Source organism: Dendropsophus ebraccatus, chromosome 2 (assembly GCF_027789765.1).
Source record: "Dendropsophus ebraccatus isolate aDenEbr1 chromosome 2, aDenEbr1.pat, whole genome shotgun sequence".
Lineage (NCBI taxonomy): Eukaryota > Metazoa > Chordata > Amphibia > Anura > Hylidae > Dendropsophus > Dendropsophus ebraccatus.
This window is the reverse complement of record NC_091455.1, coordinates 201,466,651-201,528,552: the sequence shown is the minus strand read 5'-3', so window position 1 is coordinate 201,528,552 and position 61,902 is coordinate 201,466,651. Positions and strand designations below refer to the sequence as shown.

Below are 61,902 nucleotides of genomic sequence, written 5' to 3'. Positions count from 1 at the left end.
CCCGGCCGCTTCCTGGTGTCTGATGCCGCCCAAGACGCTACGTCTCAGGTCCGCTCAGCCACTCAGTGAAGGAGGCGGGATCCGTGTCAAGTCCACTCAGATCCCGCCTCCTTCACTGAATGGCTGAGCGGACCTGAGACGTAGCGTCTCGGGCGGCATCAGTCACCAGGAAGCGGCCGGGAACCGGGCACAGGAGCGCCGCGATGCGGGACCCGCCGCTGGAACCGGCGTCCCATGAAAAAAGTGCCCCCCCGCCGGAGTACCCCTTTAATTTCAATATTTATCAAAAACTTCACAGACTGCTTTACTAAGAGTTTAAAAGGCATTCCTGATCTCAGATAGAGAGATACTGGTTGGAGCTTGGAGAACTGTTTTCTTTTTTTTTTTTCTTTTTTTTTCTTTAGGGTACAAACCCACACACCGTATACGCAGCAAATACGCAACAAATACGCAGCAAATACGCAGCAGTTTGATGGTGAAGATTTAATGCTGAGTTCAGTTATTTAGATCTAATCTGCTGCGTTTTTGTTGCGTATTTGTTGCGTTTTTGCTGCGTATTCGCTGCGTATCGCAGCAGTAAATACGCTGTGTATACGGTGTGTGGGTTTATACCCTTAAAGTCATTTCTGGCAGGATCTACAAAAACTGTGTGTGTGTGTGGGGGAGAGACTTCTCTTCACAGAGATAGTCTGATGGGTCTTCAGAGTACATTGTTCTAGAGAATGCAATTAGGTGGCAGCAATCATTGACAAGGCTCAGGGATGAGTATAAGTGACTCTTCGGACAGGATACCTAGAGAGAATTTTTTAGTCATACACTACAATCAAGATTTTTCTCATTGCATAGGACAAGCTCTAGTGAGCTCTGACATAGAATCGAGTTTCTCACAGCCATCAAATGGCGCTAAATAATTATCTTGAGACAGGTAATTGTGACTGATAAAGTCCAAAAGCAAAAGTAAAATAATCTTTATGGTGCGTTCACACCTACAGGATCTGCAGCTGATTTTCTGCAGCAGATTTCATTTAAATAACTGAACACAGCATCAAATCTGCTGCAGATCTGCTGCAGATCCTGTAGGTGTGAACGCACCCTTAAGGTTTATTTAGATATCCAAATAGAAAAGGGCTACGTTACAACCCCTGAGGGTCTTTCTCAAGTTTCCTCAGGACTGGAAACATAGCACTTATGTATTTGTATTCCTAAATAAATCTTTTGGATGCCATGGGACTTTTTCTATTACATTTAAACTTCAGAAGCCTCTTTTTGGGATAGTTGGCTCTCTGGAGTGCATCTGCCTTTCAACTGGGCCAGAGAGACGGTTACTCCAGATTTAGGTTCTCAGATCACACAGTGACTGTTCATTGCATAAGCATATCTGTACATCCATTTGTAGTAAGGCATGGCCAAAACGGACAAACACAGGAAGGGGTTAAATACATTTTTGTTACAATAAATCAACCTGGTGGTGATTTTCATGTTTTACCAAGATAATCTTTATTAATCTATACATTATAAATATTGAGCTACATAAGCAAAAACACAGGTAAATCAATTTGATGTACATTGCATCTAGTAAGGTAATACCTATAGGCACAAAAATTATTCTCACATTCATTATATATACCGTTTTCCCTGAAAATAAGACGGTGCCTTATATTTTTTTTCTCCCCCCAAAAAGACACTATGTGTTATTTCTCTCCCCCCGGCGGGAGAGAAATGACGACCTCCCCGGAATACTCACCGAAAGAGCAGGTCAGTGGCGGGTCCTGCGGCGTGACATGGGTCAGCTGCGGGTCAGCAGCGCGACGTGGGTCACCAGTGTGATGATGTATGGTGGCGGCTTGCATTGGGACGTGCTGGGGATGCGGAGGCCATGGACCAGGCCATGGACCAGTGCCTGCCTCAGAGGTCCATGAGGGGATAAGGTAGGTCCGGGGAGGCAGGGGGCTGACCTTAATTTCGGGGGGTGCCTTATTTTCAGGGGGGTGCCTTACTTTAGACGAGAGGGAAGAGTAGCTGTGGTGTCTAATTTTAGGAAGGCCTCTTATTTTCAGGGAAACACAGTATATACGGTATAAACATTAACAGAAAGAATTCACAAAATTGTATATACAGTATAATAACAATAAAGGAAACCGTTACATAAGTGTAAAACTTAAAACTTCAAAGTTCGGTGACACCTATGTTATCTATAGAAGTGAATACTGTATTTTCTTCTTCATGTAAGGAAAACACTCAAAAAAACATGAAGAAAATAAGCAATTTTTACATGTAAGGCAATGTAACAAATGAGGGTTTAACTATCATGCCAAAGTTAAGGATTGCAAAACTTATTGGAGCAACTGGAAATGAATAGAATTTAATATTTACTTCAATAAAATTTCCTGATAGGTTTATATACAAGACTAAATGGATATTTTTATATCATAGCTTAGTTTCCTCTATTATTTCTTTCCTAGTTTGTTGGCCATCACCAGCAGTTTCCTTAAGAATTGACACCAATATTGAGATTGTTGTGTTGGGATCCAGAAGTTTGACCAGCGGTATGTTCACATTCTTCTCTTTAAAGATACGGCTTTGTAACGTCATAGCCAACATTGAGTCAACACCAAGAGAGTTAAGAAGAATACTTGGAGTGATTTCCCCGGGGCTGACTCCTGTGAGCTCACATACTACTGAGGAAACATAATCCTCACATGTTTGTATATTTAGGTTGGAGGACTGATTCCCATTTGCTGTCGATTCCCAATATTTTATTTCTTCGGCTATAATATTATAGAGCCGCTTCCTTAGGCCCGGTATGAACGAAATTAGATTATTGTACATGGTTTTAAAGTCAAACTTGGCAATTGCTTGTTGAGTATTATTGATCAAAAGACATTTCTTCAGATGTTCATGAATTTCCTTAGTATTTAAAAGATGGACTCCTTTGGCTTCCAAGAGTTTCTGAATTTGGTGCTGATTTAGTAATATTCCAAGATTGAGGCCACCCCAACTGATTGATTGTCCACTTAGTCCCATATTCCGTCTAAACTGACAGAACATGTCTAGAAAGGAGTTGGCGGCAGCATAATTCGCTTGTCCAGGATTTCCAAAAAATGAAGCAACAGATGAGTAGCACACAAAGTAGTCCAATTTAACGTCTGATGTGGCACGGTGAAGATTCACAGCTCCATCTACTTTAGCACTTAGGACTTTCTCAAAAAGTGACAAATTTAGGTTTTCCAGAATCCCATCATAAAGGACAACAGCGCTGTGAAAGACGCCTCTTATTGGAATATTTGCAAATGTTTTTTTGATCAGATCTATTGCTTTCATGACTTCACTATAACTGGAAACATTACACTGCAATGTGACTATCTTGGTGTTTTTCATTTCATTTTGAGCTTCAGCTATTTGTTGTTTCATTTCAGGATTGGGATTTCTTCTGGACAAAATCACAACATTACCACCCCCATTCCTTATAATGAATTTCACAGTTTCAAACCCAAGACCAGTCAGACCACCTGTGACTATGTAGACGCCACAGTGCTTAAAAAGCCTTAGATATGGTGATGCCTCAGAAATCTTTGAGACGATACCATTGTCTAACTCTATGAGAGGTAAAGCCTGGGCCATTGCGTAGCTGCCCAATGTATTGTTACTATTAGATTTACTGTATGATGGCAGAATCATCACTTTTGGAATGATGATTTCAGGTGACATAGAGTATAACCACCTATGTAAGTCTTTTGCAAACTGTTGTAGATATGTCTTCTGAAACACAACAGCAAGATCAATCAGATGAACATGAACGTCTTCCCTGGCATTCAGTATCACATTTTTAACATTTTTCTGGTCTGATAAAACAATGATATTTTTCAGATGAGGTAATTTAATGAGATCATCTCTAGAGAGACCTTCAGCTGCAGGAAGAACAATCATAGCAGCGCACTGTTTGTCGGGTATCATACTCCCATTGGATATAAGAGCTTCCCAGCCTGCTTGTTCTGCTGTCTTGGATAAAACTTTGCTGAAAATGGACTTTGTGTCAGACGTTACTATAATCAGTTTTGGTTTATTTTTTGCCCGTGGTAGTTGACGACATAATATTTCCCAGGCTAACACAAAAAATGAGAGACATGGACAATTTCTTAATACTGGGACTTTCTTGACTAAATAGCAAAAATTCTCAGAAAGCTTCACTTTAGAGGCTGCAACTGTTGGATAACAAACCACAACCCGATCTCCAACTTGTATTTTCTTGACATCTTTTCCAACTGCGGTAACGACACCAGCAAAATCCAGGGCAATGAGTTCATGCTTTTCACTTGTTGCCCAGTATGAAGCACTTCCATATTTCCAACTTGAAAGACTCACAGGAAAATAATCTTCTGTGTGGGAACAAATTCGGTCAATGTTGATCTCTACGTCTTTGCTCTTTAATTCAGAAAATGAGTAATTTGTTTGTTCAGCAGATATTTCAGTTATTTTGTAGGGCTCTGAAGTATAAAGGGTAAAACTATCAGATTTCTGTAGAGTTTCTGTTTGCTTTGTTCTCTTTTCTGTGTCGGTGGGAATTATTTCACTGGTGTAAATGGAACCATCATTGATCCAGATCTCAGGATAGTCTTTTGGATCATGGTGAAGAAGAACTTGAGCCAATGCCGCCACATCTTGGAAACTCGATGAAGAAATATCAATAAGCTGAAATGTAATTTCAGGTATTTCCATAACACAAGCTCTAGTCATTCCGACCAATGAGAATCCAGGATTAATGTGATCCACTGTACTTTCAACTGTTCTGAATGTCACAACCCTAATATAAGGCTTAGAGATCTTTTCTTTGACTGCCAAAATCAGCCTTCTAAAGACTTCACAACACTTTGCAAGATATTGTGTGAGATTGTCTGAAGTTTCCCTAGTGAATCTGTGGATTCCCCACATGAACACAACATCATTGCATTCGCTATGAACAAGCCTATGTTTTTGAATATCTGAATCCCAACTGTTGAAGGGAATGTAGCTCAGTCCATTCTGTATGTACTTTGATAAATTTTCACCTATTCCGAGACTGTCAGAATAAATTAACAGGTTCGCCTCTTGTCTTACCGGAGGCTGAGATACAGAAGCCTGTTTCCACTCATTTTGGAAGAAAAACCTTTCTTGTTTGACAAATGTTCCTTTGACAAAAGCCAGTGTTAGTTTTTTTATTTCTACTAGAACTAAACCATTGTTATCTGTAAAACATCCACACATTTCAAAGTATTTCTCAGTGGTTTTTATTAGTTTCATATATATAATCATTTGTTCCTGAAGAGGCTGAAGAATTGTTAAGCCTCCTACCGATGATGGGAAGATAGGAGAGTCATCAGCACCAGTTTCCAAACAAACCACTATTTGGAGAAAACAATCTAAAATGACGGGATGTATGTGGTAGTCATACATTGTTTCTCTGATATCTTCATTTATCCTTAACCTTCCAATGACTTCTTTGAGATTTTTTCCAGAATGAACATCATCAAGGTGTTTGTAAGCCTCCCCATACTCAAAGCCAGCTTCAGAGAGCTTCTCATAAACTTTTTGTTTGTTGAAAACAGTAGAACATCTTTGAAAAATTTGCTCAACTGAGATTCTTCTGCCTGTGTCTACTGCATTGGTAACTTTTTCTATTTTCCCTTTTGCAAAAACATGTGATGCTAGAATTTTAAAATTAGTCACTTGATCTTTCTGCTTGAACATCAAATTCAGGTCTACAGAATTTTGGTGGAGAACACAAGGTTTTAAAAACTTAGCACTTATTTCCAGACAATTTAACGGAAATTTGGGCTTGAAGCTGGTAACTGCAGCTGCTAATCCAAGTTCTACATAGAATGCACCTGGAATAAGGGGTGTACCTAAGCTTTTGTGTTCATAGAGATAAGGTGTAGTTTCTTTAGATACTTTACAGCTAAACTCGGTTAAATCTTCACTCATATTATGAATTAATGGATGGTTGGGACTTGATGTTGTTTGATTTCTGATTTTTTCAAATTTAATATCTTGTTTGATGTGATCAAATTGGTATCTTGGAATTGCTGATGGAGCAGATTTATACGCTTCAAAAACATTACACCAGTCGGGATTGTATCCTTGTGTAAAAAGTGCAATCAGCATAGAAAAGATGGTTTCATGCTCTTTTTTGGGCTGTATAACAGGTAATACTGTTGTCTTTGGTCCTAAAGTTTCTATTATGTTCCTTTGTAGAGCTCTCCGGGGACCTATCTCAAAAAACAGAGTGTTTTCTTCATCTCTTGCTGAAGCTTCTACAGCTTGTTTGAAGGCGACTGGTTCTCGAATATTTTGAGCCCAGTAATCACCAGTAGTAAAGTCTCCTTTGGATGCTGACTGACCCGTCACTGTTGATATGAGGTCAACTTCCATAGTTTGTTCTTGTAAATCCCTCAGTGTCTCTTTTATCTCATCCAGTATAGGATCCATCATGGGGCTGTGGTATGCCGCAGGAACATCGAGTATATGGAGAAATATATTAGTTGAGCTATAATCTTTGGTCAGTTTCTTATTTAGTTGATCTATTGTCTCACCATCTCCAGATACTGTACATGAGGTAGGACTGTTATAAGCAGCGATGCAAACTTTCCCCTTGTAGGATGCAATAGTATCTGATACTTCAGTAACATTAATATTTCCAATTACCAACATTTTCCCTCCAGTGACCTTACATTGCAGAGCGCTCCTGTAATATATAACTTTTACTGCATCTTCTAGTGATAGACGTCCAGAGCAATGAGCAGCAGCAACTTCTCCAACCGAATGTCCCAAAATGCAGTCTGGCTTCACCCCCCAGTATCTCAGTAAAGCGACCAATGCCACCTGAATTGTGAAGAGCAGCAACTGTGCTACATCCGGCCTAGAGAAGTCATCAAACTCTTCCTCCAATAACTGTATGACAGAGAGTGAGGTGTAGACTCGAATCCTCATATCTATCTCTACACACTTCTGTCTGAACACTGGCTCAAGCTCTAGTAACATCTTACACATCCCTTTATAGATGACCCCATTCCCACAGAACACAAATACAATGTGGGGACTGGATTTAGCTGGGGCAATGTCTTTTTTAACAGTTTGAAGCTGTTGATGTAATTGAGTAAAGGAAGAGGCCAGAAATCCTGCTCTGTATTTGTAGGTTAGATGACTTCTTCTACAAGCCGCTGTGTAGACCAGGTTCTCCAGAGTTATGGACGTTGTCTTGCTTAACACTTGCTGTGTATCTTCAATAGAGCGGTGGAGAGATTTGCTGGAGGCTGCGGATATAACAAAAAGTTCAACTGGTCTTTTTGAATAATATTGAGGATATTCTTGTTTGTATTGTTTGAGAACAACATGTGTGTTAGTTCCTCCAAAACCAAAATTATTAATTCCTGCCATTCTTCCAAATTTGACATCCTCATGCCACTTTTCCGGACTGGTTGGAATTTCTAGATTGGATTGTTCAATTATTTTTATGCCATTTTCTTTAGAATAATGTAGAGATGGAGGAATAATTTCATGATGCATCATGAGAAGAATTTTTATTAGCCCAGCAACCCCCGAAGCAGATTCCAGATGACCAATGTTTCCTTTAACTGATCCAATCTTCAGAGGTTTTATTCCAGGTCGCTTTTTGGCAATCATGTTACCTAAGCTGGTAGCTTCTATTGGGTCACCAACTGGTGTTCCAGTACCGTGGGCTTCAACATATTGCACAGAGCATGGATCTATGGTTTTATAGATGTGCTGCAGTAATTTCTCCTGCTGGTATTGAGATGGTTTGGTGATCGGTGACACTGACCGTCCGTCTTGGTTAACTGCACTTTTACATATTATTCCCCAGATTTTGTTGTAATCTCTGATAGCCTAAAAAATATTAGAAAATAATATAAGATATAAATGTAGGTATACTATGTAATTTGAAAAGATATAATAATATGGGTTATCTACAGTATAGTAGTACGTTTAGCGGAACGTTCACACGTACCGGATGCGCTGCCAGTTTGTCCGCAGCCTGCCCCGTTAACCCCCCGGCCACCGGATCATATGCTTCATCTGGTCCCCGCTCTGGCTTGCTTCGGGGGTTCTCAGCACGTCCCGTTTGGCCATTCAGTCTGCTGCCCCGCCGCACTGCACTGATTGGCTGAGCGAGATGTGAAGACACAGGGAGCCCCGAAGCAAGCCGGAGCGGGGACAAGGTGAAGTATAGGCTTCAACGGCAGGGGGATGTGCATCCTGCTGCGAGTTCGTCTGCCCATAGAGTTTACTGGGCAGGGATCCGCAGCAGGTCTCACTGCAAATACGCATCGAGAAATCCGCTGTGGATCCGGTACGTGTGAACGTACCCTTAATGAGCTATGCTTTCATTCAGTTCAAACAAAATGCATGTTTTTTGTTTGTTTGTTTGTTTTTTTACTTTAGAAACTCTTGACACCTATGAAAAGTACCTATTTTAAGTACTTATTTTCCTTGACATAAAGAATAAAGTTCCAGGTTGCTAATTTTGTGTCTTTATTTATTCATTTTCACATCTTACATATTTCCAACCCGCTTCTATTACTTACTCATGTTCCTCCTAGTCAGAGGCATTAAGATTGGGGGCCAGTGATTCAGATACGAAGGGAGAGCTTCAGGAGAATGACAGAAGCGCTGGAAGCCCTGAAGCCTCTATTATTCTCCCAAAGCTCTCTCAGGAGCTGAGCTTCTTCAATGCATTTCACTGCCTGCGCCGGGATCATGATGGGAGACACACGGCTGCCGGGAACGGGTGAGAGGTGAGTTGATTGTTGTTGTTTTTCTTTTCTTCAACTTCAGTTCACCCCTGCCTGACCACAGCAGGGCTCCAGCTAGTAAACCCTGCTGCAGTCAGGCAGTGGTTAACATTTTTCCTGCGTATAAGACAAACCCCTGAAAATCTTCTTAAAATTCTGGGGTCATCTTATAGGCCCAGTCGTCATATATGCTGGAAATATGGTAGTTATTTGCAAAAAAAAAATACATAAGAAAAATAAAACATTCAAATCTATGTAAATGTTCATATCGTTGCTATTGTTTGGACTGACCTATAGAATAATACTACCATGTCACTTTTACCATAAAGTGCATTACATAGACACCGGATCTCCCCCAAATGTTACAACAGTGCATTTGTTTTCCAATTTACTAATTATTATTTTCATACATAATATTTGGGGGGGTTCCGTAATACATATTACTGTAGAATAAAAGGCCCCATTACAAAGTACACCTGTTCCTGAAAAAAACAAGCCCTCACATGGCCCTGTAGATAAAAAAATGTGTGATAGAGGTAGAAAAAGCGAAAATTTGAAAAAAAAAAATTGACATGGTCATTTTGGGCTGGGTCATGAAAGAGTTAAAATGCAGTTTTCGCTAATGTAACAGCACAACTACAATTGTCCATGTTATTCCTGCAAACCTTTTATGGCTAAGTTCACACAACATTTTTTTCAGCTGTTAAAATGACGTCCGTCATTTTGAGTCTAAATTGACAGATGTCATTTAGCTGTCTTGCTGCCCATGCCATGATGACTGTACATTACTAAATGTACAAAAATAACGTCTGCTGTTTGCAATAGTCGTCCAAAAACAATTGACATGAACATTATTTTGACATCTGCGCAGACAACGTCCGTTATTCTGATACATTGTGTGCATTGCACATCCGTCATCCCATTGACTTCAATGCATTGCTTTGAAATCAATTAAATCGTGGCAATAACGCATGTCTTTTTTAATAGAAAAAGCGGACCCCTTTTGGCTATGTTCACACAGCGTCAAAAATAGAGAAAAGGCGGACGATTTTGCTATTTAAAATAACGTCAGTTTTTGCAGCGATTTAACTGACTGCAATGGCAATGCATTGAAGTCAATGAAAAGACGGTCGTCCAATGCACACAATGTATTGAATAACGGATGTTTTTACAGCGGACATCAAAATAATCATCATGATCATTATTTTCGGATGTGTTTTGCAAACAGCGGAATTTTTATTAGTTGTTCACACACAGTTGTTCTTTTTTTTTGTTCTTTCTCCGTTTTTACTGAATGCCACACCCAAAGGCCAATTAGTAACCCAAACTAAAATAATGTACAGCCGTCATTGCACTACGGGAAGGCTAGACAGCTAAATGACGTCCGTTATTTTACACTCAAAATGACGGACGTAATTTTAAACGGAGTTGAGAAAACATTATGTGAACATAGCTTTTCTCTTTTTTTTGATGTCATGTGAACATAGCCTATCACTGCGTATTTGTAGTCCGTTTAACGAATTCAAAAACTGATGCATTTGTGTGCATCCATTTGCATCAGTTTTTACATCGACTTCTATAATCAAAAATAAAAAAAAAAACACGGATAAAAATGGACCACATTTTTGTGTACACTAGTGTACTACTTAAGTACCGGCCGGATGACCTTTCCGGCCGCATCAGCGCGCTCACATCAGAACCTCCCACAGCACACAATGAAGCAAGCGGCCGGAGCCGCTCGCTTCATTGTGTGAGCTGACAGGGTTTCCTACGGCCGCAATACATTGAACTGTGGCCGCAGAAAACTGACATGTCAGTTATTTGCGGCACCACACAGGATCCCGCCCGGAACGTATATGATGTGTATACACTCCGGCCGGGATCCCATAGAAACGTAGGCAATGTTCCACACTGTATAAAGTACAGCCGTTGTTGCCGATGGCAACAACGGCCGTACTTTTACGTAGTGTGAACATAGCCTAAAAGTAACCATTTAAAAATAGATCCATTAAAAGGATAGCAAAAGCACAGTGTGAACCCAGCCTTATTGGCATGTGACAGGATGATGCAAAACAGTTAGATACTTTGAAGGACATTTATCAAGAGCGGAGTCTGCAGTGCGCCGGATTTAGTAAGAGGCGCACTCAGGAGTTGTACATTTCTGCCATGGCTTAAACCTGTTTGCAGTCAAGATAAACTAGGTGCGGGAGAAGGGGCGCATATGATAAGTGTGCCACTTTGTGTTAGGGTATGTTCACACATAGAGGGAGCTCAAGCAGTAGAAATTACCTCTGTTGCCCACGGCAACCAATCACAGCTCAGCTTTCAAATATTCATGAGCCCTGGTAATATGAAAGCTTATCTCTGATTGGTTGCTAGGGGCAACACAGGAAATTACTACAAGACTGCTTGATAAATGGCCCCCATAGTGTGTACCCAGCAGATTTCTTACAAAAAAATCAAAAGGTAAAATCTGTAGCGTATAATCTGGGAGTTTTAATATATATTTTATTCATATTTTAATTACTGGACCTCAACATCATAAAATGTATACCACATACAGTATATACACCTCACGATGCATACAACTGGGGGTAGATTTTATCCAGAGAAACTTGCTGACAATTTTATCTGCCGATTTTCTGGTGTGAAGTCTACAGAACATACACTACAAGTTTTCAATTATATCATTTTACAGACTTCTTGTATTTACCCTTTAAGTAACCGCCAATCCGCCTTTTTACAGCAGTCACTAAGAGTACCTATTTTAGGCCCCCATGTGTTTACGAATAAAAATACACATATTAGGTATCACTGCATCTGTTACAACTTGAATGATAACATTATTTTATCATTTCTCCCAATTACCCTATTTTGTTAATCTGCCCAACCCCCCCCCCCCCCAAAAAAAAATGGGTACAACAGTACATTCGCATTAAAGCGACTCTGTACCCACAATCTGCCCACCCCCAAACCACTTGTAACTTCGGATAGCTGCTTTTAATCCAAGATCTGTCCTGGGGTCCGTACAGCGGGTGATGCAGTTATTGTCCTAAAAAACAATTTTTAAACTTGCAGCCCCGTGCCCTACAGGAGTATCTGTGCCCTAACTTTGCACCACCCCTCCGTCCCTCCTTCCCACCCTCTTCATTATTAGGAATGCCACTGGAACATTTTCTCCATGCTGAACATTGCACAGGAACCTTAACGATCCCACCCATGTGCCTGGCTGACACAGGTGGGGAATAGGAGACAATCTGCCTGGAGCATTCCTAATGATGAGGAGAGCAGGGAGGAGGGACAGAGAGGGTGTGCCAGCCTAATGCATACGCAATCTAGGCCCCGGTTGTTATGCACGGGGCTGCAAGTTTAAAAGTTGTTTTTTAGGGCAATAACTGCATCACCTGCCGAACGGACCCCAGGACACATCTTGGATTAAAAGCGGCTATCGAAAGGTACAAGCGGTTTGGGGGGATCAGATTGTGGGTACAGAGTCCCTTTAAGTTTTGCACATGAATAGAACGGTGTCGGCACAAGGAAGCCGGTGCCCTGGTCCCTATTTTGAACCGCAGCCCGGTTCCCACGCACAGCGCCTGACTACTGCCAAGCACCGGCCCAGGCTGAAGCACTGGAGGTGGGCCAGCCCATCCCCAGATGGAGGAAACCCCCAACCCTCTATGATACGGCTCCATTGATTCTAATGGAGCCGTGTTACAGAGAGGAAGTCATTACTGTTATTGAAATGTAAGAAATACCTTTTTTAAAGGTTTTAAGAGAACAACACCGCATCCTTCTCCTCTTCCATATCCATCTCCTTTGTTTGAAAATGGTTTACTTGTCCCTTCTGGAGAAATCATCTTTGCTTGACTAAGAGCAACGTAGATACGAGGTTCAATGATACAATTGACTCCTCCACAGATCGCCATCTCACAGTCACCTGTGTATATAAAGTTGTCAGTCTTAAAGGAGTTGCGTCAGGATGCAAAGAAGGTATAATCAGATGTGCACCACATACATATATATGTAAAGGAGAACAAATGTGTTGTTTTTAGTAAAGAAGCATAGATCACTGTACAATTGTACAAGAAAAAAAAATTTATTGACTTTTTGAGAATATACTTGCTTAGCATCCAGGTGTACCCAGATCACTAGAGCACTGCAGAGGAAATCCCCAGTCTAGGCCTTTGCCAAAGCAGGGAATATATTTATACTACTCAAGTAGAGGAACAGGGACTCCTGTTATTTTGACAGTTACCCAGCTCCTCTAAAGTTAGTAGAGAAGTATGTTGCGATATGCATTGCACATTGCAAACAACTAAGTTTGTTTGATAAAATAAGGACGGACGGCGGAATCTGAGAATGGAGTCTATGTCACGGGCAGAAATATACTTGAGACTTACATACCTTGTCTGATGGATTGGGAGGCGTAATGCAAAGCGACCATAGAAGAGGAACAAGCAGTGTCGAAGGACATAGACGGGCCGGTCAGATTGAAGCAGTATGATATCCTATTGGAGGCGATGCATACCGAGGTGCCACTTGCACTTAAATGAGTAATGGCATCAGGAGTGTTATTGTAAATGCTGTCTGCATCTCGGTTTGTGATACCTGCAAAGAAGATAGATATTAAAGTATACTCCATAGATAGCTCCTATAATTAAAGTCATTTAGATTTCAATCTAGATTGGTGCACATTAAAATAAATGCAAAAAAATGTGATAAAATCTAAAGTCCAAACAATTGCTGTTTTCCTTATCTATTAATGTGCTACTTTACAGTCTGTGGAAAAATGTCCTGGTACATATATATATACAGTACTAGAAAATGTACCCGGCGCTGCCCGGGTATAAAGTGTCAGTGTGTTAATTAGATTTGTTCTAAGGTGCCCAGGAGGCCAAGCTAAAGGTATTGTTTCATCTGAGTTAATCAGTGGAATTAGTGTATACCTGTAGTGCATAGTTGGAGGGGTTCTGTATACCCACAATGTATAGTTTTTAGGGGTCTCGCATATCTGTAGTGCATAGTTGGGGGGGCTGTATACCTATAGTGTATAGTTGGGGGGGTCCTGTATACCTGTAGTGTGTAGTTGAGGGGGGGCTGTATACCTGTAGTGTATAGTTGAGGGAGGTCCTGTATACCTGCAGTGTACAGTTGGTGAAGGTCCTGTATACCTGTACTGTATAGTTCGGGGGTCCTGTATACCTGTAGTATATAGTTGGTGCTGTATACCTGTAATGTATAGTTGGTGGAGGTCTTGTATACCTGTAGTTTATAGTTTGAGGGTCCTGGATACCTGTAGTGTATAATTGGTGGAGGTCTTGTATACCTGTAGTATATAGTTCGGGGGTCCTGTATACCTGTAGTGAATAGTTCGAGGGTCCTATATAACTATAGTATAGAGTTGGTGGAGGTCCTGTATACCTGTAGTGAATAGTTTGAGGGTCCTATATAACTATAGTATAGAGTTGGTGGAGGTCCTGTATACCTGTAGTGTATAGTTTGGGGTCCTATATACCTGTAGTATATAGCTGGTGGAGTTCCTGTATACCTGTAGTATATAGCTTTGGAGTCATGTATACTTGTAGTATAGAGTTGGTGAAGTTACATCCAAAATGGAGACACACTTCCTATATAAATGATTTGCTCAATGTAGAGCTCCTACAATGCCTATGACCAACACAGTCTCAACAAAGTATAAACAATCCTCCAAAACAAATAAGAGAGACCCTTTGTGTAATATATAAATCAAACTAGACTAAATTCTTATATAGTAATCCATACCTTTATTGTCTAAAATCATGTATAACAATGAAATCGCAGTAAAAATTCAGAGAACCACACATGGAAGACAACAACACAGGAAAAACAGACTAGGGTAACCTCATGGTACAGGCTGCACAATGCTGTAAACTACTAAGTAAGGTCAAAACATCGCACTGGTGGCCAAAAATTAATATATTTTGTCTTTCTAAAAAGAAAAGATCGTAAGTCGATGTAAAATATTTAACCAGCCATCTATGGTAAAGTGACTAGTGCTGTATAAATGAATAAATAATAAAGCAAAGTGCAGAGCATACCCATAACACAGTTTTACTGCTGAATTTTTACTGCGATTTCATTGTTATACATGATTTTAGACAATAAAGGTATGGATTACTATATAAGAATTTAGTCTAGTTTGATTTATATATTACACAAAGGGTCTCTCTTTTTTGTTTTGGAGGATTGTTTAGAGTTGGTGAAGGTGCTGTATACCTGTATTATAGAGTTGGTGTAGGTCCTGTATGCCTGTAGTGTATAGTTTTGAGGTCCTGTATACCTGTAGTGTATAGTTTGGGGTCCTATATACCTGTAGTTTATAGTTGGTGGAGTTCCTGTATACCTGTAGTGTATAGTTTTGGGGTCCCGTATACCTGTAGTGTATAGTTTGGGGTCCTGTATACCTGTAGTATATAGTTTTGTGGAGGTCCCGTGCACCTGTAGTGTATAGTTTTGGGGTCCTGTATACCTGTAGTGTCCTGTATACCTGCAGGGATGTATTTACCCGTATGGCAGTGTTATTCAGTCACAGTGTGTCGGTATTGGTCATGTCTGGTATGGCGGTGTTATCCAGTCACAGTATGGCGGTATTGGTCAGGTCTGATGTGGCAGTGTTATCCAGTCGCAGTATGGCGGTATTGGTCAGGTCTGGTGTGGCCGTGTTATCCAGTCTCGGTATGGTGGTATTGGTCAGGTCTGGTATAGCGGTGTTATCCAGTCACAGTATGGCAGTATTGGTCAGGTCTGATATGATGGTGTTATCCAGTCACAGTATGGCGGTATTGGTCAGGTCTGGTGTGGCGGTGTTACCCAGTCACAGTTTGCCGGTATTGGTCAGGTCTGGTATGGCAGTGTTATCCAGTCACAGTATGGCGGTATTGGTCAGGTCTGGTATGACGGTGTTATCCAGCACAGTATGGCGGTATTGGTCAGGTCTGGTATGGCAGTGTTATCCAGCACAGTATGGCGGTATTGGTCAGGTCTGGTGTGGCGGTGTTATCCAGTCACAGTATGGCGGTATTGGTCAGGTCTGGTGTGGCGGTGTTATCCAGTCACAGTTTGGTATACCTGTAGTGCCCTGTATATACATGTACTGTATAGATGGAGTAGGGGGCCCTGTATATACATGTACTGTATAGATGGAGTAGGGGGCCCTGTATATACATGTACTGTATAGATAGAGTAGGGGGCCCTGTATATACATGTACTGTATAGATGGAGTAGGGGGTCCTGTATATACATGTACTGTATGGATGGAGTAGGGGGCCCTGTATACATGTACTGTATAGATGGAGTAGAGGGTCCTGTATATACATGTACTGTATAGATGGAGTAGGGGGTCCTGTATATACATGTACTGTATAGTTGGGGTAGGGGGCCCTGTATATACATGTCCTGTATAGATGGAGTAGGGGGTCCTGTATATACATGTACTGTATAGTTGGGGTAGGGGGCCCTGTATATACATGTCCTGTATAGATGGAGTAGGGGGTCCTGTATATACATGTACTGTATAGATGGAGTAGGGGGCCCTGTATATACATGTACTGTATAGATGGAGTAGGGGGCCCTGTATATACATGTACTGTATAGATGGAGTAGGGGGCCCTGTATATATATGTACTGTATAGATGGAGTAGGGGGCCCTGTATATACATATACTGTATAGATGGAGTAGGGGGTCCTGTATACATGTACTGTATAGATGGAGTAGGGGGTCCTGTATACATGTACTGTATAGATGGAGTAGGGGGCCCTGTATATACATATACTGTATAGATGGAGTAGGGGCTCCTGTATATACATATACTGTATAGATGGAGTAGGGGGTCCTGTATACATGTACTGTATAGATGGAGTAGGGGGTCTACCAGTTATTACTGTGGATGTTGTGAGGCAGCTTCCCTAGCAACCATTGCTCCCTGTGAAAATGAAAGCAGTAATCCTATTGGTTGCTAAGGCTCCAACTGCCGTGTCTGCTGCAGCTAATTATATCACCTGTGTTTGCAGTGAGGAGATTTTCCCATTCATCTCTATGGGGCGCCTCTCTTCCCCCTCCCCTTCCCCTCCTGTACATCTGGCGGGGACGGGACCTTCGCAGTAACCTTCCCGGGCACCCAATGTATCTGTATGCCAAATATGGGGTCAAACGGTTCAGGTGTTTGGAAGTCTATTGACAGACAGACAGACAGTAGGACAGACAGACAGACTTTTATTTTTATGATATAGATATTGTAGGGGAGTTGCTCAGGTATAGCTAGGTAGCGGTCGCAGACAGAGGAAAACAGGCAATTCACAGTTCAAATCTTAGTGTTTATTCACACCACAAAAACAAATGGAACAAAAATCCAGCATTACCTTCATGCTGCCATCACACATAAGTGCAGTTCCAGCATGGCCTTTAACCTCTTAGCGACCCATGACGTATCTGATACGTCATGGTTCCGCTCGGGGTGTTCAGAGCGGGGTGCCGCCGGGACCCCGCTCTGAGCGGCGCTGATCCCGGCTGACACGTGCAGCCGGGCGGTGCCTCTGTTAGCCGGCGCGGGTCCCGTTGCCGCGCCGGCTAATTAAGCACTTCAATGCAGCTGTCAAACCTGACAGCTGCATTGAAGTGCTTTATGCACAACATCCCTGGTGTCTAGTGGGTCGGATCTCCCCCCCCGCGATGCGATCGCGGGGGGGAGATCTGTTCTTCTGGCCGTGCCGGGCCTCAGCGTCGGAATGACGCTGATCCCGGCTCGGCAGTAGATTGCTATGGCCTGCAGCAGGCCATAGCAATCTATGACCGATCTCATGGATCTTTGCTGTGTATATACACAGCATTGATCTCTATGAGAGATCAGTGCTGTCTATATACAAGTCCCCCAGGGGGGCTTCTAGTCCATGTAAAAAAAAAAGTAAAAAAGTGTTTTTATTAATAAAAAATCCCCTCCCCTAATAAAAGTCCAAATCACCCCCCTTTTCCCATTTTATAAATATAAATTAATAAATAAATAAATAAACATATTTAGTATCGCCGCGCGCGTAATCGCCCGAACTATTAATTAATCACATTCCTGATCTCGCACGGTAAACGGCGTAAGCGCAAAAAAATTCCAAAGTGCAAAATTGCGCATTTTTGGTTGCATCAAATCCAGAAAAAATGTAATAAAAAGCGATCAAAAAGTCGTATATGCGCAATCAAGGTACCGGTAGAAAGAACGCATCATGGCGCAAAAACTGACACCTCACACAGCCCCATAGACCAAAGGATAAAAGCGCTATAAGCCTGGGAATGGAGCGATTTTAAGTGACATATATTTGTTAACAATGGTTTGAATTTTTTACAGGCCATCCGATACAATATAAGTTATACATGTTATATATCATAGTAATCGTAACGACTTGATGAACATGCATAACAAGTCAGTTTTACCATAGGGCGAACGGCGTAAATGCAAAACTCCCCAAAATCAAAACAAATTCGTTTTTTTTTCAATTTGACAGCGCAAATGTTTTTTACCGGTTTCACAACATATTTTATGGAAAAATTATGCCTGTAATTGCAAAGTACAATTGGTTTCGCAAAAAATAAGCGCTCATATACGTCTCTAGGTGAAAAAATGCAAGCCCTATGGACTTTTAAACATAAAATGGAAAAAGCAAAAGCTCAAAAACGAAAATTGGCTTGGACCTTAAGGGGTTAAAGCAGTAACAGAAGTTCTAAGTGTTGGTTCAGACCTTACAGCAGCAGCTGCCTTGTACACAGTCCATGTGTCTGAACACAGTCCAACCAGTCCTCCTAGACAGATCACATAGGTGTACTCCAGACTTGAGCACACACCACCCCTCTCTGCCCTCACTCCCAGCTCAGCTTTCTATGTTGGGAAATGCCTAAAAACCTGGAATGGCTTAATAACTCCAGTCCAGTCCTTGAACCTAGCTCTCTGCATCCCTCAGAGCAAGACAAGCTGAGAGGAAAATACCTCCCATCCAGCAACAACCCCCGGACTATGTCACAATATGTGTATATATATATATATATATATATATATATATATATATATATATATATATATATAGTAGATAAGTAGTGTGCCTCCATATTGAAGATAGGCCCCCTATGTGCCCCATTTAGTAGTTAGGCCCCTCTGTGCCCACCGGCTTCTCCCATGCAGGTAATTCGCCTGGTAATTAGTCCCCGCTAGTAAATAGTATCCCCCACTTTAGGCATCCCCTTGTAATACCCCCCCCCCCCCCCTTATGGAACCTCCCGCACCCTAGTATTCCCCAATGTAGCAGAAATCTCACTGTAAGCATTGCCGCTGTTAGCTTCTCAGTACATAGCATGAGAGTGATTGGCAGAGCAGGGAGCTAATAGCTTCTTGCTCTGTCAGTCAAAGTGCTATATTTTACTGCAAGCGCTCACCAGGAACATCTACAGAGGAACATACCGACGTATAAAAGTGCATATAGGAAGTATATAGAGCACAAACAATAAATAAGAAGAATAACATGATGTGTACAGCAGAGATGAAAATTTAGGAAATGATATCCTATAGTGCTGTGTATTAGTGAGATCTCTGCAATTATATGTGAGGGACTACTTCTATAAGTCAGTGGAGGGAGACAGGAGAAGTTGTCTGTGCTGACTTTTGAGATACCAAGGGCCAGACTGCAAGACATGGCTGGGAAATACAGTAGCTTCCTGTCACGTGATTACACTGGTGCCCGCCCACAGGAAGTGAAGAGACCAGAACTGCAGAGATGTGAATAAATAGGCTAAAAGGGGGGGAAACTACTCTGAAGAGCAGCTTGTTTCTTATAAAGTATATAAAAATATATAGTGACACAGTGGCCCATAACAGAGCATAGGCAGAGGTCACATTGTGGGCTGCACATGACTTTAAGCCTGGCGAGTACTAGCATAGGAGCCTGGCAGTAAATCCCTGGCTCTTTATTCAGGACAGACACTTTTCCCCCCTATACTTGAATTAATAAATCTATGATGGTGAGTTGTAATGCCTGCTTCGACACTGATGATGTTGTCTCTTTTAAGCCATGCTTCAAATTTTTAACACTTTTAACATTGTAATAACTCCCAGACTTAGGTAAACGGTATAGCCCAGGCATAAGCGAAATTTGTGGGGTGCAGGGGGGACAGTGGCTCCTGGGCCCACACCGGCAGGGGCCCACTGAGGTCTCAGAGGCTTAATGCTGTCTGCAAAAGCTATTTCTTTTGCAGACAGCCTGCAGAGCGATGAGGAAGGACCTGTGGTGATGTCATAAGGGGGCGGGGCTGAGAAGATGCTGGCGCATGAACGACTATGTGATCATTGTCCTCTTATATCTCCTCCTGTAATGTGATAGAGAGATAGATAGATAGATAGATAGATAGATAGACAGGAGATAGATAGATAGATAGATAGATAGATAGATAGATAGATGATAGATAGATAGTGATAAGGCCAGCGATGCGATTTTACCTACCTGCACCGTACCTGTATTACTACATATATATATAGGCCTCTTGCTCAGAAGCTCCAGCATATTAGAGAGTCCCTGATAGGGTTAACTTATAGTTGGACCATTTCTTACCTTGGAAAACTTCTGATATGACACTAGAAAGAATGTTTTGTCTCAAGAACTATTTCCCTCAGAGACATGTTTATCAGCGTCCAAGGCCATTCTCAGAGGAAAGTTGCCTGTCTGTTACAGTGGGAATAATGTGAAAGTATCATTGCAGAGAATGTATTGTTCTAACCTTTTTGAATAATAATAATGAATACTAATATAGATGCCATTGCGCATGACTGAATATCTAAATCACTAGCACCGCCTCATCTATACCTTATTAGCATTTGTTGCCACCCTATATTTTATCTGTCTATAAAATGTGATGACCATAATAAAACTTGGGCCATTTTCTCCAGGCTTATAATCATGATACATTGTCTTATCTGTGTCAGTGACGTATAAGTAACGAGCTGGTAATACTGCAGGATTCCAACTCTAGATATAATTAAAAAACCATCCTTTACCTGGGTTTTTGGCTTCTCTCCATAGAGAGAGGTCAACATATAAATTTAACCTTAACATTTGGCGTCCGAACCGGGACTCAGCCTCTTGCAAACTAGAACGCAGACAGACGGGATGTGGTGATTTATCCGTCATCGGACGCGCAGATATAACTGGCCAGGTAAGAAAGACTTTCCTTTCTTACGTACTATCTGTGCCTCAGGGGAACGGATCTAATCAGATTCCCGTCACCTGTGTTCTCTATATGTTTGTAAAGCTGAGTCTAATTTGTTAGATAAAGAACTCTGTAACCCAGGATAGGACAAGGTTAAAGTGCTGCATTGCCGTCGCAAACTGTTGTGTGATTGAGATATGCTGTTGCTGTATTTATGCTGAATTAAGGAAAGGGATTGCCGAACTTATTCACTTCTGCGTCCTTACGGGGAGGCTGTGATTAATTCTTAACCCTTGTAATACAGCATGGCATCGAGAACAGCTGCAAGGTCACAGACAGTAGGCATATAACTTTTGGAGTGAACGGGTTCCTGATAAGTGATATCTGTCTCGAGCAGCGGGAACAATACTTGTATTGATCCCATTATTTGTGCTTGTACTGTGGTAGAGAGCAGGTCAGAAGATCTGTGACTTACCCCCTTGCCCCCTAGGAGGAATTAGCAACGAGGGACAGTAGGTTGCTGTAGTGCGTCGCCATAGTGTGTCACTGTGACGGCTGGGCCTATAGCAAGGTTGCTGTAGTGCGTCGCCATAGTGTGTCACTGTGACGGCTGGGCCTATAGCGGCTGTGCTTGTTAAAACCTAAGGTTTAGGTTTCGTTCCCCAATACGCTACCTAGGGATTAGCTGAGCAAGGATGAGACAGTTATTCACTAAAAGAAGGGATCCCCAGTCTCCACAAGAAGTTTATGTGAAGCTGATGTGAAGCTAAGAAAGATATAGTTAGCGATGGGCATGAGAAGATGCAGTGCAAGATCTAGAACAGATCTTTAGGAGGTTTGATATGAAGGCAGATACATGCCTTAGCCCCACCAACCTCTGGCTCTCTGACCAACACCTGGGAAACCCCTTACACTCCTGTGCACACTTATTTTTGCCTTGTGGGTAGGTAACCAGACTTACATGTAACATGCAGGGCAAATGGGTCCTTGGAATTTCCAGGAACCTTGGGGGTTAATCGAAGTACTACCCCTAAGGGGGAATCAAGGATTAGAGTTCTAAGAGGGGAGGGTGTGGAGTAGATAGATGAGAGCCAGAGGGTCAGACAGAAGGAAAACATTTAGGATAATGGGTGGGAAGCACAGGTCCAGCTGGGTGGACATGTCATGTGCCGGTTACCAGCAATATCTAGATAAGACAGAATATTGTAGTGTGTGTGGCAGACCCAAGCCACATCATTATGTTACATCATTGTACCCAGTTTATATCTGTATACAAACCCCAGATCCTGCGAAAAGCCAACCTACGTCCAATGGTGGCTTATAGACCCTTTGTTCTGCAGGAATCTTACCCTTGGTCAGCTGTTGAAGTAGTTACTTTGATTTAAAGTGCCCCTGACCTGATAGTAAGACCAATGCCTTTGTGGAGGTGGGCAGCCTAACCTCAAATAGTGTATATTGCCATGTAAGTGTCTAAGTACAATGCCACGTACTCAGACAAGGAGAACAGTCCAGCTCATTGCTAGATACAGTACTGAGAGAGCTGAAGAGGTTAATTAATGCTGCGTAGTGAAGCAGCATACAAAGTTTTTTTTTTGTGTGTTATTTGTTATGTTTTGTACAAGGCCATCAACCAGCTCTGAGGGCTGCAGATCACATGCAAGCAGCATGAGAAAAAAGAATCAGAGCTGTTAGTGTAATGTAATGTACGCTCCTACATTATACTGTATTTCAGCCAGTCTTACTAAGCTGGTGTTCCCCTTTAGAAGTATGTTACGTGTTAAAAAAATGTTGATCATTTTCTGTTGTCCCGACCGTGGAACATTTGCTTATTTAGCTACGCCACTTTTCTGTAATCAGCCCTCAAAGATGGCGACGGAAAGCCAACCACTCCCTATATCATCCACGTCTGTATTATAATTGTGACGTCTCAAAACCATGCCCTAAGCCAACACCCCTATATCCGGTTATCTAGTCCGGTGGCCATTTTAACTCCTGGCATTTCTGTCCTCCGCCCATATTGCTTAGTGTCACTGAGGGGGCGGGCACAGGACTCTCCGATAGAGTCTAACAACTGTTTTGCACATTTATTAATGAATATTATTACCTGATGGTGAAGAAAGTTAGACAAAGGTTTGTTGGAGGGAAAAGCAATGAGACTGTTTGAAGGAGCTGGGTCTATTAGACCTATTATTGTATAAGATTGTTATACGGAAGTGTCAGTAGGAGTCAGAGAGAAAAAGTACGTTTATTTGGAATGTCAAGAGAAAAGTGATAATTGGTAAAGATCAAACGCAGAATTTTGTGCACTTATTAAGAACCCAATGGTATAAGGAGCCTGTAGTAACTTATTACTGTAACTTACACATTTGTATTTAAAAAGTATGTTGTAGGTATATATATGTATCCCAATATATATTGTAAGCAGATTTTCTTTAAGTGTGTGTCCCCAACGTATGATATTTCAAAGAAGAAGTAGTTTACTACAGTAAAATATATATATTTCTAAGGAGTAGTAACTTACTACTGTAATATATATATTTCTATGTAACTTTATTTAACAAGTGTTTATATATATATATATATATATATATATGTGTATATATGTGTACACAACTATCCTAATAAGTTCTACGCAAATTGTTTTTTTTTTTCCTACTAAGTTATAAGTATGTGTGCCACTGTCCAAGGTTACAGTCTGGTGCATAAGAGCACAGCGCTGATATCTTCTGTAACTTCAAGGATGTTAGAAAAAAAAAATTTCCAAGAAGTTTTAACTCTTGTATCTATGATTTTACTGCTCACTGCTCAAGGTTAGAAGTGAGGTACAGAGCGTTCTGTTTACTGATAAGAGCAGCGTATTGAAGGAATATTCATTTCAGCGAATTCATTAAATTTTTTTAATGTTTTTATTTTTAGGGGTAACAGTTTTGTGATGATTATAGCAAACTTAGCTCATGAATATATATATGTACTTTTATCCCTAGTAAAAACCAAACCCATGTCCATGGCTCCAGTCTGCACTCCTTATGCCCCCCCAATATATATATATTTTGTGTTAAGTGCATTGAATCCAGCATCTCTGTTGCCTCTTGATGTAGATTCAAATGGGGGAGGGGATGGAGGTGAATGGAAATGGGAGTAGCCAATTTTGCCATTTTGATGGAGTAGCCAATTTTGATGTTTTAAATTTTTTTTTTTTTTTTTAAACACCGTACAAATTTTTTATTTTTGAATAAGGATGTTTTTATTACTTATTGTGTTTGATATTTTAAATTGTGAAAGATGAAAATGTAATTGAAAGCCCAAATATTAATGAAAGTTTAAAAGTTTTCATTGTAGATTATCCCAGACTTTTCAAAGATGGATGACACAAGACGCAAGGATATATGGTGACCGCCATGCAGCGTGACGTTCCACTGCAGAAACCGCTCCTGCCATAAGCTGGAGGTGAGGACAATCACTGAGACATGTAAGATGGTTGAAGGTAACTGTGCAGATGTCTATATGAAGCCCACTATTATGGGTTAATTGGCAAATTAGAGATTTGTTTGGTCCCTGGGCTTACCAAAAACACTTGTAAAAAATAAAAAAAAATAAAAAAAACTGTTCAAAGAAGAAGAAAAGCTGCCATAGAGCGGCTGACGCAACGTTCACGCAGACAAACCCTGATGCCAAAAAGGGTGACGGATGATGGATGAAGCTGGTGATGCGGTGGTTTCTGTGCTCTTCCCAAGGTAACAGCGTACAAAGCGTACAAGGGAATGGGGAGATGTTTCCAGTCTCTTCCTGAGGTAACCGTACATAGTGTACAGGTGGAGGGGAGATGTGGATCTGTTTGTTTTTAAATCTTTTCCAGAGACAATCAGCAACAAGCTGTGAGACCAGCGGATGGAGAAGAGGTACAGGGTAAAGATGGCATCCAATAACTATTTGCCGACAGCCTTGTATCCCACTGTAAGTTATCTGACAAAACCAGCAGAAGGAAGCCATGTGTAATGTGGTGTAGTATCCTCACATTGGGCGGCCCAGGGGTCAACAAATATAGCAGAGAGGGTTGTGTACGGCTGTATTATCTACACCTGTCATAACCTACTGTAAGTAACACCGTAAAGTGCCTGTCTGCATAGTCTGTCATCTTCCTGCCTGTTTCAGGGAATGTAAGTGGACGTCATCCACCTGCCACAGGTGGTCCATATAGGTATGTCCTTGTCTGTATTGGTGTCTTCTTTACAGGTCAAGCCAAAACTATGGGAGACAACAAAGCCAATGTCTGAGGTGATACTAGTGGCCTTAAAAGAAGCGATATAACTGAGGCCAAGAGTCCAAGTGTCTGTAAAGAGGCCTGTCAGTCAAAAGATGGGTTTAAGGATAAAGGATCCATACCAATGCTACTATTACAAAAAGGATCATATGATATATATTATTCTCATAAAAAGGCTTTGAAACCTTAGGTGATGTATCGTTTACACTTTGCTGTTATTTCTATGGTGGTTATCTTATGTGTAATATGTGATGATCTCAGTGAGACAAGAGATAATTCAGTAGGATCCAAATATTATATCAGTAATAAGCGCCCAGTTACTTCATATTATTGGTGTATGTATTATATTATATGATTATTTACAGGAAGAGATGTGACCATGCGACCAGTCATTAGACCTGTGTGATCTAATCATAAAGATGTTTTCTAGGTACAAAATGAAGTAAAAAGACTAAAAAGAAGTGGAAATTTTGAGAATCTCTTACTGACGAGTGTGAATTCACTAATTGGTTATTATAAGTGAATCTAGTGGTTACATAGTAGGTCACATTGTGGAGATTTTATTGCATTTACCTGTTATGCTGTTTTTGGTTTATGTATCAATCAACTTTTCATTTTGCTTTTGCCATGAGATAAGATTTGCTCACATCAAAATTTTTTCTTTTCAGAAACTTTTTAAAGTTAGTTGTTGTGACTTTCCAATACCCACATGATACCAAAGTGGTAGAGTCCTTGTGATAGAGTCACGTCTGTTATATACAGTGAAGAACTTATTGTCTGATCACTCAGTGTCACAGGGAGACGTAGGAGTGACAGGAGACTAGTTAGGTTCGGGACGGAGGATTGTCTTACCTTTAAAGCAGTCCTACGGTAAAGGGACCTAGAGAAGGGGGCTACATCTGTAGTCAAGATTAGGGACAAATCTTAGGGACAGGAGTGATGAGACAATAAGGTTTGGTTATTTTGATAAAATCCGGAGAGGTATTTGTCATATATATATGATTGTTTGGGTATTGATAATAAGCTTTTATTTGTTTTGTTGTAACTAAGCTGTATATTGATGTATACTGTACAGACTCACCCATTGTTTAGTATTTTCTTTCGGTTATTGCAGATCTTACTACCACATCTGCTGTAAGTTTGTTCCGCCATCTATAACTTTCAATAAAACGTATGGTACTATTTTTGTCTATCCTATGGTGATGCCCATAAACTAATGGGAGTCCTTCAGGGTCTCTTCCAAGTGGTCTTATGCATAATACTGATCTGTTTTTCAGTAAAAGTGTTCATGTGTATTTTCTCTCGTATAAAACCTCGACAAACAGGAAGAAGCTTCACCCTCATATAAGAGACTAACGTTACTATGCTTTCTTTCTCTTATCGGTTCTCTTGAATCTGTGCCGCCTGGACATTTCTGGAGGTTGGATGCTGTACTAGTACTTGGAGGATGTTTTCACCTGTGGTCCCTTGATCAACCTGCGACTGAGGGTAGAGTCCTTAAAACCTCCGGCTACGACCCAACCACCAGTGATGAACCATATCCATGCTCCACGGATGTCAAATGGGGGAATGATAAGGCCAGCGATGCGATTTTACCTACCTGCACCGTACCTGTATTACTACATATATATATAGGCCTCTTGCTCAGAAGCTCCAGCATATTAGAGAGTCCCTGATAGGGTTAACTTATAGTTGGACCATTTCTTACCTTGGAAAACTTCTGATATGACACTAGAAAGAATGTTTTGTCTCAAGAACTATTTCCCTCAGAGACATGTTTATCAGCGTCCAAGGCCATTCTCAGAGGAAAGTTGCCTGTCTGTTACAGTGGGAATAATGTGAAAGTATCATTGCAGAGAATGTATTGTTCTAACCTTTTTGAATAATAATAATGAATACTAATATAGATGCCATTGCGCATGACTGAATATCTAAATCACTAGCACCGCCTCATCTATACCTTATTAGCATTTGTTGCCACCCTATATTTTATCTGTCTATAAAATGTGATGACCATAATAAAACTTGGGCCATTTTCTCCAGGCTTATAATCATGATACATTGTCTTATCTGTGTCAGTGACGTATAAGTAACGAGCTGGTAATACTGCAGGATTCCAACTCTAGATATAATTAAAAAACCATCCTTTACCTGGGTTTTTGGCTTCTCTCCATAGAGAGAGGTCAACATATAAATTTAACCTTAACAATAGATAGATAGATAGATAGATAGATAGATAGGAGATAGATAGATATATAGAAAGATAGATAGATAGATAGATAGATAGATAGGAGATAGATAGATAGATAGATAGATAGATAGATAGATAGATAGATAGATAGGGGATAGATAGATAGATAGATAGATAGATAGATAGATAGATAGGAGATAGATAGATAGATAGATAGATAGGGGATAGATAGATAGATAGGAGATAGATAGATAGATAGATAGATAGATAGATAGATAGATAGATAGATAGGGGATAGATAGATAGATAGGAGATAGATAGATAGATAGATAGATAGATAGATAGATAGGGGATAGATAGATAGATAGGGGATAGATAGATAGATAGATAGATAGATAGATAGATAGGGGATAGATAGATAGATAGATAGATAGATAGATAGATAGATAGATAGGGGATAGATAGATAGATAGATAGATAGGAGATAGATAGATAGATAGATAGATAGATAGATAGATAGGGGATAGATAGATAGATAGATAGATAGATAGATAGATAGATAGATAGGAGATAGATAGATAGATAGATAGATAGGAGATAGATAGATATATAGAAAGATAGATAGATAGATAGATAGATAGATAGATAGATAGATAGATAGGAGATAGATAGATAGATAGATAGATAGGGGATAGATAGATAGATAGATAGGAGATAGATAGATAGATAGATAGATAGATAGATAGATAGATAGATAGATAGGGGATAGATAGATAGATAGGAGATAGATAGATAGATAGATAGATAGATAGATAGATAGATAGATAGGAGATAGATAGATAGATAGATAGATAGATAGATAGGGGATAGATAGATAGATAGATAGATAGATAGATAGATAGATAGATGGATAGATAGATAGATAGATAGGAGATAGATAGATAGATAGATAGATAGGGGATAGATAGATAGATAGATAGATAGATAGATAGATAGATAGATAGATAGATAGGGGATAGATAGATAGAAGATAGATAGATAGATAGATAGATAGATAGATAGGAGATAGATAGATAGATAGATAGGAGATAGATAGATAGATAGATAGATAGGAGATAGATAGATAGATAGATATATATGCAGAGAATCCACAGCACTCCAGTGTAGTGAAAAAGCTCAATAAGCTGTGTTTATTCAGTCAATTCATAGTGCAACACTCCAAACGCAACGTTTCAGTGACTCTCTGTCACCATTTTCAAGCGTGAATACATGGTACAAAACTCAGATATATATATACAAAGCACAACATAGGATTGGTGAAATTGTGATTACTAATTGAAAACATTCATCAGGTAGGTCACATGGGTTGCTCCCTGCTGGAGTTTAACCCCTTGTGAGTAGTGCAGCAGTGCATAAAGTGATATTGTGACATATTCTATAAAAAACCTGAAATATAGAAACAAGTTTCACTGATCACAGTAATTCATAAAAGTTCATTTTTGCATTTTTGCATATAGTGTCCATTCACCTCTGGAAGGGTTAATTCACCACTTTGATGTTGTCTGAGTTGTCCTCCAGCACTGTGATAGCACAAGTAGATGAGCTGTAGTAAGGTTGCTGGATGTCCGGCTAGGAGATCACATTACAAGAGATTTGCATAGTTACACAGGCAAGGCTCCTGGGTTTTCATGTCAGCATTGGACATCAAAAGACCCTGTTCACATGCTCCGGATCGCAGGCTTTCATCCCTGTGAGAGGAGAACGTCTTCAGATCCTTTGCACATAGCCTCCGCCCTCCTCTGGCCTCTCCAGGCCAAATGGTAAGAAAACGCATTGTGTGAACACCTCCCAAAGTATGCCAACATCCAGATGAAGTATAGGGAATGAAACAGAAGAACGGACATCTCAGGGTCGACCCTGAGATGTCCGTTCTTCTGTTTCATTCCCTATACTTCATCTGGATGTTGGCATACTTTGGGAGGTGTTCACACAATGCGTTTTCTTACCATTTGGCCTGGAGAGGCCAGAGGAGGGCGGAGGCTATGTGCAAAGGATCTGAAGACGTTCTCCTCTCACAGGGATGAAAGCCTGCGATCCGGAGCATGTGAACAGGGTCTTTTGATGTCCAATGCTGACATGAAAACCCAGGAGCCTTGCCTGTGTAACTATGCAAATCTCTTGTAATGTGATCTCCTAGCCGGACATCCAGCAACCTTACTACAGCTCATCTACTTGTGCTATCACAGTGCTGGAGGACAACTCAGACAACATCAAAGTGGTGAATTAACCCTTCCAGAGGTGAATGGACACTATATGCAAAAATGCAAAAATGAACTTTTATGAATTACTGTGATCAGTGAAACTTGTTTCTATATTTCAGGTTTTTTATAGAATATGTCACAATATCACTTTATGCACTGCTGCACTACTCACAAGGGGTTAAACTCCAGCAGGGAGCAACCCATGTGACCTACCTGATGAATGTTTTCAATTAGTAATCACAATTTCACCAATCCTATGTTGTGCTTTGTATATATATATCTGAGTTTTGTACCATGTATTCATGCTTGAAAATGGTGACAGAGAGTCACTGAAACGTTGCGTTTGGAGTGTTGCACTATGAATTGACTGAATAAACACAGCTTATTGAGCTTTTTCACTACACTGGAGTGCTGTGGATTCTCTGCATATATACTCACTACGATCTTTGGTCTGGATCAAGATCCGCTGGCACCACCATTACCACATTAAAGCAGTGCTGCTTCTTCTCTTTTGCTAGATAGATAGATAGATAGATAGATAGATAGATAGATAGATAGGAGATAGATAGATAGGAGATAGATAGATAGATAGATAGATAGGAGATAGATAGGAAATGGATATCTAGCAGCTCATCACATATCTTGGATTGTACATGTATGATCACAACCAGCTCACCCCTTTGAGGCTATGTTCACATTGCGTATGTTTCTGCACATAGTTTTGAGGTTGATGCGTTCGCTTGAAAGTATACGATATACGCCCGCAGAGTGCACACTACGTATGAACCCAGGGCCGTTTAATACATTGGTGGGCCCAGTACACAGGCCTCAAGAGTGGCCCCCCCCCCCCCAACCCAACGTTATCAGAATCGGAGCTCCACACACAGTATGATCCCCTGAAAATGTCCCCACACTGTATTAGGAGGACCAATACATATGGTAGTTACCTCATAACGATATCACCAATGATACCATTACATAATACCGCCACACCATGACCACTATCACTACAACCCTATAACAGTTACATCCATTTACTCACAGGGGGCGTCTTCTCGGATCAGAGTCTGTCACCTTTTCTTTCACTTCATCCAGCCTGGGCCACCATGAAGTCTTCTCCTGGCTGTGAATCTTCTCTCCAGAATCTGCCAGAGAAACATTTTAGGCTCCAACACATACAGTAGTAAGGTCCCCTGTACCCCTATACAGTAGTTACCCCCCTATGTACCCCTATAGGGTAGTTACCCCCTATGTACCCCTATATAGTAGTTACACCCCTCTGTGCTCCCCCACAGCTGTGTGCTGCCCCCAGTAGTATATAGACACCTGTGTGCTGCCCCCAGTACTATAGACCAATAGGTGCTGCTCCCAGTAGTATATATACCCCCTGTGCACCCCCCAGTAGTATATAGACCCCATTGTGCTGCCCCTAGTATATAGACCATTGTGTGCTTCCCCCAGTACTATAGACCACTAGGTGCTGCCCCCAGTAGTATATAGCCCCCTCTGTGTTCCCCAAGTTATATATACCCCCCGTGCATCCCCCAGTAGTATATATGCCCCCCATGCAGCCCCCAGTAGTATAGATATCCCCTGTGCTCCCCCAGTAGTGTATATACTCCCCCTGTGCACCCACAGTAGTATGTATATCCCCTGTGCTCCCCCAGTAGTATATAGTCCCCCTGTGCATTCCCCAGTAGTATATATACCCCCCTGTGCACCCTCCAGTAGTATATATATCCCCTGTGCTCCCCCCCAATAGTATATAGTCCCCCTGTGCACCCCCCAGTAGTATATATATCCCCTGTGCTCCCCCCAGTACGCTTTCCCAGTTATATATAACCCCTGTGCATCCCCCAGTTATATATATATATATATATATATATATATATATATATATATATATCCCCTGTGCGCCCCCGAGTAGTATATAGCCCCCATGTGCGCTCCCCGTTATATATACCAGTTATATATACCCCCTGTGCGCCCCCAGTTATATATACCCCCCGTACACCGCCCAGTAGTATATATATCCCCTGTGCTCCCCCCCAATAGTATATAGTCCCCCTGTGCACCCCCCAGTAGTATATATATCCCCTGTGCTCCCCCCAGTACGCTTTCCCAGTTATATATAACCCCTGTGCATCCCCCAGTTATATATATATATATATATATATATATATCCCCTGTGCGCCCCCGAGTAGTATATAGCCCCCATGTGCGCTCCCCGTTATATATACCAGTTATATATACCCCCTGTGCGCCCCCAGTTATATATACCCCCGTACACCGCCCAGTTGTATATATTTCCTCTGTGCGCCCCAGTTGTGTATAGCCCCCCTCTGCACTCCCCCAGTTATATATACCCCCCTGTGCGCTCCCCCAGTTATATATATACCCCCTGTGCGCCCCCCCAGTTATATATACCCCCCTGTGCACCCCCCAGTAGTATATAGCCCCCCTCTGTGCTCCCTGTTATATATACCCCCCTGTGCACTCCCCCAGTTATATATACCCCCCGTGCGCTCCCCCAGTTATATATATATACCCACTGTGCGCTCCCCCAGTTATATATATACCCCCTGTGCGCTCCCCCAGTTATATATACCCCCCTGTGCACTCCCCGTTATATATACCCCCGTGCGCTCCCCGTTATATATAACCCCCGTGCGCTCCCCCAGTTATATATATATACCCACTGTGCGCTCCCCCAGTTATATATATACCCCCTGTGCGCTCCCCCTAGTTATATATATATCCCCCTGTGCGCTCCATCAGTTATATATATCCCCCTGTACACTCTTCCAGTTATATATACCCCACTGTGCACCCCCCAGTAGCATATAGCCACCTTGTGCACTCCCCAAGTTATATATACCCCCTGTGCACCCCCAGTAGTATATAGCCCCACTGTGCCCTCCCCGAGTTATATATACCCCCCTGTGCGCTCCCCCTGTTATATATACCCCCCGTGCGCTCCCCCAGTTATATATATATACCCACTGTGCGCTCCCCCAGTTATATATATACCCCCTGTGCGCTCCCCCAGTTATATATACCCCCCTGTGCACTCCCCGTTATATATACCCCCGTGCGCTCCCCGTTATATATACCCCCCGTGCGCTCCCCCAGTTATATATATATACCCACTGTGCGCTCCCCCAGTTATATATATACCCCCTGTGCGCTCCCCCAGTTATATATACCCCCCTGTGCACTCCCCGTTATATATACCCCCGTGCGCTCCCCATTATATATAACCCCCGTGCGCTCCCCCAGTTATATATATATACCCACTGTGCGCTCCCCCAGTTATATATATACCCCCTGTGCGCTCCCCCTAGTTATATATATATCCCCCTGTGCGCTCCATCAGTTATATATATCCCCCTGTACACTCCCCCAGTTATATATACCCCACTGTGCACCCCCCAGTAGCATATAGCCACCTTGTGCACTCCCCAAGTTATATATACCCCCTGTGCACCCCCAGTAGTATATAGCCCCACTGTGCCCTCCCCGAGTTATATATACCCCCCTGTGCGCTCCCCCTGTTATATATACCCCCCTGTGCGCTCCCCCCCAGTAGTATATAGGCCCCTCCTGAGGCACCACTAGTAGTATAGCCCCCCGCTGTGTGCTGCCCCCCGTTATATAGCCCCCCTTTGTGCTCCCCCCTCCCATATAGCAAATAAAAAAACAAACACTTTATACTCACCTGGGTCCGCGCGTTCCTCTTCTCATCACTTCATCCTGGTGGCCGCAGGCAGTGCTTTGCCTGCGGTCACAAGAGGCCGCTCTCCCCTCCGCGGTGTCGGCGCTGAGTGACGTCACTCAGCGCCGATACCACTACGGAAGAGTGGCCTCTTGTGACCGCAGGTAAAGCACTGCCTGCGGCCACAAGGATGAATGACAGGGAGGGAGCCAATAGCTCCCGACCTGTCAGTGCCGCTGCTGCTGCCTGTACCTATGAGCGCTCGTTACGAGTGCTCATAGCTACAGTGCAGAGCGCAACAGCAGGCGGGGGGGCCCTGCAGGGGGCGCCATGGATGGGTAACTTACCCATCCCGATGGCACCCCCCTGGCAGGCTGGTGGCCGGAGCCCTGTGCGACCGCAATGGTCGCACAGAGCAAAGGCCGGCCCTGCTCAGGGTGGGCCCCTTTAACCAGTGGGCCCGGTGCACGTGCACCATGTGCCCTCTGGTTAAAGCGGCCCTGTATGAACCTACGGCCGGATCGTATGCGGCGCTGTGAAAAATGAACAAGACCATTGTTTGAGGACGGAAATGTTCCAACTCACGGCCGTGGATTTCCATGCGGTCCCGTACGGAGTACTTATTCCAGCCAAATTGAACTTGATTTTTCGATCCAAAAGGTTCTGTGTGGTTTACGTGGCTGGGCGAAGATTTCCAAGTAAATGACCTGCCTCAGATCGCTTCGAATCAAGCTAGGGAAGCATAACTGTACCACGGGCGTATATTCGAGGTGCGTACGCATCCGGCCACATGTTAATTTTTCCCACGCCAGTAGTTTCAGCCGCACATGTACGGCGACGTACGATCTACGGACGGATTCATACGCAGTGTGAACATAGCCTTAATGTCTAAAAACTTATTACCTATACCATTATAATTTTTAGGCAAAGATAATCTGGTTAAAAGGGTTCTCCAGAATTAAGAAAAAAAAACATAGTTGCTTTCTTCCAAAACAGCGCCACCCCTGCTCTTAGGTTGTGTGTGGTATCACAGCTTGGCACTATTCACTTCAGTCGAATACCACACACAAACTGAGGACAAGAGTGGTGCTGTCTGTGGAAGAAGGCAGCTATATTTTTCTAATCTTAAGCACTTTAAAAAAAATTTTATATATGTAATTTATATATATAATGTAATTTTATATATGTTCTATATGTAAAATGTACAGAAGCCTCTTACACTGCTCTTTATCCTTATTCACTATGAGTAATGTAGAAGAATATTCCCTTTATTATTCAGAAAGCCTTGTCACCTGCTGAGGTTCCCTATGGGTAAGGTTGGTTGGGGGCCCACTCAGACTTACTCACCCCCCCTAGGCTGAACCCCTAGCTACACCGCTGGCCCCAGGACAACTCCTATTAAAGTCAATGGGAATAATGCAAGTTTTGGATTTGTCAATTTTTCACTTTTCGTACAGTCTTAGGCTATGTGCCCACCATTTTTTTTAAAATTAGGAACAGCCATAAATCATGATCATGAACATTTTTATGGTTGTTGGTTTTTTTTTGTTCACTTAAAAAAATTGTGTGTAAACCTAGCCTTAACCCCTTCGTGCTGCAGCTAGTTTGGGCCTTAATGACCAGGCTAATTTTTCAAAATCTGACCTGTCTCACTTTATGCTCTTATAGCTCAGTGATGCTTTAACGTATGCTAGCGATTCTGAGATTGTTTTTTTGTCACATATGGCACTTTATGTTAATGGCAAAATTTGGTCACTACTTTGTGTGTTTTTTGTGAAAAACATCAAAATATCATGAAAAATTAAAAAAATTTGCATTTTATGAACTTTGAAATTCTCTGCTTCTAAAAAAGAAAGTCGTAGCACATAAATTAGTTACTAAGTCACATTACCAATATGTCTTCTTTATTCTGGCATAATTTGGTAAACATATTTTACTTTTTTAGGGCGTTATGGGGCTTAGAAATTTATCAGCAAATTATCACATTTTCGTGAAACTGATTTTTTTAGGGACCAGTTCTTTTTTTAAATGGATTTAGAAGTCTGGTATCCTGAAAACCCCCATAAGTGACCTCATTTTGGAAACTACACACCTTAAAGAATTAATCTAGGGGTATAATGAGCATTTTAACCCTACAGGAGCTGGAGGAAAGTATTCACAATTAAACAGTAAAAAAATGGGAAATTTTAATTTTCCAATAATATATACGTTTAGATTAAAGTTTCTCATTTTCAAAAGGAATATGAGAGAAAAAGTACCCCAAAATTTGTAATGCAGGTTCTCTTGAGTACAACGGTACCCCATATGTGGGCGTAAACCACTGTATGGGCACACAGCTGGGCTCAGAAGGGAGGGAGCGCCAATTAGCTTTTCCAGTGCAAATTTTGCTGCAGAAGTTTCTGAGCTCCAGGTGCGTTTGCAGTGCCCCTGTAGTGTCAGCAGAGAGAAAACTCCCCATAAGTCACCCCATTTTGTAAAGTACACCCCTCAAAGAATTCATTTTGGTGTGTGGTGACCATTTTGACCCCACAGGTATTACAGGAAAGTATTCAAAAGAAGACAGTAAAAATGAAAAACTCGAATTCTTCCAATAATATGTTCGTTTAGTTTGAAATTTCTCAATTTGATGAGGAACAAGAGGAAAAAAGTACCCCAAAATTTGTAACGCAGGTTTTCCTGAATACAATGGTGTCCCATATGTGGGCGTAAACCACTGTATGGGCACACAGGAGGGCTCAGAAGGGAAGGAGCGCCAATTAGCTTTTTCAATGCAGATTTTGCTGCAGAAGTTTCCGAGCGCCAGGTGCGTTTGCAGAGCCCCTGTAATGTCTACAGAATAGAATCCCCCCAAAAGTCACCCCATTTTGGAAAGTGCACCCCTCAAAGAATTCATCTTGGGGTGTGGTGACCATTTTTACCCCACAGGTATTAGAGGAAAGTATTCAAAATTGGCCAGTGAAAATGAAAAACTCGAATTTTTCCAATAATATGTTGGTTTAGTTTAAAATTTCTCAATTTGACGCGGAACAGGAGAGAAAACGTACCCCAAAATCTGTAACGCAGGTTCTCCTGAGTACAACGGTACCCCATATGTGGGCATAAACCACTGTATGGGCACACAGCAGGGCTCAGAAGGGAAGGAGCGCCAATTTACAGGAGCAAAACCGCAGCTAGTAATGGTTATTAGAATAGCGCAGTTACTAAAATAAGATAAAAAAAATGAGATTACAGGTAATGTGGGGTGGTTACGGACAAACAGGGGTGGTTATGGGCAACCTGAGGTGGTTACAGGTAATCTGGGGTGGTTACGGACAGCCTGGGGTGGTTATGGGCAACCTGAGGTGGTTACAGGTAATCTGGGGTGGTTACGGACAACATGGGGTGGTCACGGGCAACCTGGGGTGGTTACAGGCAACGTGGGGTGGTTACGGGCAACGTGTGGTGGTTATGGGCAACCTGCTGTGGTCACGGGTAACGTGGGGTGGTTACGGGCAATGTGGGGTGGTTACAGATAAACTGAAGTTCTTATAGGCAATCTGGGGTGGGTACCTGTAATCTGACATGGGCACCGCAATCTGGAGGGGGTCATTGGCAATTTGGGGTGGTCAGAGGCGCCGTGGCGTGGTCAGAGGCGACGTGTGGTGATCAGAGGCGACGTGTGGTGGTCAGAGGCGACGTGTGGTGGTCAGAGGCGACGTGCGGTGGTCAGAGGCATCGTGGCGTGGTCAGAGGCATCGTGGCGTGGTCAGAGGCAACGCACAGTGGTTACGTGCAATCTGGGGGGGTTACATGTAATCTGGCATGATTACGGGGAACCTGGGGGGGCTATGTGCAACCTGGAAGGGTTACAGACAATCTGGGATTGTTACTGATAAACTGAAGTGCCTAAAGGTAATCTGGAGTGGGTACATGTAATTTAGGTTGGTTACGGGCAATTTGCGGTGGTTACGGGCAACGTGCGGTGGTTACGGGCAACGTGCGGTGGTTACGGGCAACGTGTGGTGGTTACGGGCAACGTGCGGTGGTTACGGGCAACGTGCGGTGGTTACGGGTAATCTGGGGAGGGGTTAGGGGTAATTTGGGAGTAAACTGCAATTATTACTATAATAAAAAGTGTGTGTTTTATTTTTTTGTATGTTTGTCACTTTTTGTACTTTACATATTCATTTTCACTGTATTACTATGATTACTGTGATATTTTCTATCACAGTAATCATAGTTCAGTGACAGAGACCAAATTGGTCTCTGTCACTTTAAATTTTCAGAGTTGGCTGGTTGTGAAGCGCATGCGCACTTCATAACCAGCCAGGACGTCGAGGAGGACGGAGCTCCAGGAACAGGTGAGTATATGGGGAAGGGGGGGGGGTGACTGGGGGACGGGGGTGACAGGGGGGGTGACAGGGGGGGTGGGGGGCGACTTGGGGGGTGGGGGGACATCACTTTTTATCCCCTGTCACCAATCATTCATGGTGACAGGGGATAAAAAGTGCCGGGAGCACATGGTACAAGCGATCAGCGGTATATAGTATATACCGCTGATCGCTTGTACCGGGACCCCACAGGGGGGGTCCCCGATGACTGCCCCATGCTCTCCGCTACCTCCGGTGGCGGAGAGCATGGGGCTTTCATTCATTTTTCTTTTCCATCGCTGTGAACCGACATTAGTCGGTTCACAGCGATGGCGGCGGCCATCTTGGAAATGATGGCCGCCGGGGGAGGGGGGTTAGTGATCGCCCTACTAGGGGGGGCTGATCTGAGGTCTGGGGGAAATTTATTTAATCTCCCCCCGCCGTAGATTCACGGCGGGGGGAGATGAAAGGCGGCGGCAGCACCGGTAATCCCCTTTACCGACGGCCGCTGCTATAACGTTAATAGTGGCGATCGTCGGTAAGGGGGGGGGGGGGGGGCCGGGACGGACCCCACACACTGCCCCAACCCCTCAGCTACCTCCGGTAGCCGGGGGGATGGGGTGGGGGCCGTCCCGGCCCTGCAGCCTTATTCTCTGCCATCGCCGTAAAAAGCTGATGGCAGCAGAATAAGGACCCTTAGTGACCGCCGTAAAAAGCCGTATCGGCAGTCACTAAGGGGTTAACCCCTTAACGACATCGGGCGTACCCATACGCCCCCGTTGCCTGGGCTTTAACGCAAACGGGCGTATGGGTACGCCCGATGTTTCCCCGATCGCTGCGTGTTCACACACAGCGGTCGGGGAAGATGGCCTGCTATAAATCATAGCAGGCCATCTTAGCTTCACGGCACGGGGGGTGGTTAACACCCCCCCGTGCTTACGATCGCCGCTATAGGCTGATCAATTCAGATCAGCCAATAGCGGCGATCGGAACCTTTCCGGGTCATCGGTGACCCGATGACCCGGAAAAAAATGGCGGTCGGTGCTGTCCGAGGACGGCACCGACCGCCATTACTGTAAAAAGTAATGGTGATCGCCGTGCCACCGGCCGGTGGCACGGCGATCAGAGTCCCACAATATAGTAAATACCTGCCCTGGACCCCTCAGCTAGGTAGCCGAGGGGTCCAGAGCGGGTATTTGTACATTACTCACCTGTTCCGGGCTCCTGATCGGCGTCTTCCGGGTTCGCGGCGTCCTCCGTCATTCCGTTCGGTCTTCGGGTCTTTCCGCCGTTCCCCGTCGTCTTCTTTCGGCTATTTTCGGCTCCAGCCTCGTCATTTTCCGGATTTTGCGCTCTGCTGCCCCCTAGCGGCTGATATGTGTAATACACTTATCAGCAGCTACAGGGATATTCAGAATGTAGAAAAAGGTTTTTTTTTTTTCCAAATTTTTTTTTTTCTATTTTCCGCACCCTATCGCCGCTGAGTGTTGATCAGCATCGCACGAAAGTGCGCTGCTAATCAGCAACTCCTCCTTTTTGGCGTAGGGTGTTTTTTTTCTATATCCTACTGCCACGGTCTGCTTATAAGTGCCGCACATAAGTGCGGCATTTATCAGCAACTCCTTTGTTGGCGTAGGTTTTTTTTTTTACTTACTGTAAAAAAACACGTAAAAAACACTACATTACACCACACTACACTGAATAAAGTTTGACACTACACCACTACATACCCCATATACCAATCCCCGTATAAAGATGGCCCCCAGGGTGTTTTCGGCGTCAGAGGGATACGTTATTATTGCCTCCGACACCGAAACAGCCAGTGAGGATGAATGGGGGGATCCTTCTTTTCTCCATTCATCCTCATCATCCAGTGACGTGTCTGGGGGGTAGCGTAGCGTACGCTGCCCCCCAGACACGTCTTTTCCGCCAGTACCGTCCCAATAAGAGATGACGGTATGGAGTGAAATTCTACAAACACTGTGAGAGTACCTCAGGGTACTCTTACAGATTTAGGGTACGTGCACACTGCGGAATGGCGAAGGATAACCCTTTGTGCATTCCGCAGCTGGCACCCACCGGAGGACTGATGCGGGCGCATTTCTCTACCCGTGTCATAGACTCCATTCTATGCACGGGCGGAATCCGTCGTCCATCCAAAGAATGAATACGTTGGACGGAGAGCGGAATCCGCCCGTGCATAGAATGGAGTCTATGACACGTGTGGAGACGTGCGCCTGCATCAGTCCGCCGGTGGGTGCCAACTGCGGAATGCACGAAGGGTTATCTGTCGCGATTCCGCAGTGTGCATGTACCCTTAGAGTGTATGTAGGAAGGGACACCCGAATCCAGACCCCAGATGCCCCCTCCCCCCCCCCCCCCCATCCTTGGAGTTAGTGGGAAGGTCGTCCGGGAACTGATCTTCCCACTGCTGGATAAAGGTCACCACCTGTACGGGGATAACTTTTATACCAGCGCCCCCTCTTCCGGTCCCTCGCTGCCCTGTAGCTTGTGGCACGATCCGTAAATATCAGAAGTAGTAATAGCGCCCTAATATTTAGCAGCCATGGAGCGGACCCAGCGCTTCTGGATATGAAGGACCCCGTATCGCACCAGGGCAACATTTTCCAGGTGACGTCCCCCACACAGGAGAACGGGAGACCCCAGAAGAAGTGCAGAGTGTGGGGTAACAGGGGGATCAGGAAGGACACCATTTACCAGTGTGACACCTGTCCTGATCCCCCCGGCCTCTGCATACTGGATCGCTCCAAGGCGCACCACACATCACTGGGGTTCTACATTATCTAAATTCTGTCCCTTATTCCTATTTCAGGGGTCACGTTGGTCCAGGGATTATTCTGATCGCCAATATGGAGTCAGGAAGGAATTTTTCCCCTGTGATGAGGCTACTGTCGTCTGCCTCACGAGGGGTTTTTGCCTTCCTCTGGATCAACACAGGTTGAGTTTGATGGACACCTGTCATTTCCAACCTTATAAACTAATAATTGGCCTAATACCCCCAAATAAATTAGAATTGTCCCTTTTCCCCAGCTAAATAGGTATGGCCGCCATTCCCATTAGAGGATGCCATGATGCAATTACAAAGCCTCTGTGCGGCCAGGACAGTAGAAACCCCCCACAAGTGACCCCATTCTGGAAACTACACCCCATAAGGAATCTAAGAAGGGGGGCAGCTGGGATATGGCCCCCTGGTGACGGCCACATTTGGGACGTGAAAATGAAAAAAATTGTATTTTTTATTTTCTCGGCACATGTTCTACGTAAGTGCCCGTCACCAGTGGGGTCCATATGCTCACTGCACCCCTTGTTAGATTCCTTATGGGGTGTAGTTTCCAGAATGGGGTCACTTGTCGGGGGTTTCTACTGTCCTGGCAGCACAGGAGCTTTGTAATTGCGACATGGCCTCCATCCTCCATTCCAGCCTCTAAATGGCGCTCTGTCCCTTTGGTGACTTGCCCTGTGCCCATATGGCACATTATGCCCACATGTGGGGTATTTTCGTACTCAGGGGACACTACCCTACACGTTTTGTGTTCATTTTCTTTTTTAACCCCTTGTGGAAATGGAAAAAAATCAAGGCTAGACCAACATTTAGTGTAATTTTTGTAAAATTTTTACTCTAAATTATTAATCTTGTCATGTTTTTTCATTTTCACAAGGGGTTAAAAGATAAAAAAAAAACATTTAATGTGTAGAGCAATTTCCCCTGAGTACGGAAATACCCCACATGTGGACATAAAGCGCCATGCGGGTGCAGGGTAAGCCTCCGAAGGGAAGAAGCGCCATTTGGTTTTTGAAGGCTGGATTTGGATGGAATGGATTTCGAGGGGCCATGTTGCATTCAAAAGGCCCCTGTGTTGCCAAGACAGTTGAAACCCCCCACAAGTGACCCCATTATGGAAACTGCACCCCTCAAGGAATGTAACAAGGGGTGTAGTGAGCATATGGACCCCACTGGTGACGGACACAAATGTGGAACAATGTGGCGTGAAAATGAAATATTACATTTTTTACACTATAATGTTGGTTTAGCCTTGAATATATCATTTTCACAAGGGGTTAAAAGAGGAGAAAAAAAACAAAATGTGTAGCGCAATGTCCCCCGAGTCCGTAAATACCCCACATGTGGACATAAAGCGCCATGCGGGTGCAGGGTAAGCCTCCGAAGGGAAGGAGCACCATTTCGTTTTTGAAGGCTGGATTTGGATGGAATGGATTTTGTGGGGCCATGTTGCATTCAAAAGGCCTCTGTGTTGCCAAGACAGTTGAAACCCCCCACAAGTGACCCCATTATGGAAACTACACCCCTCAAGGAATGTAACAAGGGGTGTAGTGAGCATATGGACTCCACTGGTGACGGGCACAAATGTGGAACAATGTGGCGTGAAAATGAAATATTACATTTTTTACACTATAATGTTGGTTTAGCCTTGAATTTATCATTTTCACAAGGGGTTAAAAGAGAAAAAAACACGCAATATGTGTAGAGCAATTTCCCCCGAGTCCGTAAATACCCCACATGTGGACATAAAGCGCCATGTGGGCGCAGGGCAAGCCTCCAAAGGGAAGGAGCGCCATTTGGATTTTGGAGGTTGGATTTGGCTAGAATGGATGATGAACGCCATGTCGCATTTACAGAGCCCTCGTGCTGCCAAAACACTGGAAACCCCCCACAAGTGACCCTATTCTGGAAACTGCACCCCTCAAGGAATCTAACAGGGGGGGAAAAGAGGATATGGACCCCTTGATGACGGGCACATTTGTGCCATGAAAGTGAAAAAATGAAATTTTTCCCTTTCACGTCACATTGTTCCACATTTGTGCCCGTCACCAGTGGGGTCCATATGCTCACTGCCCCCCTTGTTAGATTCCTTGAGGGGTGTAGTTTCCAGAATGGAATCACTTGTGGGGGGTTTCCAGTGTCTTGGCAGCACGAGGGCTCTGTAAATGCGACATGGCCCTTGAAATCCTTTTCAGTGAAATTCAGCTTCCAAAAGCCAATTGGCGCTCCTTCCCTTTGGAGGCTCGTCCTGCGCCCCCTTGGCACTTTATCGCCACATGTGGGGTATTTCTGTACTCGGGAGAAACTGCGCTACACATTTTTTGTCTTTTTTTGCCTCTTATCCCTTTAAGAAAATGAAAAATTGAAGGCTAGAACAACGTTTTAGTGTAAAAAATAAATTTTTCTTTTTTCACGCCATATTGTTCGGAAAATCTGTGAAGCACCTGTGGGGTCCAGATGCTCACCGCACCCCTTGTTACATTCCTTGAGGGGTGTAGTTTTCTAAATGGTGTCCCTTTAGGGGTGTTTTTTAGGTTTTGACACCCCAGAGCCTCTGTCAACCTGAAGTGGTACAGTCAAAAATGACCAAATATAACGGAGGCTTTGAAATTCACTAGGCGCTCCCTTATATCTGAGGCTTGTGGTTGCGTCAAATAGCGCAATAGGGTCACATATGGGGTATTTCTATAAACTGCAGAAACGGGGCAATAATTATTGGGGTGCATTTCTCTGGTAATAGGTTTATTATTATGAAAAATATTGGATTACAATAAAATCTCTGCACAGAAAATTAAAATTTTCAAATTCCTTAGACACTTAGCTTTTATTTCTGTGACTCCCCTAAAGGGTTAAAACACTTTCTGGATGTGCTTTTGCAGAGTTTGGGGGGTGCAGTTTCTGAAATGGGGTGCTTTGTGGGGCTTTCTAACATACAGGCCCCTCAAATACACTTTAAACCTGAACAGGTCCCTAAAAATATCTGATTTTGAAATTTTACTGAAAATTTGGAAATTTGCTGCTAATGTTTTAAGCTTCCTATTGTGTAAAAAAAATGAAAAATAGTTTAATAAATGCCGCCAACATAAAGTAGACATGTTGCTAATGCTATTTAATATATAATTTATGTGGTATAACCACTTTCTGTATACGCAAAAAAGTTTCAAAGTTGGAAAAATGCATTTTTTCACATTTTTTCACATTATTTGGGTTTTTTTCATAAAGATTTGTTATGAGTATCGACTCCAATTTACCAGAAATGTAAAGTACAATATGTCACGAGAAAACAATCTCAGAATCAGCCGGATAGGTAAAAGCATCCCGAAGGTATTAATGACTAAAGTGACACTGGTCATATTCATAAAATTTGTCTCTGTCATTAAGGCCATTTCAGGCTCTGTCCTTAAGGGGTTAAAGTGTCACTGTTGTTAATTTTTTTTTTTTGCAGAAATCAATAGTCCAGGCGATTTTAAGAAACTTTGTAATTAGGTTTATTAGCCAAAAAATGCATTTTTATTATGAAAAAGCAGTCTGTCTTCATTGTTCTCCTATGGAGAGAGCTAAAGAAAAGACCAAAACAGGACAACAAAGAGTTAATCTACAAATACCTCACCAGTTATCTCCTGGGACAGTCACCACTGACCTGTCTGACCTCTGATTACAGCTGTCACCCAGCTCCGTGCCTGTAATCCTCTGTTATCTGCTTTCTGCTGCCGGCTAACTCCCTCCTTCCTCCTCCCCCCTCCCCTCTCCCTAGAGCAGACAGGGTACAACTCATGCAACAAGTCACAATTTTCAGATTTTTTGCAGTGGATGGAAAAGAGGAAGGAGGGGGGGGGGGACCTGGGAAAAGGCTTTTTACATGCAGATAATGGCAGATTTGGCTAATAAACCCAATTACAAAGTTTCTTAAAATCGCCTGGACTATTGATTTCTGCAAAAAAAAAAAAAAAAAATACGACAGTGACTCTTTAACGTAAGCTCATCTTTAATTTGCCAGGGTTAATAACAAAGTACATTTCTACTATAGGACCCGATAACTCTCCCCCTAATTGATCCTGTATTCCGCGCCTTACCTACAAATACTCCGGTATCACTCCCACTGAAGCTTTTCTCTGCGTAGCCACCATCTTCCAGAGCCCTGTATGTACATTCCAGCAGTAGTTTGTGCTGTGGATCCATAGTCTCAGTTTCCGACTTGTAGATTCCAAAAGGTTTAGGATCAAATTCATTAACGCTGTACAGAAAGTACATGAAGACGTTAGTCATCAAATAGTGTTAAATAAATTATCATATCAGGTCTCAGAGAGTGCTCAATGCCTAATATACCTCAGTACAAAACTAAAATACACCTAACTACAATACAATACCTATAGAATTACTGGTGATTTTGATCTTTTAGAAATACATTTAAGAACAAGTAACACAAACAATTAAAGCAAGCACTAACTAGCTTGATCTCTCACATGACAAGTCAGTTATTGAAGGTGTATGTTCAGTGTCCTGGAACCCATATGCCACAGCTTGGTCTCATGTCAGTCAGCACAGAGGTATTTTGTATGGTTCCCTCATGCCTCTGTAGTATTACTTTTTGGCCACAAGATGCCACTAGAGAGTATTCCCTTGCTGTAAAAGCCAGCACATTGATGTTTATGGGGGTTAAAGGAGAAGTCCGGACACTGACTTTTATTTTCAAAACAGCCGGGGGGAGGTGGGTGAACGAAACCTCCCCGGCTTGAGCCCTGGGGTCCACTGTCCTTCGCTCAGTTCACGGTTCCTAGACAATTCTAGGTCTTAGTGGGGACCTGGGACATGGTGCATCAGGCCTGCTGACTGGAGGAACCCCGCTACGGCCGCTGACTGGCTGAGCGGGCCTGACACGTCACAACCCAGATCCCCATTAAGACCTAGAAGTAGCCGGGGACTGGGGACCAGAGTGGAGGACAGTGGACCCCAGCGCTGGAGCCGGTCAGTTAGGTGCATGTTGTTATTATGTTCATCCACATCCTCCCGGGCTGTTTAAAAGAAAAAGTCTGCCCCCGGACTTCTCTTTTAACTTCATTTCTGTATAATGTTATATTGTACATGTAAAAGATTGATTGTCAGCCACATCCCACTCCTTCAGCCTATTGGAGGCTTGTTCTAGAAATTTCTACCCAATAAGACATCGAGTTACAAGATCTCCCCCACCAATAGGGGATTAGGCCAACTTTAGCCCTTAAAGGGAACCAATAAGCCCAAAAAGGACTTTAATCCCCCGGGCGCGTGCCAGGCAGCGGCGAGGATGTACTCATCTGGGTGGCTTCCCGCCCATATCTAGACACCGCGCTCTGCCTGTCAGCGCACTCGGAGATGATGAATGACAGGCAGGGAGGTCCTTTACAGGCAGAGCGCGGTGACTAGATACGGGCGGGGAGCTGCCCAGATGACTACTTCCCTGCCACTGCCTGTCACGCGCCCAGGGGATTAAAGTCCTTTTTCGGGTATTTGTGCCGCAGCTGCTTCAGGAGCTGTATACAGCAGTTCAGGGAACCATATAAGCCCTATTGGGCTGATTGGTTCCCTTTAAGTAGAGGGTGGTGTTCAGTTCTGGGTCTCAATCAGTTGGTTAGCTCCCGATTAGAATACTACTGATGTTCCAGAGAGAGACAGAGCCGGTGTCTGGTGGCCAGGTGCCTAAGCCTGCCAAGAACTAAGGGGCCTATTCCTCGGAGCGATAATCGGCCGAATCAGCCCGATTCAGCCGATTATCGCTCCGAGGAATAGAGAGAACGATCAGCCGATGATCTTGTCATCGGCTGATCGTTCATTTAGGTTCAAACCTAAAATCATCGTTCGCCACCCACACATGGCTACGTTGAATAGCGGGCGCGGCGGGCGACCGACGATTTCAAAACATCTAGCAGATTCGCGCTCGTTTACATCATTGATCGGGCCCTGGTCAACCCGTGGAATAGGACCCTAAATTGTTTTCTACTGTTTCCTATATCCTGCCCTCATGGCCTACTAAACCCTACCAGGGGCAACTGCCACAAAAGAAACTCAACCTGTTTATGTCTGGGGTGACCAATTCTCTTCAAGTCTTCATCAGGAAGTTCTTCAGCTGAACAGGACTATCCCAGCGTGTTGGTTAAGATTGCTGTTTGCTGAAATACCCTGCTGACCTTGTTCAATCTCCTTGTGTAATATTGAGGGATTAGCTCCACCCGGATGTCCTAGCCTGGGGCCCGTGTTCCTAGATCTGGCACTCTGTGGTCTCTTACCCTGACCAAGTGCGGCACTACTAGACAGGTCCCTTGGTAAAAGCGAACTTTGACATGACAAAAAATTTTGCACCAGTAACATAATGTAACATAATCTACTGTACTTACCCCTCCACAAGGGCAGCGCGGCTAGTACATATCTTTCCCGACTTATCGGTATCAGAGTCATACCAGTTTTTTACATTAAATCTTTCCTCTGGGATCTCTATGGTGCAGTTTTTTCCCTCAACGAGAACTTTCCAAAAGTTCTCAATTCCTTCACCTGTAGAAATATAATAGGGAGAATATATCAACTTGAATGGATTTAATGTACACCTGTCAAAAATTAATCCTTCAGAAGGGTATATCACCTCTTTAGTGGTGAGAGTGGTCAGAATGGTCAGAAGAGTGTGCATAGACTAATACAGTCTTCAAGGGGTAATGATGTACTGTCCCTCCCAGAGACCAAGAAATGAGAATGACCTTACACCGAGCCTGCGCCAATCTATACAGTAAACAGAATACAAAAAAGCCTATTGTGTGCGCTCTAGTATTTCCAGTTTATATGAAATATTAAATAAGAAAACAATGAGTGAGATTTATCAAACATGGTGTAAAGTGAGACTGGCTCAGTTGCCCCTAGCAACCAATCAGATTCCACCTTTCATTTTCTAAAGAGTCTGTGAGGGATGAAAGGTGGAATCTGATTGGTTGCTAGGGGGAACTGAGCCAGTTTTACTTTACACCATGTGTGATAAATGTCCCCCAATGAGTATAAGATTTATCTGATTATTTTTCTGCTGACAGGTTTTACATAAAGCTACTTTCTTCCAAGAACAGCGCCACCCCTGTCCTCAGGTTATGTGCAGTATTACAATTAAACTTCATTAACTTCAATGGGACTGAGCCGCAAAATCCCCCACCCAAATTAAGGACAGGAGAGTGTCTGTTTCTGGAAGAAAGCAGCCATGCTTTTCTAAGTTTGGACAACCCCTTTAAAGTATTGCTGTCATTAAAAAAACAACCTTTGACGTGTTACAGGGACATAAAAAAAATGAGGATTTCTAATAGTATCCAATATCATACGACAATTATCAAGTTTTTATTGTGTAACCAGGTACAGGTGTGCAAAATATTTACCTGTTGCACACCTTAATATGCAAAAAAAAAAATCTTAAAGATTGTCGCACTACTTTGCATGTTGTTGGATTTCCACCATTTGTGATCTTCTGAAGCCTGCATCCACTAAAAGCTACCCAGCCAATTGGACTCGCGGTGCTGTTGGACTCTATTACTTCTTGGCATGTCACAGGGACTTGTCAACAAGTTTTGATCAGTCTTAGGGCTTAGGGCCTTATTATGGTGCGTTTACACGGAATGATTATCGTTCAAGTTTTCGCGATAACGATTGCATTTGAGCGATAATCGGCTCGTGTAAATACAGCGAACGATCAAGCGGCAAGCAAGAAATCGTTCATTGTGATCTTTCAACATGTTGTAAAGTCAACGTTGGTTGTTCGCTAAAAATTCACAGATCGCTTCGTGTAAACGGTCTTTTACAGATTCACGCTATATGTGAGATGGGCTTAAGCCATCCTAAAACGATCGCAATAACGATTTTTCCAAGGGATATATCGTTCCGTCTAAACGTTGATCGTTATAAAGAAAACCTCATTGCTACTTCTAAATCGTTAATCGTTCGATTGGGCGAGTTATCGCTCTCTGTATACGCACCATTACACGGAGCAATAATCGGCTCAATCAGTCAGCCAATGAAACGAACATCAGCTGATCATTTCTTTAGGCCCATACCCAAAATCATCGTCCGACAGCTGACGATTACCCAAACAGTTAATACTTTACCTGTCCACACTCCCAGTCTTCTCCTGCGCATCCAGGCACGCATACAGACCACAAGAGATGACAGGGAGCATAGACAGGTAATTTATTAACTGTTTGGGCAAGGGCCGCATGGACATCACTAATGATGTCCGTGCAGCCCTTGCTAAACGATTATCGGACAGTGAAATAGGCCCAGTAAACAAGCACAGATTCTGGTGCACGGCGCCGTTCTATGCACCTGAACCGGGTGGTGCTCAAGCACTGGAGGTAGGCCGGCCCGCCCCCAGTGGGAGGGAATTACCTCCCCTCCATGATGCGGCTCCCTTAGAATGAATGGAGCCGCGTCATACAGGGGAGGGAATTCCCTCCCACTGGGGGCGGGCCGGCCTACCTCCAGTGCTTGAGCACCGGGCGGTTCCGGTGCATAGAACGGCGCCGCGCACGGGAACCGGGCCTCGGTCCGGAAAACGGACCAGTGGTACATCCGCTTTAAGCCTTTTAAAGGCAGCAACTGTTTGTATATTTTTTTTAATCAATTTTTTGCTTTTTTTTTTTCTTCATTTTTTTGCTAGGGCTAAAACTGATGTTTTTTAAACTTTTTATACGCTGACCACATATTTTTAAAAAAGATTAAATAAATCATGTTTCTACTCCTGGATATGACCATCATTGAGTCCAGCTGGAATCTACACGTGAACCCCTTACAGACGACTAGTGGACGAGCTGTCTTTTTTATATTTGTTTCATAAAAAACACCTTGCATCAATGTACTTACCTCCTGGAAAATGGCATCCTATTCCAACTATTGCTATCTGATCTTCTGGTTCATCCATTCTGTGGACCTATAAGACAATTAAAAATATATTCGAACAAATTGAATTGTTGAACTATTTAGCCCCTATAAGAACCAGGTGCATTTTTGTTTTTGTATTTCCTACAGAGCCAAAAGAGGGCTTGTTTTTTGCAAGAGCAACTGTACTTTATAATGATGCCCTACATTTTACCATTTAATATGCTGTCTAACAAGATATCTTGGGTGGGTTTTATTTTTATGTAATCGGTTATTTTCCAGTGTAATTACAGCGATACCCAATTTGTATGTTTTTTGTTATGTTTTTATTACTTTAAAAAATATATAAAATGCTTCAAATTCATATTCTGACATCTATAACTTTTATATTGTGCCCTTTACGGCAGTTGCCAAGCAGGACCAAACATTTTTAAAACTTTTTTCTATACTTTTTTAATTCCAACTACCCCCTCCCCCAATGCAATGTACATGCAATGCAATGATTTGCATCAAGTGTCAATCTCAAGGCCCTATTAGCCGATCAGTGATGGCAACCATGGAGACCATGTAAAGACTTTGGGGTGCCATGACAAGGGATGAGCTCGCTGTCACATAATCACAAGGGACTGATCTGACCCCTGAACCATCAATAATAATCACTATAACTGTTTTAATGCCACTGTCAGCTTTGACATCTAAACAGGTAACTAGCCGTCAGAGAAATACAAAAGATTGTTGGCAGAAAAAGACCACTGGGTCCATCTAGTCTGCCCTTCAAATTCCTTTGTTATTATCTTAGGATAGATATATGTTTATCCCAGGCAGGTTCACATTGTAGATTTACCTACCACATCTGCTGGAAGTTTTCTCCAAGCATCTACTACTCTTTCAGTAAAGTAATATTTTCTCATGTTGCTTCTAAAAGATCTAAAAGATTTACATCTGGCAATTTAATAAATACATGTAATCGATCTGTATACTGTACCTGTATGATCCCGGTGCCCCTTTGACAGTTGTCAGATGTGCCTTTAACTTGGATGCGGCATTCAATTATAAAAAGCTGTCTGATTCCCCAGAAGTTTCTAATAAGTGGTAAAAAGACAAAAAAATAAAATAAAATTTGCCCCTTAGGTTGGGTTCACATATTTCACAGTGGATAAAGCGAAAATCTTATATAGTTATATAGATTTGCAATTTTTTTCTTTTAAAAATCTCAAGTCTTCCCATACTTATCAACTGCTGTATGTCCTGCAGGAAGTGGTGTATTCTTTCCAGTCTGACACAGTGCTCTCTGCTGCCACCTCTGTCCATGTCAGGAACTGTCCAGAGCAGCAGAGGTTTTCTATAAAATATTGCTACTGCTCTCATGGACAGAGGTGGCAGCAGAGAGCACTGTGTCAGAGTGGAAAGAAAACAACATTTCCTGCTGGACATACAGCAGATGATACGTGTGGGAAGACTTGAGATGTTTAAATAGAAATAAGTTACAAATTTATATAACTTTCTGAAACCAGTTGATTTGGGGGGAAAAAACATTTTCGTTGGATAACCCTTTAATGCATTTTGTGTTGTTGTTTTTTTAATCCTTTTTGTAATCTCCTGTATATTATAGAAAATCAAGGCAAATATTCATAGGTTTAGAGTAGTGAAATGATTGATATTGACATCCCATGTTATCTACCAATATTATCATAATGAACATTTATTTAACAAATTTAAAGGAGAAATTAAAGGTTCAGGTGAACGAATATGATCATTTCAAGTGTTTTTTTTTTTTTTTTTATTTCAAGCAATTTTTATTCATTTTACAAAAAACCCATAACATCCATAAAAACAAGACCCGACAGATATATTCACCCCATACCCACCCAAAACCTACCCTAATCCAAATAACATCCCCAATATCAACATCAACCAATTACAGCCATTTGGAACACAAGACCCACTTAAACAACATCTAACATTAGGATAGCTGTCAACCCTTCGATAAACCACCCTCTAGTATCACTAACAATATTTATACTACGCTATCTGCGCGGAAAGGTGAGGAGAGGAGTCCCCTAGAATAGCCAATACTGGATCTAAGTCAAATCTTAACTCTGCCTTTTCCATAGTTTTCTTATGAACCCCATCCCAGAAAGTTCTAAGAGCCCCACATGACCACATCATATGTTCAAATCCAGCCCGACCAACACCGCATCTTGGACAATTATCCTCCCTCTGCTCATTGAACTTGGACAAGAATAATGGGGTGTAATAAAGCTGGTGAACAATATTAAATTGGATAACTCTATGGGAACCTACTCGGGATACTTCTTTAATACCTTTAAGAATTCTCTCCCATTGAGCATCCTCCAATTTCCCTATCTCACCCTCCCATTTTAGCCTCCCCTTCTCACCCACCTCATAGTCCAGAAGGAAACAAGAATATAGCAGTTTGACCTCTTATGACCTTTTACATACTACCCCCTTCCTAAGTTTTTCTATAACTGGGCCTGGATCATTTAAAGTGTTTGCTTTTACCTTTTGTTGGCCTTCTGGGAAGCAGGAAGAAAAGTAAATGCAAATTGGGTTTAAGCCCAAGACTGATTCTTTATATACTATAGTCTAATCTTAGAGATGAGTCTGGAGGATCTCAACCAATCAGCTTTTCATTCCTCCATCTTAGACAATGATTTATAAAGGTATAAAGGGCATTTTTCTGTTGAACGTCCCGTTTCTTTATAACACAGATTTATGAGGAGAATTGCTGCTTGAATTACTCTGACTCCTAAAAATATTGTGATAGTGCCGTGATCTGATAGCACAAATGGACGTACCATAAGGAAATCTTCCCAGTACAATTACTAATCTTATTGGTTGCCCACGCTGTAGTTAGGTCGGTCAACCACTTGGCTATCATAGAAAAACAGCGTCATTTAGTGATTTTGTCAGCACGTATGCCTGTTGTCTTCATGTACAAAACTAACCTGCTATTCTTGTACTTCAACCACAATAAAGGTGAGATCAGGTAGAAAACATACAGCCAGGCCTCCCTTGAACTTGTAAGTGATGTGGCAGAAAGCTCCATAGTCTTAGGATCCTATTAGGGGCCTATTCCACGGGAGCGATAATTGGCCGAATTGGCCCCATTTGACCCCATTTGGCCGATTATCGCTCGGTGGGATAGAGAAAACGATCAGCCGATGATCGTGTCATTGGCTGATCGTTTATTTAGGGCCAGACCTAAAATCATCGGTGCGGCACCACGCATCGCTACGGTGGAATAGCGGTGCGCGGCCATGGACGCCAGGACTGCCCCATCTTCCGGTACACATTCCACTCCTGTCACAGCCCAAGGCGTGGGAAGCCCGGCGCACCACGACTCCTCGCCGGCCCGGTTCTCTGGCAGCTGGCCAGACACCTCTGAGGTCGGAATAGGACCCCCCGGCGCCGATTGTACCCCTGATGCTAAATCCACTCCCATCATCTCCTCTCTGCGCCGACCACTATCTTGATGCCGTTGCTCCCGGATCCGGCAGCCACAGGGGGACCGCGAGCAGCAAACCGCGAGCAGCTGCTGTACCCTGCTTCCCTGTGATCAGCCTGACTCTCTCCATCTTTCCCCCGGCAGCATCTCCAAGCCCTGTCCCCCACAGAACGCTGCTGAGCTGCTGCTGGGGGAAAGAAGGAGAGAGCTGCAGCGGTGACCGGTGCCGGGACATTGCTGAATGATAGCAATGTCCCAGCACCCAAAGCTTTATTTATTTTCCCCCCCTCCGGCTGGGTACCCCCTCAACCTGCGGCGTGTACCCCCTGGGGTACGCGTACCGCAGGTTGAGAAACACTGACATAGAGCACAGAGAGCACAGTGTCAGTGACACAGGGCCGCACTTACAGTAAAGTTACCATTGAGGTGGGGGCCACAAACTAGTGTCCCGAGGGCCGCAGTTGGCCCGAGGGCCGCAAGTTTGAGACCCCTGCTGTAGAAGATGCCCTTTTAAGTAAATACACAGAAAAACTTAAACTTCTTTTGCTTTTGAAGCTTCTGAATTTTTAGTAGAAATTAGGCAAACACAAAGTTTTAGCAACAAACAAATGAAATATTAAAGGGGTAGTCTGGTGGGGGGGGGGGGGCATTTTTTTCCTGACACCGGGGAGTAGGTGGCTGAGGGAAACGTCCACTCACCTCCCCGGTTCCGCATCGTGGCGCTCCGGTTCCCGGTTACTAGTGTCTGACTCGGGCCCGAGACGTGACGTCTCAGGTCCGCTCAGCCAGTCAGTGACGGAGGCGGGATCCGTTTCAAGTCCGCTCAGATCCCGCCTCTGTCACTGACTGGCTGAGCGAACCTGAGACGTATCGTCTCGGGCCCGAGTCAGACACTAGGAACCGGAGCACCAAGATGCGGGACCTGCCGCTGGAACCGGGGAGGTGAGTTGACGTTGTTTCCCTCGGCCACCTCCTCCCCGGTGTCAGGAAAAAAATGCCCCCCCCCCCCGCTGGAGTACCCCTTTAACTATATGACCCAATACAGATTGTAGTAGCAGAGCAAGTGTAGGTCTTAGTGTGGTTAGTTAGGCAGGAGATTAGTTTACAGATACACCCAACAGTCCGTTTCAGGACTAGTAGTCTGTCAGTGTGATTGACAAAAAAAAACATATTCCATACAATATACAAGTATTATCACAAAAGAGTGATACTGGTATACAGCTAGTGACACTCAGTAATCCAGTCCTCTCTTGGCTTCAATACTGCACATATGACTCTGAGCTAATAGACAAATGTCTAGATCAGGACCACCCCCTCCTTTTTTGTTAGGATTTCATCCACAGTGGATATACGTCAGTATAGAAAGGTATTCCAAAATAAAGAATGTGGCATGTCTTTAGTGTATAACAGAAGTCATGTCAGGAGGTGTTGTAGGAATAACACCAGGAGGTATTGTAGGAGTAATATCAGGAGGTGTTGTAGGAGTAATATCAGGAGGTGTTGTAGGAGTATAACAGGAGCTACTATAGGAGTAATGCCAGGAGGTGTTTAGGAGTAATATCAGGAGGTGTTGTAGGAGTAATATCAGGAGGTGTTGTAGGAGTAATACCAGGAGGTGTCCAGGAGTATAACATGAGCTACTATAGGAGTAATGCCAGGAGGTGTTGTAGTAATAATGCCACAAGATGTTGTATGAGTAATGCAAGGAGGTGTTGTAGGAGTAATGCAAGGAGGTGTTGTAGGAGTAATATCAGGAGGTTTTGTAGGAGTAATATCAGGAGGTTTTGTAGGAGTAATACCAGGAGGTGTCCAGGAGTATAACAGGAGCTACTATAGGAGTAATGCCAAGAGGTGTTTAGGAGTAATACCAGGAGGTGTTGTAGGAGTAATATCAGGAGGTGTCCAGGAGTATAACAGGAGCTACTATAGGAGTAATGCAAGGAGGTGTTGTAGGAGTAATGCCAGGAGGTGTTGTAGGAGAAATACCAGGAGGTATTGTAGGAGTAATGCCAGGAGGTGTTGTAGGAGTAATACCAGGAGGTATTGTAGGAGTAATGCCAGGAGGTATTGTAGGAGTAATGCCAGGAGGGGTTGTAGGAGTAATACCAGGAGGTGTTGTAGGAGTAATACCAGGAGGTGTTGTAGGAGTAATGCCAGGAGGTATTGTAGGAGTAATACCAGGAGGTGTTGTAGGAGGAATACCAGGAGGTGTTGTAGGAGTAATGCCAGGAGGTATTGTAGGAGTAATGCTAGGAGGTGTTGTAGGAGTAATGCCAGGAGGTATTGTAGGAGTAATGCCAGGAGGTGTTGTAGGAGTAATGCCAGAAGGTGTTGTAGGAGTAAAAAGATCACTACAAAGATCCCTATATTGTTGATTCATGTATTTGTACATTGTGAGATGTCTTGATAACCTGTCTTGGTTCTGTAACCCACCGATTCCCTTCGTCGCCCCTCCCCTGCACCCACTCTAGTTCAGCTGTGTCCTTCTTATATACCGGTGCCCAAAACTGTACACAGTATATACCATATGTGATCTGTCCAGTGATTTATAAAGAGGCAAAACTATGTTCTTATCTTTAGCATCTCAGCCTCTTTTGATGCATCCCATGCTTTTATTAGCCTTGGCAGCTGCGGCCTGGCACTGATCACTAAGGTTGAGTTCACTGTCCTTATATAACCCTAAGTACTTTTCAGAAGCAGTCATTTATAGCTTATTGAAAAGGAGTGGTCCCAATACTGAGCCCTGCGGTACCCCACTAAAACTGTAACTGTGACCCAATCTGAGTTAATTCCATCAATAACCAGCCTCTGTTTCCTATCAATCAGCCAGTTAGGGTCGATCATAAACTGTAAATGAGCGCGAGATCGGTGGTTGTTTACTAAACAATTACACAGGCCAACTATCAGGCAGCAAGGGCTGCACGGACATCGTTAGTGATGTCCATGCAGCCCTTACCTCTAGTGTAAAATAATAAACTATTAACTCACCTTACCACATTCCCTGGTGTCCTCAGAGGGCTTCCCCAATGTCCTCGGAGGCATTCCCCAGTGTCTGCAGCTCTGCCTTCTGTTCCGGCCTCTGCATAGGCTCTGGCCACGGCCTGTCAGTGCAGAGACCGGAACAAAAGGCAGAGCTTCAGACACCAGGGAAGGCTTCCGAGGACACCGGGAACGTGGTAAGGTAAGTTAATACTTTATTATATTTTAGTGTCTCCCATCCTCGTCCACTCACTGTTGGTGTTCCCCAAGGCTCTGTACTCGGTCTCTTCACTTCACCATCTATACCTATGGCCTGGGGCATATCATAGAATCCCACGGCTTCAGGTACCACCTCTACGTCAATGACACTCAGATCTACCTCTCTGGTCCAGATGTCACCTCTTTGCCATCCAGCATTCCAGATTGTCTATCGGCCATATCTTCCTCCTTCTCCTCCCGCTTTCTAAAGCTCAACATGGACAACACAGGACTTATCAATTTCCCCCCATCTCACTCCACCCCGCCGTCTAATCTGTCAATCACTATTAATGGCTGCACTCTGTCCCCTGTCCCCCAAGTCCGCTGCCTCGGGGTCACCTTTGTCTCTGCCCTGTTTTGCATATTCAGGCCCTGACCAGCTCCTGCCGCCTTCACCTCAAAAACATTTCCAGAATCTGCTCATTTCTCACCCCTGACTCCACCAAACTGCTGGTACATGCTCTCATTATTTCCCGCTTGGACTACTGTAACATCCTCCTCTCTGGCCTTCCATCTAACTTCCTTACTCCTCTCCAATCCATCCTTTACTCTGCTGCCCAACTAATCCACCTCTCCCCTCGCTTCACCTCTGCCTCTGCCCTCTGCTAATCCCTTCACTGGCTCCCCATTGCCCAACGTATTCACTTTAAATTGTTGACCATGACGTACAAGGTCATCCACAACCTGTCCTCTCCTTACATCTCTAAAATCCCGCTACCGTCCCTCACGCAACCTTCGATCCTCCAGTGACCTCCTTTTGTGCTCCCCCCTTGTTCGTACCTCGCACAACTGCCTCCAAGACTTTGCCCGATCCAGCATCCTCATTTTATAGACCAACCTTTCATGTGGCACAGTATCAAATGCCTTTGAGAGGTCTAGATACACAACGTTCAACAGCCTCAACCAGCTTCTGAGCCTAAGGCCGAGTTCACACAGTGTATAACACCAGCCGTTCTGTGACCCGGTCATGTCACAGAACGGCCGGTGTCAGACTGCAGTAGTGGCCAGAGGAACTTAATTTATGTTGAATTGGGATGCAGAGCGGCACTTTCAATTGTGTGAACTGACAGTTGTGTGCGGCCGCTATTCAATGAATAGCAGCCGCACAAAACTGACATGTTTTCGCTGCGGGCACTAGAAAATCAGCAACAATAGCCGTGATTAATAGAAAATTTACGTTGTGTGAATGTGGCCTAACACTAGACATACTGCCAAAATGTAAATTGAATGTTAGAAAGTGGATATGTAAGAAAAAAAAATGTTTGTTCCCATAAAAATAATTTTCTAGAGTAAAAAAACTATTTGCTAATATTTGCCTCTGCACTAACACATATAATAAAGTAGGCATACAATTTATAGTACACGGCAAGTTCTTATACGGCGTCTGAAAAAAAAAATCGTTATGATACAGCAATAAAAAACAGAATGAGGGCTCAAAATAGGCTAGGCCCTAAAGGGGATAAGAAATTTCCACGTAGATGACCCTGAACCCTTGTCCCAACTATAAAGATAAATGCTGAGCCTATTTTCAGGAGAATAGTCCAGTTATATTTGTTTTATACCTTATATCTGTTTCCTTGTTTATGTTGCCGGTAATATTACCTTTTCTTAGTAGCACTTATTGGTTTTAAATGTAAGAACCCGAGTTAATTATAACCTGAGTAGCTTTAACTTATCAAAATACAATAGCTATGTTCTCTTTTTGTTACGTGTTGGAAACTACTCAGGCAAGTTTTGTGCTTTACAACATAATCTTGTTTAGGTTTTATAGAGGACTTTACTGTTCTCAGTAATTGCAGTAGGCCTACTCCCTAGATAAATTACCCGCCCATAAATATGGGACTTCAAGAGCAAACCTGACAGAGGTAATTAGTGGAAGGGACTGGGAAATTTATCTCCAACATACGTGTACCATTTATTTGTGCCCGCACTGTTTACTATGTGACTGCTTTTTTATGGCACTGTTCATTATACCATATAATGCAAATGTATTACTGTACTCTAACCCGGAAGGTGAAAGCGTAAGGTAAAAATTAAATGGTAACTGTATTCTGCAGGTTAGTGTGATTACAATGAGACTGTGTTCATAAAATAAAAGCAAAATACAACAGTAAAGTAGGTATAAAACGCAGACGTATTATGTGCTACATAAATGGAGAACTCCGTCCGGGACCCTAAAAACCTGAGGAGGGGTGGATGAAAGCAGTAACATCCATTTACCTCCCCGGCTCCATCACTGCCTCCCGCAACTCGGGTCCCCACTTCCCGGCCACTTCCAGGTCTGAGACAGGACTTAAGACATGATGTGGCAGGCTCGCTTTGCCATTCAGCAGCTGTAGTGGTGTTCCACCTCTTTCACAGAATGGCTAAACGGGCCTGCCATGTCATGCCAAGTCCCATCTCAGCCTAGAAAGCGTCTGGGAACTGGGGACCTGAGCGGCAGTATGCGGGAGGAAGTGATGGAGCCGGACAGGTAAGTCAATGTTACTGTTTTCATGCACCACTACCAAAAAGGGTTCTGGAGTTTTCCTTTAAAATCTATGGAAAAAAACATTTGTCTGTGCATACAGTATTGGGTTCAAAATATATACTATATATATATATATATATATATATATATATATATATATATACTGTTTGTGATATTAAACTTATATTGACCTTATACTGTTTGTGATATTAATCTTATTTTTAAGGTCAGTATGATTACAATGAGGCTTTGATCATTGTGTGTGCTACCTTAAAAGCTATGGAAAACAGCCACCTGTGCACACATTATTAGATTCAAAATAATTCCACATTTTTAGAGATGATCGAACAGCCCTAATGTACAGGTTCATACGAACTCGAACCATCGGTATTTGACTCCCGCAGTCTTCCCGTTCTGTGGGGAAGGTGGAGACAGCCCGAGTCCCACCTGAAAAACAGGAACACAGCCTGGGCCATAGGTTGTATTCGTGTTTTCCAGGCGGGACTCTGGCTGTCTCCACCTTCCCCACGGAACGGGAAGACTGCGGAATTCAAATACTGATGGTTCTAGTTCGTATGAACCTGTACATCAGCGCTGTTCAATCATCTCTACACATTTTATACCTAATTTACTTCCCAATTTTCATTTCTTTCACTGTATGTGAACTTAGCCTGATACCAAACTTGTCTAGTTTTTGTTTTGCATTCAGATATATACCTGCATCAGACTAAGATTCCGGTTTGTCATACAGTACATTAGGAAGCAAGTAATTATATTAAAAAAGATACAAAAAATCCATGGGTCGGCACACTGCCATAGCGTTGCTCGTAGACAGTCACTGGTATTCAAAAACAAAAGGGTTCTGGCAGTAGCGTAATTTGGTGGGGGTAAAGGGGGCGACCGCTCCTGGGCCCACACAGGAAGGGGGCCTACTGAAGATTTTGCCAGTTAATGCTGTCCGCAAAAGCTATTGCTTTTGCAGACAGACTTAACAAATGTCTGTTGGCTGTAGGTGGCCCCTGGCCAGCAACCAGTGCTCCTGGGGGCCCCACACGGCTACTGAATGTTGTGTCTGACCATTTAGCTGTATGCACTTGTATGCAAGGAGAACATACAGTTAAATGCAGCAGGATGATTGACAAGGCGAGGAAAGCATTGGCTCTTCACCTTGCCAATCACTGTTGTGGCCACAAGAGGCTTTCCTCCCTTAGAGCTGCAGGACATGAGTGATGTCACTCGTGCGCTCACAGAGCAGGGACAGAGTTGACATCAAAAGACTACAGTACTGCAACCGCACAGCAGGTAAGTATGGCTTTTTTTTCCCTTAGTTATAGAGGAGAAGACCTATGTGGGTTGTTAGGGCTAACTCCTGGGAAGGATGTTATGTATAGGGGTTGGGGTATGGGATGTGCTGGCTAACTGAAAAGGGGGTACCTAATCTGGAGGTACAGTCTACTCACAGTGGTGGTGGTGTCTAACCACCAGGAGGAGTGAATTAGTAAAGTAATTATTCCATTTAGTTATGTTGCAGTAGTCTGGCTTTTTTGTATATAGGTTATTTAGTATAGTTGCCTTGAACTGCATGGGGCTATTTATTATCATTACCCAGCATTTATACTATACAGTTACTCTACTGGTACTGCGACTATCCCCTTCAGATGTTGCTAATTTGGCCATTGACCATCAGCTATGGTGTAGTCCTCATGCTGCCCTATAGATAATAGACAGATAGATATGAAATAAAGAGATAGAAGAATGGATGGATGACAAATTAGAAAACAGAAACAGCGCCATAGCTTCCTCTATGTTGTTTGTGGTATTACAACTTGGTTCCACAGCTATGTTTTTGTAATGCTGGATAACCCCGGTAATTTTTACATGGTTATATATGTGAAAAGTAGAAAGTCTTTTCCACTGTTCTCAGTCTCTATTAACTATGAATATTGTAGTAGAAAATACCCTTTATTATTCGGAAAGCATTGTCACCTACTGAGGTTCCCTATGGGTAATATAATCGGTTGGGGGCCCACTGAGACTCACTCGCCCCCCCCCCCTAGGCTGAACCCCTAGCTACGCCCCCTGGGTTTTGGCACTCACCAACTTTTTGCAAAACGTTGAAAATTTATTGACAAATCGTGGACATGATACAGTAGGATGTGTTTCGGCATCAGAAAGGATGATGCCGAATCACATCCTACTGCATCATGTCCATGATTTGTGAATAAATTTTCTACGTTTTGCAGAGAGCTGGTGAGTGCCGGAACCCTTTTGTTTTTGGATACAATTCTCATCATACCTGGACAGCTAAGGGGCCAAAAAAGAGATTGAAGAGATTGCAGACTATGACATCTGCAGCAGCATTAATTTCTTAGGCATTTTATGAGATGGAACAAGAGCTAGGATGCTTACCAGTAGTACTCACAGTAGGACTTTCTTTCTCTTACTTATTTGGCCAAGTACAGGACAGCATCTATTTCTCTCTGCTCTGCCATGCCACAGTGCTAGTGGAAGAGGACTGGACTGAACAGGGCTGCATTATATTATACTACTATAGACAGCACGTGGATGTGTAGGGGGAGGGCATTACTGATGCACAGGCTTTGTAGGATTCTATGTATAGAAAGGATACAGTGGCTGGAAAGGATTAAAGGGTAACTATCAGCAGTTTAGATGCATCTAACCTGCTGATTTTTTCCATACCGCACTGGGCACTGAGGATAAAGGGACGTTTCTTACCTCCCATTGATTTTGATGGATGGGAAAATCACAACTTTTCTATTGTCTTCTAAGAGATTCACTTCGTCTGCCTTCTAGTAGCCGAAAAGAAAGTCGTGACCTAATTTAGCCTCAACAATTTTTAGTGATTTAACCTCAAGACATTACAGTGTAAGAAGTGTTTCCAACTACAAATTACACTTACATTGTATAAAGATAGAACAGCTAAGTAATAATTTATATAGTAAATACATTTTTTATTATAACTATAATCTAAACCACCATGGTTATAAGACTGGATGAACACAGGAATCTTTCCAACTTTCGGAGCAGTCCTAAGTTTATAGTTAAAAAGTAAATAGGTTATTAAGTTCTTATAAGGCTTGTAAAAGGCAATAATGTGTCATACTAGACATCCCGCCAATATTAAAGGGCACATGTCATGATACTTCTCTCTGCAGTTCAATGTGCACTCGCAGCTAACGCCAGGAGTAGTCATGAGCAAACATCATTCAGTTCGGATCTCTAACACGAACATGAAAAAAAACGATTGTGATCGGTTC

At 43.1% G+C, this 61,902-nt stretch overlaps 1 protein-coding gene and 1 long non-coding RNA gene across 4 annotated transcripts; one reads left to right on the top strand and one right to left on the bottom strand.

The window, feature by feature from the left end:
• Nucleotides 1-1,293: 1,293 nt before the first annotated feature.
• LOC138783856 (mycolipanoate synthase-like) lies at nucleotides 1,294-52,320 on the bottom strand. Of its 3 annotated transcripts, XM_069959123.1 has the most exons (8): nucleotides 51,972-52,320; nucleotides 50,434-50,530; nucleotides 49,434-49,500; nucleotides 46,946-47,099; nucleotides 44,651-44,811; nucleotides 13,188-13,391; nucleotides 12,539-12,720; nucleotides 1,295-7,878 (listed from the first exon to the last, which is right to left on the bottom strand). In XM_069959123.1, the coding sequence occupies exons 3-8, from the start codon at nucleotides 49,489-49,491 to the stop codon at nucleotides 2,428-2,430; spliced, it is 6,210 nt and encodes a 2,069-aa protein (XP_069815224.1). In that variant the 5' UTR covers nucleotides 49,492-49,500; nucleotides 50,434-50,530; nucleotides 51,972-52,320; the 3' UTR covers nucleotides 1,295-2,427. The 3 variants fall into 3 exon arrangements, with proteins under 3 accessions (XP_069815225.1, XP_069815224.1, XP_069815226.1); XM_069959124.1 differs by lacking the exon at nucleotides 51,972-52,320 and having other exon boundaries at nucleotides 1,294-7,878; nucleotides 50,434-50,526; XM_069959125.1 differs by lacking the exons at nucleotides 44,651-44,811; nucleotides 46,946-47,099; nucleotides 49,434-49,500; nucleotides 50,434-50,530; nucleotides 51,972-52,320 and adding an exon at nucleotides 20,403-23,524.
• LOC138783861 (uncharacterized) lies at nucleotides 20,270-27,315 on the top strand. The gene is made up of 2 exons (XR_011361766.1): nucleotides 20,270-21,513; nucleotides 21,569-27,315. It is a non-coding gene; the product is annotated as an uncharacterized lncRNA (long non-coding RNA).
• Nucleotides 52,321-61,902: the final 9,582 nt, after the last annotated feature.

Excerpts from the sequence above, each read along its gene's own strand:
- LOC138783856 (XM_069959123.1), bottom strand. The coding sequence starts at position 49,491 with ATGGATGAACCAGAAGATCAGATAGCAATAGTTGGAATAGGATGCCAT. Across the intron at positions 13,392-44,650 it reads TGATACCGGAGTATTTGTAG|GTATCACAAACCGAGATGCA; the intron begins GTAAGGCGCGGA and ends TCTTCTTTGCAG. Across the intron at positions 12,721-13,187 it reads CTCCCAATCCATCAGACAAG|GTGACTGTGAGATGGCGATC; the intron begins GTATGTAAGTCT and ends TTATATACACAG.